At 45.7% G+C, this 70,332-nt stretch overlaps 1 protein-coding gene across 5 annotated transcripts; it reads left to right on the top strand.

Annotated features, from left to right (window-relative positions):
- Positions 1 to 10,106: 10,106 nt before the first annotated feature.
- Positions 10,107 to 54,515, top strand: CDC42 (cell division cycle 42). Of its 5 annotated transcripts, none has more exons than XM_070079123.1 (7): positions 10,154 to 10,229; positions 24,527 to 24,565; positions 38,168 to 38,321; positions 41,655 to 41,727; positions 46,773 to 46,882; positions 47,006 to 47,203; positions 53,038 to 54,515. In XM_070079123.1, the coding sequence occupies exons 3-7, from the start codon at positions 38,217 to 38,219 to the stop codon at positions 53,125 to 53,127; spliced, it is 576 nt and encodes a 191-aa protein (XP_069935224.1). In that variant the 5' UTR covers positions 10,154 to 10,229; positions 24,527 to 24,565; positions 38,168 to 38,216; the 3' UTR covers positions 53,128 to 54,515. The 5 variants fall into 5 exon arrangements, with proteins under 5 accessions (XP_002716037.1, XP_008263936.1, XP_069935224.1 ...); XM_070079125.1 differs by lacking the exon at positions 10,154 to 10,229 and adding an exon at positions 18,689 to 22,795; XM_002715991.5 differs by lacking the exon at positions 24,527 to 24,565 and having other exon boundaries at positions 10,107 to 10,229.
- Positions 54,516 to 70,332: the final 15,817 nt, after the last annotated feature.

The following is a 70,332-nucleotide window of genomic DNA, read 5'->3' as shown; positions in this document are numbered from 1 at the left end:
ATTTTCTTTCCACCCAGTGCTGTGCATTTGTTGGAGGTTTTCCCTTGACCTGAGATGATCCGCCCCCATGGCTCCCCTCACCTTTGCCATCCTGCTCCATTAATTCACTTAAAAAAAGATGGTTTTGAAAGGCAGAATACCGAAGAGAGAGCGCCTCCCTCTGCTGGTTCACTCCCCAGATGGCTGCAACAAGCCCAGACTGAAGCCAGGGACCAGGTTCTTCCCCTGGGTCTCCCATATGGGTATCATAGTCCCGAGGAGTTGGGCCATCTTCTGCTGCCTTCCCAGGCTCATTAAAAAGAGCTGAATGGGGGCTGGCGCCGTGGCTCACTTGGTTAATCCTCTGCCAGCGGCGCCGGCATCCCATATGGGAGCCGAGTTCTAGTCCCAGTTGCTCCTCTTCCAGTCCAGCTCTCTGCTGTGGCCTGGGAGTGCAGTGGAGGATGGGCCAAGTGCTTGGACCCCTGCACCCGTATGGGAGACCAGGAAGAAGCACCTGGCTCCTGGCTTCAGATTGGCACAGTGCCGGCTGTAGCGGCCATTTGGGGAGTGAACCAACAGAAGGAAGACTTTTCTCTCTGTCTCTCTCTCACACTGTCTATAACTCTACCTGTCAAATTAAAAAAAAAAAAAAAAAAAAAAGCTGAATGGAACCTGGAGCAGCCAGGACTCAAACCAGTGCTCTGATATGGGATGTTGGTGTTGCAAGTGGCTGCACAACTGTCTGTGCCACAACCCCTCCCCCAGGATTTGTGCGCATTAAATAATCTTTGTCGGGGCCGGTGCTGTCTCATAGCTGGTAAAGCTGCCACCTGCAGTGCCAGTATCCCATGTGGGCACCAGTTCGAGTTCCGGCTGCTCTACTTCCAATTTAGCTCTCTGCTATGGCCTGGGAAAGCAGTAGAAGATGGCCCAAGCCCTTGGGCCCCTGCACCCACGTGGGAGACCCAGAAGAAACTCCTGGTTCCTGGCTTTGGAGCGCTGCAGCTCTGGCAACTGCGGCCAACTAGGGAGTGAACCAGTGGATGGAAGACCTCTCTCTCTCTCTGCCTCTGCTTCTCTGTAACTCTGCCTTTCAAATAAATAAATAAATAAATAAATATTTAACAACAAAAAAGAATCCATGTGATATTTAAATTTTAAAATGCAACATTGTTGCAGCACAGTGTGGCCTAAAAACCACTTGTCTTTTTTTTAAGAGATGTGAAATTTGGGGGTGTCTGAATGAGGTTTAATGGATGGGGACAGATAAACACAAAACAGGCAGGAGAGGAAGCTGGCTCAAAGGAGGAGCTCAGGGGACCACCACTGTGGTGCAGTGGGCTAAGCTGCTGCTGGCACGCCGGCATCCCATATGAGCGCCAGTTCGAGTCCCGGCTACTCTGCTTCCTACCTAACTCCCCGCTAATGTGCCTAGGAAGCAGCAGGTCATGATCAAGTACTTTGACCCTTGCCACCCTTGTGTGAGCTTCGGGCTCCTGGCTTCAGCCTGGCCCAGCCCTGGCTGTCGCACCCATTTGGGGAGTGAACCAGCGGATAGAAGATTCTCCCTCCGTCTCTCTCTGAAGCTCGGACTTTTAGAAAGGAGCTCAGAAGATTAAGGCTCAGCCGAGAAAGACTTGCTCACAGAAGCTCCCCTCACCCAGCAGATCCTGGTGCAAGGGCTTTTATTGAGCATTTATGTGCCACAGCTGCTGGGCTATGCAGACCCCACCCCACCCCTCCCCCATAAGTAAGGTGGGTATGAGACAGGTGTGGGAGCTGAAGCTAGAGGTGAATGGCTCCACTGAGGCGCACACCTCGTGAACAGAGGAGGGCGTCATAGCTGGAAATCTCCCCCTTGGGCTTAAGATAGGGCTCGGAGCACTGAGTGCTGCCTGGTCGGGGCGGAGTTGTGGCTCAGAGGAAGTGGAGGGGAGGCCCTGGCTGCTTTGGTGCTGTGGGTGGTTTCCTGCCCAGCGGACACACCCAGCTCGAAATCACCGTTCTGGGCAGTCTGGGTTGTTGCTAGGCACCAGCGGGGCCCTTGAGCTTCCAAGTAGAGCCAGCCTAGGGCTCGTTGCAAGGTCAGGTGCAGGGCAGAGTAAAAAACCGCCAGAGTGAAGCCTTCTCTCTCTCTCTCTCTCATTTTTTTTTTTCCTACTCTTTTTCCGCTGCTCTTACATCTGGGAAGCAGCGGAAGGTGGCCCTGGCACTTGGGCCTGGCTCAGCCTGGGCTGTTGCAGCCATTTCCAGAGTGACCCAGCAGATTCTCTCTCTCTCTCTCTCTCTCTCATTTTCCATCACTCTGCTTTTCAAACACATATAGAAAAATAAATCTGAAATGAAGTGCACAAATCCTCATTCCATGAATTTGCCCCAAGGGGGCGTAGCCCTGTGGCTGCCATCCGGATCCAAGTACAGGGAGTTCCCAGCACCCCTTGGGCCCTCTCCTGGTCATCAGCCCCCCGAAAGCTGGCTCCTGGTATGCTGTCCATTGCCCTAGACTGGTGTACGCTTTGGAAGCAAAGGGCATCGTTTTGTGTCTCTTCTCATCTGTGAGATTCCCCTGCATCCTGCTTTTCCTGGACCTGTGTCCCGGCACCTGCCTGTTCCTTCTGCCAGGATGGCGCCTGCTTTCCCCTGCCCAGCCGGTCTGGGCAGCTTCTGCAGACCCAGATCAAACCTTGCTCCTCTGGGAGATGTTGCCTGCAGCCGTGGGTTTGAATCCCTGCTTCTCTGCCTTCTAGCTGTGACTCCATTCTCCATGCCTGACTCTTGTGACTGGTTTCTTATCTTAGAGTTCTTGTGGGTTTCAAGCGAGACAAAACCTGTAACACTTAGAGCACAGGGAGTCCTTCGTCAAAGTCAGCGGTCACTCCTGTTAGCACTCTGCTTGCGATTCCCCGACATCCTGATGCCTGCCCTTGACCCAGTACTTTATGTTTTGTCCCACTAGGAGGCTTTGGCTTCATTTAGTCAGTGTGCCCTCTTTGTGAGGACTGAGCATGCAGGGGTGAAACCATCCCCTGACTTTAGTTTTCAATGGGAAGAGGCAGATAATAGGTAAAATAAAGACGTGAGACCATTTTGGATAGTGATAAATGCTACCCAGGGAACAGAGCAGTGCGGTGTGATACTGGGAAGGGGGTGCTACTTAAGCAAGGTGAGGAGGAGACCTGGAAGAGCTGCTATTTGAGCCAAGACCTGTGGGCAAAGAGGCAGGCGTTTGCAGAGTGGGAGAGGGAGGGCAAGTGCAAAGGCACTGAGGCAGGTGTGATAAATGGAAACGGGAACAGCACAGAGGGCAGCGGAGGTGCAACCGTGAGCAAGTGTTGTCCAGAATAGGGTTAGGGAGACGGACGAGCACCAACTCTTGAGGGCGTTGTGGGGAATGGGTTTGGATTTCATTCCAGGGGCCAGAAGAAGCCATTGAAGAGTTAAGCAGGGAGGGGTCTCACACATGAGTATTGGACATCACGTGCCCAGGACCAGTTGGAGGACGTGAGAGATGCTCAGCTTTCAAGTTAAAGCTGCATCACTGCGCCACGTGCCTGTGGGTCCGTACTAAACCCTACAAGATGGGGATGGAGTTGTTCAATTACTTCTAGATTTTCCCGTCACCTGTCTTCAGTGACCCAGATCATCGCTGACAGAGCTGCGTAACCGAGCTGAAGGAGGCAAGCCTGGACCAGTCAGAGGCAGGGCAAGTGGGAAACAGGTTGGGTTAGTTCCTCTCCTTTCCCTGACTCCAAGAAGGCCCAGGTCCCTGGGTAACTTAACCATGTGGGCGCGAGTGGAGGGGAAGGTGGGGGAGGGACAAGGCCCCCTCCTGTGGTCTGTGGATCAGGTCTGTGGTCTGAGGCAGGTGGGGCCCTTGGCAAGGCCTGGGCCGGGCCCAGCCAGGAGTTCAGGCCAGAGGGCTGGGCTCAAGTCTCGGTGAGACAGATTTGTACCCCAACAACAACCTTTTGATAACGGCAGAGATATTTTATTTTACTTTAATAGAATTATTTTAAGCTGTATTTCTATGAAATATAACGCATGAGAAAAGCCCATCAGACAAGTGTGTGAGTACAGTAAACAATTACAAAGCAAACATCTGTGCCATGATCAGCCAGGTCACGAGAGGGAGCATTGCCGCCCCCACCCTCTCACCCCTTCCGGGTCACAGCCCTGTCACTGCCTGGCTTCCCTGTGGCTCTGTCACCTGTGAATGACACAGAAAGTCTTAAATGAACGTTTTCTCTCACTGAACTCCGAGACTGAAGACCGCAGAGGGGAGCATACTGTTTTCTTTTGTTTTATTTGAAAGGCAGACATGCGCACACACACACACACAAACATGCTGGTCTCCCGTTGGATGGTTCACTCCCCCAGTGGCTGCAGCAGGGAACCAACTACCTAGCCATCACCTGCTGCCCCTTGGGTGCGCATAAGCGGGCAACTAGAATCCGGAGCAGAGCTGGGCCCTGAATCCAGGCACCCCAATGTGAGCTCCGGACATCCTAAGTGGTATCCTACCCGCATGCCAAGTACCCGCCCCCAGGACCTGCTCTCTGCAGTCAATCTTGGCAGCCCTTGGGGAGATGGTAGGGGCTTCGGCAGAGAATACACTGTCAGGGTCCCTCATGCAGCCTGCCAGGCATCAGAAGAGCACTGCGCGGGGCAAACTGGTGTACCCCAGACAGAGCGTGACCTGGGAGCTCCCAGTAGTGCACACAAAGCATGGGTACCCATGACTGAGCAGGCCAGCTCCTCGAGAGGGCTCAGCTAAGTGCCCTGGGAGTTTAGAAGAGGCAGGGATCACTTTCTGGCTGTGGAAGGCTGAGTTGGCTTTGGGCACAGGTGGCATTGTGTCCATTCTTGCATCATTTAGGAACCATTTGTGAGGGCCAGCAGTGTGCCAGGGAGTTAGGTAGAAGGATACAAACCTGAATAAGATCAGATGCCTGCTTTTTGTGGCCTGGTGGTTTAGGTAGCACAGACGGAAGTCATTCCAATCTGGCATGTCACAGGAATGAGACAAGCAATGGCTACACACAAAGCGGTGACCGGTTGCTGAGATTGGCGAGATTGGCCAGAGGAGGCTTCTGAGCTGGGGCCTGGGCTGGGCCTTGGAGAGACTATAGGAGTGCAGCAGACAGGAAGGGCCCTGCCACACCTGCAGAGGCACAGAGGTGGGCCAGGACACAAGGTCAGTGTCGGCACAGGGTGCAAACCGTGACGGGAAGCAGCAGACGGTGTTCAGGGTTGGAGAAGCCAGCGATCACAGCGCCTGTGTGCGTAACACTAAGGCAGCCCGGCGGTGAACAAGGGCCTTGATGTCAGATGTGATGGCTGGGTTTTAGTTTATATTATTTCATTTCAGAGTCAGGAGAGGGAGGGAGAGGAGAGAGGGAGGGAGAGAGATTGAGCACTCCCATGTGCTGGCTCATTCTGCAAATGTTGGCAATGGCCAGGGAGGGTCTCGGCTGATGTAGGGAGCCAGAAACTCAATCTTTGTCTCCCATGTGGATGTCAAGAATCCAATTACTTGAGCCATTGCTGCTGCCTCCTAACCCTAACCCTGACCCTGACCCTGACCCTAAGCCTAACCTTAACCTGACCCTGACCCTGACCCTAACCCTAGCCCTGACCCTGACCCTGACCCTGACCCTAAGCCTAACCTTAACCTGACCCTGACCCTAACCCTAGCCCTGACCCTGACCCTGACCCTGACCCTAACCCTAACCTCCTGGGTGTACATTAGCAGGAAGCTGGAATCAGGAGCAGGGCCTGGACACAAACCCAGGCAGAGGTAAGGGACACACACATCTCAGTCAACACCTTTGCTGCTAGGCCAAACGCCAGCCCCTGTGGCTGATTTTATACATCAGCTTGTCTGGGCCAGGGGTTGCCCAGATATACTATTTTTTAAAAGGTTTATTCAGTCATTTAAAAATCAGAGTCACTCACAGAGAGGAGAGGCAGAGAGAGAGAAAGAGGTCTTCTGTCCAATGGTTCACTCCCCGATTGGCCACAATGGCCGGAGCTGCGCCGATCCGAAGCCAGGAACCAGGAGTTTCTTCCAGGTTTCCCACGTGGGTGCAGGGGCCCAAGCACTTGGGCCATCTTCTGTTGCTATCCCAGGCTATATATAGCAGAGATCTGGATCGGAAGTGGAGCACCTGGGACTCGAACTGGCACCCACCTGGAATGCCAGCACTGCAGGCAGCAGCTTTACCCGCCATGCCACTGCGCCAGCGCCTCCTCAGATATACTATTTCCGACATTCTCTTTGGGTGTGTCTGCGAGAGTTTTTCTGGGTGAGATCAGCATTGGGTCAGGGGACTGGGCAAGGTAGACTGCTCTTCCTACTAGGGTGGGCCTCACCACACCAGCTGGAGCCTGACTAGAACAGAAAGCTGCCCCTTCCTCAAGCAAGGGCGACTTTTCCTGTCTCCGGACTCAGCCTGAGACGTCAGCCTTTCCCAGTTCCAGGGTCTCCTGGCTCTGGCCTGGAAGGGAAATATCAGCTGTCCTGTTCTCGGGCCTTAGCTGGCTGACTCGCCCTGCAGCTCTCAGAACTTGTCAGCCTCCGTAACACGTGAGCCCAAACCTTAGAACAAATCTGTCTAGGGGCCGGCACTGTGGCGCAGCAGGTTAAGTCACTGCCTGCAGCACCGGCATCCCACATGTGTGCTGGTTCCAGTCCCGGCTGCACCACTTCCAATCCAGCTCTCTGCTGTGGCCTGGAAAAGCAGCAGAAGATGGCCAAGTCCCTGGGCCCCTGCGAAGCATGCGGGAGACAGAAGCTCCTGGCACCTGGTTCCAGCCTGGCCATTTGAAGACTGAACCAGTGGATGGAAAATCTCTGTCTCTTCGTCTCTTTCTGTGTAACTCTGCCTTTCAAATAAATAAATCTTAAAAAAAAAAAAAAGTCTCTCTGTCCACATCCTATTAGTTATGCATCCCTGGGAGACCCTGAGGAATGCGGAAGGAGAGGCGTATTCGTGCTAGATCACAGAGGACCCAGAGGCTTGGCTAAAGGACTTGGGATTTTGTTGAGAAGACAGAATCTGAGGATTCTGAGCAGGCAGTGACTTGCTGAGACCTATGGTCTGAATTCTGCACTGGGTCAAGGGAAATAAAGCCTCTAGAAACTGGATGTGAATGACGTGGGTGTGGGACCTATGATGCAGAAGAAAGGTTGGGAACTCCTGGGTACCAGGATACAGGGACCAAGAGCAGCCGCGGGCGCCAGAGAGCCCAGAGCCGGGGGGACTGGAGGATGATTGCTGTAGTGCTGATGGGACGTCTGAGTACCGGGAAGTTTGGATGTGGGTTGGGGCGGGGTGCTGGAGGAGGAAGAGACGTAGGGGGTCACCTGTGTAGAGGGAGTGCCAAGCACAGTCAGCAGTGGGCAAGGTGGAGGGAGTGGCAGAGTGATTCATCAGCAGTGTGATGGAGGTGACGGAAACCTACACACCCTGGCTCAGGCCATAAAGAGACTTCACTGGCTGATGTCACTGGACATTGAATCAGGTCGGATCCACCAGGTCAGGCAGTGCCACTGGGAATGGGTTTCACATGTCCATCTTTGAGCTCTGTTTCTTCCTCCTGTGTCCTGATCTCATTCTCAGGCAGACTCTCCCCTCACAGTGGGAAGCTGGCAGCAAGCAGTGTCACTGTCACAGCCTACCCTCAGCAAACAGGTGCACTGAACTGGACGGTTCTGACCAAAATTGCAGAGTTGAGCTCACTGGGGCCCAGGCCTGTTGTCGGAATGCTGTGGCTGCAGGGCTTTCTGCAACGCCCCCGACGGCCAAGCCTGGGCCACGGCCCTTCCCTGCAGATGCAGGCGGAGCCATCTCCACAGTCACATGGATTGGACGTTGGGGGAGGAGAAGTGGAAACGCTGTTACCAGAAGGATGTGCACTGGACACAGCAATGGTAACCAGAGGGGAGGGAAGCTGGGGACCCAGGGGCTGACTTTCAGGTTCATACGAGGCAGCTACAGCCAGTGGGGCAGAGGAGAGCAGGCCCGAGGAGGCTGGGGTCTACCCAGCAGCAAGAAACGGGGTCGATGAGGATCAAGCAGTAAGGCCTCTAACACGTGGGGCTGTGGCAAGGCGAGGGGAGCCCTTCTGACAAAACCTGAGAACATGATAGACAGAGTGCTAGGTAAGTGCATGTCCTCAAAGGCGGGAAAAGCCCACGGGCAGGTGGCATTCCATCAAGACAGCGACGCTGATAGACAGGACACTGGGGACCAATGGGCCTGCAACACAGCCGAATGGGCGCCGGCAGCTGGTCTCATGGAGGGAGAAGATGATCACCTGCTGTCAAGCTTCAGAAAATGCGCTATGCACTGCTGTGACGGACAATTTGGAAAAGCCCAAGGCAACCTAGACTCCAAGGGCAGGAGGTGGGGCCCACACTCGGAAAGCAGCCTTGACAAATGGTGTTCCACTTGACCAGGAAAGCCGCTCATAGTGTAGTTTTGAGAAATAAAATCATATATCCATCAGACTGCAGTCTCTTTTTGTGCAATGAATGTGTACACACATAGAAAAAGTTCTTGAAGGTGCACACCAGTGTGTCAGCAGTTGGTGTCATCGGCTGTAGAATACTGCTGAAGTTCACCTGCAGATCCCTCTCTTTTCTTAAAAAAAGAGAAAAGATTTGCTTATTTATTTGATGGGCAGAATGACAGAGAGCAATATCTTCCATCTGCGGGTTCACACCCCAAATGCTTGCAACAGCCACAGCCAGGAGCACGGAGCTCCACGGGGATCTCCCACCTGGGTGGTAGAAACCCAAGTACTTGGATCATCATCTGCCGCCTCCCGGGACACTGGCGGGACTCTGGATCTGCAGTAAGGAGGAGCAGGGTAAGCGGTGGCTGAACCTGCTGCCACTCGCTGGCTCCCGTCTGCTGGTCTCGATACTCAGCCTTCCCTGTGCTGGGAAACCCTGGTGGCCAACTACAGGCAGCCGCCTGAGCCGAAGCCCAGCGCTGCCACAGCCAGTCTTGGTGACCACAGGCAAGTCCCTTAACAGGCTTGAACTTCAGTCTAGGCATCATAAATGGGACTTGGGTTGGGTAACAGTTCTTATATCCTAGGGTGGCTTTGTGTTTTCTTTAAGATTTATTTATGTGAAAGGCAAAGTGATGTGTACAGAAGGAGAGACAGATCTTCCATCCGCTGGTTCACATGGGGAAGCCAGGAGCCTGGAAACACATCTGGGTTTCCAACACGGGTGGCGGCAGCCCAAGCATTTGAGCCATCCTCTGCACCTCCCCAGGTGCATTAGAAGGCTCTGGGTTGGAAGCAGAACAGCGGGAACTGGAGCCAGTGGATCTCAGCTAGTGGCTTAACCTGTTATGCCATGAAGCCATCCTGGGTGCTTTCAGTTAGCTACTACTACAGGCAAAGCTTCAGCACCAGGCCTACAGCAGACCCTCTAAGTGTCGTCTTCATGCATAGACAACGCAAAAGAAAGCACGCCTACTGATCTACCAGAATCACGCCTCTGCCTTGGTGGGTCAGTAAGGGAATCCTTCCTGAGATCAGCGATGTTTCTCCAGCACTGGGGGACATCTGAGAATAACCGAGGAGCGCCCTGTTCTCCCGAGGCTCGCGCACCAGAAGGGAGCAGAGGAGCAGGGGCGGTGACAGCAGGATGGCCCAGGGCAGCGGCAACACCTGAGGGCTGCGAGCCACCCAAAGGCCTGGGCGAGAGGGGCAAGCAGGAGGCGCAAGGCCCGTGGTGGGGAGGCACGGGGAGGCCCAGGAGGCTGCAGCAGGGACACCGCGGTGTAGACAGAGTAAAGCAGCCTGCAGCTCCCTGACCCAGGCTGGCAGGGTGACCTCGCGCAGGCCCTCGTGGAGAAGTTTCCTTTTCTCTGCGAAAACAGGGAGAATACTTTGCTTCACAAGGTTGCAAAGCCCCGAAGACTCGCCAGCGGAAGCGCTCGGAACACCGCAGCTCACAGCATCCTCGCCAGCACAACCACGGGAAAGAGCCGTGCAGAGCACAGCCCAAACGGACGCACCAGACTGCGCGTGCGCGAGGCGCGGGCGGGGCCAGGGCGAGCAGGCACCGCCCGGGACCGCCCACGCCTCTGCTCCCTCCCCGTCCCTCCCACTTCCGCAGGCACCCAACCGTGCGTCTCCTGCGTGCTGACGTCAGGTGCGTGCCCCTGTCCGGCAGCGGAGGAGACCCCGCGCAGTGCTGCCAACGCCCCGGTGGAGAAGCTGAGGTGAGTGCGGGGCCCGAGACTCCCCGCGGATGCGGCTTCCCCGCGGTCCCGTCCCCGCCGCGCCGCGCCCTGCTTGTCCCCGTCGTCGGGGGCAGCCTGGCTCAGGCACCGCGGGGAGCCCGCGAGCGCGGAGCGCGGGGCAGTGCGCGGCTCGCGCTGCGCCCTCCGGAGGCGCCCGGGCCGGGTTCTGTGGGGGGAGCCGCGGGCAGGGGCTTGTGGCGGGGAGGGCGGGGGGCTCGGGGTCGCGGAGCCGGGCTGGGCCGGGGTCGGGGAGCCGGGCCGAGCGCGCGGGCGGGGCCGGGCTGTCACCGGGCAGCGGCGGAAGGAAGGGGTCACACCCATCCCGGCCGCCGGCTCCCCTCCCCCGCGGTCGGTCCCCGCGGTCGGCCGCGCGCGGGCGGCGGGGCCCTGGTCCCGGGCCGGGGGCCGTGGAGCCGCTCGCGGGCGCCCGGGCGGGCAGGCGCCGGGCCCCGGAGTGGCAGGGCTGGGTGCTGCCCACCGCGCTCGGGCTTCCACTTCCTGCTTCGCCGCGCGCCGCCGCGGACATTTTGCGGCGGGCGGGGGAGGGGAGCGGAATTGCGACCTCGGCGGGGCCGTGGCCGCGGGCAGGGCGGGCAGCTCGCCCACTGCCCAAGGCTGGGCCTGCGCCTCGCGGCCCGGGGCGGGTCTGAGCCGGCCTCCGCCGCCCTCCCGGTGCCCCCGAGCCGCCGTCGCCCTCTCCCCCGCCGTCGCGCCCTCCCTTGCGGGCCGGTCCCGGAGCGCCGCGCGGAGCCGTCCTGGGGCCGCCTGCGGGGTCGTCTGACCGGGGCGGGGTGGGGGGACATTTTCTTTGTTCATTTGTTTTTTTCCTCCCCTTGAAGTCCGGGGGAAACGCGGTGTGGACGATGACGTCATCGCCGTCGGAGGGGCGAGCGCTTTCACTCCTCCAAGCCGGGGCCCCGCAGAGGGCGGCGGCGCGCGGGGCCTCGGGCGGTCCCGGGTGGGTGCCCCCGGCCGCCCTGCCACGCTCCCGCGCGGAGGTGCTGGTGAGCTCCTGCCGCCGCCCGAAAGGGGAGGTTTAAGGTCTCAGGAGCACCTGCCCCGCCGCGCGGACCGTGCTCTGCTGGAGCGGGCCGGGCCCGGGGGATCCTTTGCCCCAGGCTCTGTGACCCCCCACCGCCCCCCATGGCGGACTTCTTGGGGGCGGAGGACCCACCCACGTGGACTCGTGCAGGGATATGTTGAAAACCTGTTTTTACACCCAGTCGTTGCTTGCTGGACACTTTATCATTAAAATTAATTTTGGATTTTGAACCAAAACAGTACTTACTGCTAGCGACTTTGTGATGGGTCCCCCTTGAGGTGTCCCGCGGCCGTCTCCCCTGAGTGCCAGGCGCAGCGCACAGAGAGATCACTGCCCGGCACAGCTGCTCCAGCTGTGGTAGGCGCTGCGGGGAGGTAGCTCGTGTCGGAACAGGTCTTTCCCAGCCCGTCTCGTTTGTGCGGATGAATGGATTGCTTAAGGGGTGACGGGTTCACCTGAGCTTTCTGTGGTGTGGGCGTCAGGACGCGGATGGCCGTGGAGCTGGCCAGGTGCGGGGTGGGGGGTCTTCTGAATGCGCTGGGAGCCTCGGTGGGCTTTCTTTTGAGAAACGCACAGTTGTGACACTCGCCTCTTGCTGAACTTCGTGAGTCAATATTTGAGAACTTTCCTCGTGTACATAAATTTGTATCTTTTCTTTAGAAATGTACCAGGGTAGTTTAAGTTTTTAGACTTGAGGAGATAAGAGATTGATAACTGAGTATGACAGATGAGCTCTTTTTGCAGTTACTTGTCCACTACTTGGAAGGTATCACACCCACTGTTGCCTGAAAATGCTCGCCTGCTGTGGCCGACACGTGCCTGGTTACGCCGGGTCTATATACGGCCTAGAGTAGGTGGAGGCTTAGAGGCCGAGAGGGTCCGGAGCTTTCTCTCACTGCAAGGATGGTTTCTCTTTATTAGTCTCCTTTTCCACTTGGCGTTTTTTGATCTGGTTGTTTTTGAAGTGGTTAGAGTAATTAGATATTTTCATCCAGGAGCTGTCAAGTTAGGAAAGCACTGAGGTGCAGTCTGCGTGCATGTCTGGTGAGCGGTGTTAGGCTTGCTTAGACGTAGAAGTCAGTTGTATTTTTATTTATAGATAGATTTTTTTTTTGACAGAGTGGACAGTGAGAGAGAGAGAGACAAAGGTCTTCCTTTTCCGTTGGTTCACCCCTCAATGGCCGCTGCGGTTGGGGCGCTGCGGCCAGCGCACCGCGCTGATCAGGAGCCAGGAGCCAGGTGCTTCTGGTCTCCCACACGGGTGCAAGGCCCAAGGACCTGGACCATCCTCCACTGCACTCCTGGGCCACAGCAGAGAGCTGGGCAGGAAGAGGAGCGACTGGGACAGAGTTCGGTGCCCCGACTGGGACTAGAACCCGGTGTGCCAGCGCTGCTGGCGGAGGATTAGCCTATTGAGCCGTGGCGCTGGCCTAGATAGATTTTTAGTGCAGGTCTCTCTTGTTGAGAGGATGAGGAACAGGTGATGACCCCTCCCCTGAGAGGAAGGGGTTAACATTGTGTCCCTTTATCTCCCATAAATGGATCTCTGTAGCCCAGGTTGGTAAGGGCCCCATTCCAGGCTTCTGTGATAAAGCCTTGTCCACCGTTGTCTTCCAGATACATTTCTTGTCCAGTTAAGTTCCCTGAGGGCAGAGCTCTGGCCTGGCCCGGGCACTGCTGTATCCCCAGCTCTAGAGTGCTGCCGGCCACACTGCAGGCTTCAAGAAATGTTTGTCAGCTGAATGAACTTGATGATGTCTGGGGAACCTTTTCCCACCTGCATATCCCATAGGCCTTTGTGTGATGTCTCCTGAGGTGGCTTTGTGCTTTGTCAGTCAGCTCCATAACTGGGCATATCGGACCGATGATAGGGGACCTCCATTTACCTGACCTTGCTCATCTGTTCAGGCCAGGATCTTCTGCAGCTGCCAGCACTTGGGAAATCTTACTGGACTGAAAATCTTATCTATTTGGACAGTATAGCATCACTTGGGATTTTTTTTCAAAGATTTATTTATTTATTTGAAAGAGTTACTGAGAAAGAGATTTTCCACTCCCCAAATTGCCATAGCGGCTGGGGCTGGGCCACGCTGAAGGCAGGAGTCTGGAGCTGCTTCTGGGTCTCCCAAGTGGGTGGCAGGGGCCTGAAGACTTGAACCATCTTCCATTGCTTTCCCTGGTGCATTAGCAGGGAGCTGGATGGGAAGTGTCTCGAACAGGTCTCGAACCTGTGTCCAAACGGGATGCCAGCTTTGCAGGCGGAGCTTTACCTGCTACGCCACAGCGCCCAGCCCCGGGAAGTCTTGACAACTAGTTCTCTTACTCTCCTAAAATTAAGCACAGTTAATGTTTGTTTTCCTCTTTTTTTTTTTTTTTTTTTTTTTGCCTCCTCTTTCCCTCTGCAGTGTCAAGTTCCTGGTCATCTTATGCTTTGTTCCTTACCAGATTCTACTTTTAGTTACTCATGCCTTTAGTCCAAAATATTTTTCCTAAAGCAGTTTTTATTACCGCCCATTTCAGCTATGTCTACCATTGCTGCTGTTATAAGTCGTTTGATGTCAGAGTTCTTTCTCACTGGTGACAGTCACATTTGGGACATTGATCTCAAAACTGCTTACTCTGTCGTGAAACCAAGTGTTCTGCACTGTGTATTCTTGAAGTGTGTACTGCCATTACAGTGCTTCAAAGTGTGGACAGGAAGTGCCAGGGTATTTTTTTTTTAAAGATTTATTTATTTATTTGAAAGAGTTACACAGAGAGAGAAGGAGTCAGAGAGAGACAGAGAGGTCTTCCATCTGCTGGTTCACTCTCCAAATGGTTGCAACAGTTGGAACTGTGCTGATCCAAAGCAAGGAGCCAGGAGCTTCTTCCAGGTCTCCCACGCAGGTGCAGGGGGCCAAGGACTTGGGCCATCTTCCACAGCTATCCCAGGTTGTAGCAGAGAGCTGAATCGGAAGTGGAGCAGCCAGGACTCGAACTGATGACTACATGGGATGCTGGCACCTCTGGCAGTGGCTTCACTAGCTATGCCACATCGCCATTCCCAAGGGTACTTTTTAAAAAGTTCATGGAAAATGGAATTAAATAATAAATTTATATTGGTGAAAATATTTCTGATATCCATTCAAACAAGTAAAGTGATTAAAAGTATAGACCCTTGTGGGGAGCAACTGGGAGCAACTCAGACTAGACTAAGTTACTGGAATTAAGACTTATTCTATGCATCTGCTCTCCCACAATATGGCGCTGGGAGAGGAGGAAACAGCTTCTACACAGCTGCCTCCAGTTCAACCAATAAACTGTAGGACTTGCTCCTGATTGGAGGAGAGCAGCGTACTCGGCGTGTGGGTAGCAGAGTTGGGATTGGTGGAAGAGGACTATAAAGGAGGAGATAGACAACATGCACCAGGAACATCTATCTGAAGGAACACCTGTGCAGCCCCCGAGAGAGCCGGCCGGCGGTGTGCCGCTCCCCCGCGGAAGTGGGGAAAGTGGCTAGGGGGAACCGCCCTTCCACGGAGGTGGAAGGGACGGTAGCCAACCCGGGAAGAACCAGCAGCAAACCCGGGGAGGGCCGAGCAGACAAAAGAACAGCGCAGGGTCCTGTGTCGTTCCTCCACGAAGAGGGGGAACGACAGACCCTGGGGATGATTGGCCTGCTGGTTAAGATGCCCACATCCCATACTGGAATGCCTGAGTTTGGTGCCCAGTTCCAGCTCCTGATTCCAGCTTTGCCAGTGTAGATGCAGCAGTGATGGTTCGTTAATCAGATTCCTTCACTCGTGAAAAAGACCTGGGTTGCATTCCTGGCTTTGGCCCCAACCCAGCCCTGGCCATTGTGGGCTAAAGAGTGAACTAGCAGATGGGAGCTCTCTCTTCTTTCTCTGCCTCATAACTAAATAAATAATTCAAACCGACCAACTGTAGACTCTGTAGTAAGACTGGCTGGATTCAACTCCTGGCTCTGCCATTTATTACCTGTGGGAAGTCCAGATAATGTCATTATGACTTTGGTTTACCTCTTGTAAAGATAAGGCGGTAATAGTGCCCACCTCACAGTGTTACAAAGATTAGCTCAGTTAATATTCATACGTGCTTTCAATTTTTTTTTGCAGCAAAATGTATTTTTCATTAATTAGGAAGAGTAACTGAAGGGTAGAGACAGAGATTGATCTTCCACCTGCTGGTTCATTCTGCAAATGTCTGCAACCTAAACATATTAAAAAGTTCCCTCTCCAGACCAATCTCATGAACCAAAAACAAATTTAAAAATTTCACCTCTTTACTTAAAAAAAAAAAATCACTTGTTTTCATCAGCTTCCAAGACAACAATATCAGGTGAGGGAGGGAAGAAGGGAGAGATCTCCGATTGGTGGTTAATTCACCAAATGGCCTCAACAGCCTGGGCTGTTCAGGTCAGAGACTCCTGGAACTCCATCTGAATTTACCAAGTGCCTGCTAGGGGCCCAAGCCCTTAAACCAACATCTGCTATCTCCCAGGAGCATTAGCAGGAAGCTGAATGTGAGGAGTATCAGGGACAGTAACCAGCACCCCCGTGTGGAATGCTGGTACGCTCAGTGTCAGTGTAGTCTGCTGTGCTACCGGGCAGGTCCCAGGAGTGATTTGAAGCCTGTTCGTCTTTTAAAGGAATCAGGGTTTCTTGCCTGTTGTTTATCTGCGCTCTTTATTAGGAGCGGCTGTATTGTTTAACATTCTAAAAATGCTACTGCCCACTTAGTAATAATTAATGTAAATTTTAGTTTAGTATGTGAATTATACATTTTTGAACTTAAATGATGTTTTATTGGAAACTAATTGCTATGAAGAGGTCTGGGCCAGGCTGAAGCAAGGAGCCAGGAATTCCATCCTGGTTTTCCACATAGGTGGCAGAGGCACAAGTACTTGGGCCATTTTCCAAACCATAAGATCAGACTGATTGATACTGGTTATGAAAACTCACATGAAATGCAGAGTTGGCATTTAACTGGTCAAATGGAAAATTAAAAAAGTTTATTTTAGCAAAGCAAGCATAAAACATTATCTCCACTCAAGGAAAAGTGTTACTAAAGTCTAGTTCTTCTTAGCTGCCATCCTGAAAAAATAATTGCTGTTTTTCAAGGACAAGATTGCATTTATTTCTCTGATACATTTCCTTTCTCCTGAGCTCCGGTGGAGATGTTCAGCAGTGCTATTCCTGTGCAGTGTGTGCTCGAGAGCAGGGTAAAGAAGCTGTTTTCTGCCAACTGCTATTTGGATATTTACTCGCAGGCCATTAAAACGATCAACTTAAAAGTTACCTTGCTGGGGCCATCGTTGTGGCATAGCAGGTTAAGTTACCACCTGTGAGGCCTCCATTCTGTACGAGCACTGGTTCAAGTCCCGGCTGCCCACTTCTGATCCCGCTCCCCGCTAATGGCCTGGGAAAGCAACAGAAGATGACACAGTACCTGGGTCCCTGCCACCCCAAGTGGGAGACCAGGGTTGCGTTCCTGGCTCCTGGCTCCTGGCTTCTGGCTTTGACCTGCCCCAGCTCCAGCTGTTCCAGCCATTTGGGGAGTAAGTCAACAGATGAAGATCCCTCTCCCTCTTTCTCCCTGTCTCCCCTTCTCTCCCTCACCCCCTGTAGTGCTGCTTTTTAAAAAATAAATAAATCTTTAAAAAATTAGCCTGCTGTACATTTATTGAATCTGGAGTCCCACTTGCAGTTGCCTTGCCAGGGTCAGACCAGATGAGTTCACAGGCCTCATGTGGCCCACAGTCTGGATGTTCCCCACCTGTGCTCTAGAGGGCTCTACCCTGTTTGAATCAAGACAGCCATGGAAAGTATTTGTGTGCCACCATGAGACAAAGGAGAGGTTGCTTTTGGTTGGCTAAAGTTGCTGGCAGACCCCACATGCCAGGAAAGCTTGGGGAGTGATGTGTCAGGTACACCTGTGTCTAGTCTCTGTTAAGTGGCACCTGGAGCTGGCTTCTGTTGGATATTTAAAGCCAGTCATAACACACACAAACACACACAAACAAATAAAATATATACAAAAAGGAAAGAGTGCTATCTCATCTGCTGGGTCATTTCCTAGATACCTGCAATAGCTAAGGCTGGGCCAGGGGCCAGGAACCTAATCCAGGTTTTCCACATGGGTGCCAGGGTCCCAGCCACTTACATCATCACCTGCTGCCTCACGGGGTACATATCAGTAGGAAGCTAGAATCAGGAGCAGAGCCAGGGCTTGAACACAGACATTCTGATATGGGATGTAGGTGTCCCAAGAGGTGTCTTGACCTCTGCGCAAATGCCTGCCTCATATTTTAATTTTTCACTGTATTTGAAAGATGGAGGGGTCAGCGCTGTGGCTCACTAGGCTAATCTTCCACCTGCAGCGCTGGTACTTCAGGTTCTAGTCCTGGTTGCTCTTCTTCCAGTCCAGCTCTCTGCTGTGGCCTGGAGGGCAGTGGAGGATGGCTCAAGTGCTTGGGCCCCTGCACCCGCGTGGGAGACCAGGAGGAAGCACCTGGCTCCTGGCTTTGGGGGTGTGAACCAACGGAAGGAAGACCTTTCTCTCTGTCTGTCTCTCTCTCACTGTCTAACTCTGCCTGTCAAAAAAAAAAAAAAAAAAAAAAAAAGAAAGATAGATGGAGGGTAAGGGGATAGACACAGACATAAATCTTCCATTTCCTGGTTTACTTCCCAGATGACTGCATCAGGTAGAGCAGGATCAGGTTGAAGCCAGGAGTCTGGAAGTTACTTGGGTCTCCCATGTAGGTAGCAGAGACCTAAGTACTTGAGCCATCACCTCTGTCTCCCAGGGTGTGCACTAGCAGCAGTATGGAATTGGAAGCAGAGCTGGGACTGAGATTTAGGTACTTTGATACCAGTTGCAGGGTTGTGGATCTACCAGGTGGCGACTTAGCTGCTATGCTGAATGCTCTTCCTTGTGTGTGTTTTGTGTGTGTATGTGTGTATATATTAAGATTTATTTATTTGAAAGGCAGAGTTACATGGGCGGTGGGGTGGGGAGAGAAGACTTCCATCCGCTGGTTTGCTCCCCAAATGACTGCAATGGTTGGGGCTGGGCTGATTGGAAGCCAGGAGCTAGGAGCTTCTTCTGGGTCTCCCATGTCGGTGTAGGGGCCCAAGGACTTGGGCCATCTTCCACTGCTTTCCCAGGTGTATTAGCAGAGAGCTGGATAGGAAGTGGAGCAGCCGGGACTTGAACTGGCCCCCATATGGGATGCCGGCATTGCAGGTGGCTTTACCCACTACACCATAGCACCAGCACCCACCATATGTATTTTTTTAATTAATTAATTTATTTGTAAGAATTACACAGAGAGAGAGGTCTTCCATCTGCTGGTTCACTCCTGATCAGCTGCAATGGCTGGAGCTGTGCCGATCTGAAGCCAGGGGCCAGGAGTTTCTTCCAGGTCTCCCATGCAGGTGCAGGAGCCCAAGGACTTGGGCCATCTTCCACTGCCTTCCCAGGCCATAGCAGAGAGCTGGATCAGAAGTGGAGCAGTCAGGATTCGAACCAGCGCCCATATGGAATACCGGCACTCAGGTGGTGGCTTTACCTGCTACACCACAGTGCTGGCCCCCCCATGTGTATTTTTAATAGACACATGGTAATAGTACATATTTATGCAGTATAGTGTAGTGTTTCAGCATATATGTATGTAGTGTGTGGTGATCAGATCAGGGTATTTGGCATATCTGTTACCTCAGATATTTCTTTTTATTGGGAACATTAAAAGTCCTTTGTTAGCTATTTTGATTATTCAGTTAAATATTTATTACAAGTTATTCCTCTTACAGAACTAACCCCCTGTACCTATGAACCATCCTGTCTCCTCTTTCCCCCAAGTCATTCATTCAGTTGAAGAATTGTCACTGTTGTCGCCCCTGGAGGGGAGGAGCGGTTTGAGAACAAATTGAGGAAGGAACAGATGAACCCAAGGCGGGAGGTGGAGCTGGAATTGGGGAGTACCATGTTGAACAGTGTTCGGGTGTGTGGAAAAAGGATACATTTAATAGAAAACATGAGCAAAATTTGAGCTGCAGTCCATTTGCTGTGTTGGTGGGCAGTTGAAGGATATTTGTAATGTTTTTGGCTTATTTTTCAATCTAAAATCAGCTGAATGAAAAGTGAATGAAGGTTTTTTTTTTTTTTTTTAAGATTTATTTTATTTACTTGAAAGATAGTTACAGAGAGAGGTAGAGACAGAGAAAGGTCTTCCATCCATTGGTTCTCTCCCCAAATGGCCGCAGCGCTGGAGGTGAGCCTGTCCAAAGCCAGGAGCCAGGAGCTTCTTCCAGGACTACCATGTGGGTGCAGGCGCCCAAGCACTTGGGCCATCTTCTTTGCTTTCCCATGAGCATTAGCAGGGAGCTGGATTGAAAGTGGAGAAGCCCATGTGGGATGTTGGCACTGCAGGGCGAGGCTTTATCCTAGTACGCCACAGTGCCAGCCCCCATGGATGAAGTTTCTTAAAGAATGATTGTCTTCCTCTGGTTTCAGAGTCATTGTGATACAGCTCACTGTTGCTGCTCACTCACAATGCTGTGGGCAGAGTGAGTTTTAAATCTCTCCTGAAATGGAGTTAAACTATCCATATCACTTAATAATTTCCTTGAAAACCATATTTTTACTGTTTAATTAACAGTATGTTTTTAAATTAAATCATTAGATTTTAAAATAGAAACATTCATGTATTATATAACTTGGAAAAGATAATTCCTATGAATGTCAGTTCAGTTCTGATTTGTTTAAATCACTATCTCATATAATTTGTTTGTATTGAAATAGTGCCTCAAATATAAAGTAAAATAGAAAGTATTGAGATAGTGCCTCAAATACAAGCTAAGCTATGCTTGAATTATTTTAGGTCATGGATTTTATTTACTTTGTTCATCACAGGGCGAAAGGAAGTGTTGGAACATTTGAGTAGCTCATAAACCAGTCAAGATGGTGTAAGGAATAATTTTAGGTTTTCGAATAATGCCTACGTTTCAGAGTACCTGAAAGATATTTATGTTGGGTTGAGTATCAAACTCTATCCCCATCTTGCAAATTCATGTGTATAAATTCATTAGATGTTCAGAGAAATTAAGGTCATCAGAGAATCTGTTTAATTTGATGTTTCCTTATACTTGGTTGATGGAGTTCTGTCCCCTGCAACCCCCACCATGGAATACTGATTTTTTGCAAAACACGAACTGGGAAACACTAGTGTTTGGTGAGTCAGTAATCTCCATACAGCTCATAGCTGTTGGTGTGGCCAAATGTTTGCTGTGGGTACAAAAATGGGAAAAGTTTCCTTTAGGTTTCTGAGGCAGGTGAGTGGTGGAGACTCCAGGAGAGGCGTGGATTTGATTTATTCTTGCTGTGGCCTAAACTCCACTGGAGAATGGTGGTCCAGTTACGCTCATTTGAACCCTCCTAGGGGTGGGACTGCCCATGATGTGTACGAGAGGCATCTTTGGGGTATCCATAGGCAGTAGCTCCATCTCCACTTAAAATCAGGCACAGGTTTGGAGGGGGGAAGCAGGCCAGCATGAGGACAGAAGTGACTGTCCCTGGCTGCAGGGGAAGCCTGTGAGATGGAGCCACAGTGTCCAGTTTCCTCTGTTCTTGGGTCGGTGACACCAGCGTGAGTATTTGACTCTTGTCAGGTCTTCTGAAAAGCTCGCAGTCATTTCAAAGCCAAGCTTCTGCTACTCTGCAGCTCACGTCATTACCCGTTCTGTTTCTGATCCAGAGACTTTTCAAATAGCTGCTGCTATGAAATTTTTTCTTAATCTGTGATCACTTATACCAGAAATTAAGTTTTTTTGGGAGCTTGAACTAGTGATCTGTACGTTCTTTGTATTTGACAATTTTAGCATGATTTTGCGCTTTCTTTCTTGTCACATACTGCCCCAGCTCCCCTCAATGCACCCTGGAAAATGCACCTCTTATCTTCAGGATTGACCCCCTTTCCTACTGCATGTCTTACATGTTGGTGAAGATGCACTGTCCTTACAGCTTGCTGTTGGTTCTCATTAGGTCAGATCCATGAACAGAAAAATCGTGTCACAATTGTGGGGTCTCCAAGACTCTGAAATGGGGTCAGTGTGTTCAGTTTCCTCTTGGGTCAGTGATACTAGTTTGAGTATTTTATTATTTTACGGTATTCTGATAAGCTTGCAGTAATTTCAAAGTCTATTTTTTTTAAGATTTTTTTTTTTTTATTTGAAAGAGTTAGAGAGAGGGAGAGCAGAGACAAATTTTCCATTGGCTGGTTCACTCCTCTAATGGCTGCAGCTGCTGGGGCTGGGCCACGTGGATGCCAGGAGCATGGCAGAGCCTCTTTTGGGTCTTCCATGTGGGTGCAGGGCTTCAAGCACCAGGGCCATCCTCTGCTTCTTTCCCAGAAGCATTAGCAGGGAGCTGGATTGGAAGTGGAGCCACCAGGTCTCCAACCTGTGCCCATATGGGAAGCCATTGTCGCCGAAGGAGCCTTAACCCACTTTGCCACAATGCTGGCTCCCAGATTCATGTAATAAATGGTTCTGTTTGTGATCCAAAAATTTTCGGACAGATTTATTTATTTATTTATTTATTTTTTAAAGATTTATTTATTTTTTACTTGAGAGTCAGAGTTAGAGAGGAGAGGCAGAGAGAGAGGTCTTCCTCCCCAGATGGCTGCAATGGCCAGAACTGCGCTGATCTGAAGCCAGGAGCTAGGAGCTTCTTCTGGGTCTCCCATGTGGGTACAGGAGCCCAAGGACTTGGGCCATCTTCTGCTTTCCCAGGCCATAGCAGAGAGCTGGATAGGAAGTGGAGCAGCTGGGACTAGAACCGGCACCCATAAGGGATGCCGGCACTTCAGGCCATGGCGTTAACCCGCTGTGCCATAGCGCCAGCCCTTGGACAGTTTTATTAAAATAATTTTTTTTCTTTTAAATAAAGGTCTGTTTATTGATTTATTTGAAAAACAGACTTACAGAGAGAGAGAGAGATGGGGCATGTTGCTGGGGGTGGTGCGTGGTGGGTGGGGAGAGCTATCTTGCATCTGCTCTTCACACTCCAAATGTCCAGAAGAGCTGGGGCTGGTCGAGGCTGAAGCCAGGAGCCTGGAGCTCTTTTCTGGGCCTCCCAGGTGGGTGCAGGGGCCCAAGCATTGGGGCTGTCTGCTGCTGCTCTCCTAGGCACATTAGCCGGGAGCCAGATTGGAAGTGGAACAGCCAGGACTCCTTAGTGCTCATAACCCACTGTGGGGACACAAACATTTTTTTTTATTATTCTTTTTTTTATTTAATAAATGTGAATTTACAAAGTGCAACTTTTGTATTGTTGTGGCTCCCACCCCCAACCTCCCTCCCTCCCGCGGCCCTCCCCTCTCCCACTCCCTCTCCCATCCTGCCCTTCATCGAGTTTCATTTTCAATTACCTTCATATACAGAAGATCAAATTAGTACGTACTAAGCAAGGATTTCAACAGGCTGCACTCACACAACCGCACAAGGTATAGGGTATTGCTGAACATTTTTCTTAATCTATGTTCACATGTACCAGAAGTTAAATTATTTGGGGAGCTGGTGATGATGATCTGTACATTCTTTTTATAATTTTTTCATGTAGTTTTGTTTCTTATTTTTTGTCACACATACTGCCCCTGCTCTCCTCTCCCCTGATAAACTCACGTCTTGTCTTTTTGATTAGTATCCCTGCTTTTCCTGTTGCACATCTTACATGGAAATGAAAATGCACTGTCCTTACAACTTGTCCTTCGATCTGGTTAGGTCAGCAGCATGAACAGGAAAGTCATTGCACATATGAGAGATCTTCAGAAAATTACTGAAATTGTGCATTATGCAAAAATTATAGATGGTTTTCAGTTGTTTTGCACCCAAAAACTTTAGTTTTTCCATGAACCTCTTGAAGTACCTTGTATAAGAACACATGTAGCCTGACTCAAGATTTCTTCTATCTTGTACAAACATATCTTCTAATTTCTGGAACTTCCTCAGAATTACCCCCTGCTCTTAAACCCTGCACTTTCAATCACATTACCTATTCTTTATTTGCACATCTACTTCTCTAGTGAAAATTTCCCACTTAAGTCTTTAATTACTCTGGTAGTCTCTTAGCTGAGTTCCCTGATTTTATCTGGTTCCCTCTGACAGTCCATCCACCTTGGAAAACAGGACACAATTGGTGTTTCTAAAACTTGTTCATAAACATGAAAGAAACGGACACTTGCTGTTCCTCATCCACTTGCAGTTAATACTCTGCCTAGCTTTCAGGGCCTGTATGGCTTAGATCATGCAGTTTGTTGGTTTCGTCCACTTGTTAGCCTTTTCTCCTGATGCTCCAGGAAACTAGAGATTCATTCTCACCTTATTTTGGACCAGTCTCCCATATTTGTTTTGAAAAATATGGTACTTATGGTTTTCAGTATAAATTTGTATCAATCTGAGGCTACTGTTGTTAGCCTCTTTTGCTTGTGACCAGTGACATACACGATGATGCATGTTATGCTGTCTGGCATGGTATTTGGTACAGTAGGCATGTGGTAAATTACTGAAATGTCTCTGGCTTTGAAAGCAGGGTTTCTGTATTCCCCAGAGTACTGCTGTAATGGACATTTCAGTATCCTGCTGACTTTCACAGTTAATAGAGTTGTTTCTTCGATGAACATATTGTAATAAATGTTTTAGGTCCTAACTTGTGACCTGATTGAATAAGACTGTTAGGTACTTGGAGTCTTGTTCTTCAAGTGACACTTAGCAACAGAAATATTGTAGAACTTTTTGCATTGTTTTTTTTTTCCCTTTAGAACAACAAGAAAAAATTTAACACTTAATATGTTTCTAACAATATTACATTACCATGTTGGTAGTCATCATAGTTATTTTTAATAGGTATATAGTATTTCATCCAGTGATGTATCATTTGCCATTTTTCTGTTGCATTAACTGTCTTGATGTTACGGCATTCCATTTTTTCTTGATAAGATGTCTTCTTCCTTTGGGATAAATTATCTTCAGTGAAATTATTGATGCATTTATATAGCTCTTAAAATAATGTGTGAAGGGCATTAAAAAGAATTACCTGGGTCATGAAGTAGATCAAGGACTTTGGTGAGAGTGGTTTATCAGGATTTGATAGCTGTAGACCTCAGACCTTAGTGTTTTTCTTGATTGTTGAATATTTCTTGGAGATTTTTTCATTTTAATGTTTTGTTTCCTTGCAGTTTGGGAGGCTAGAAGTCTACAATGAAGATATCGCCAGGGTTGGTTTCTTTCTTTCTTTCTTTTTTTTTTTTTTAACAACAGGCAGAGTGGACAGTGAGAGAGAGAGAGAGAAAGGTCTTGCTTTGCTCTTGGTTCACCCTCCAATGGCCGCTGTGGCCGGCGCACCACACTGATCCGAAGGCAGGAGCCAGGTGCTTCTCCTGGTCTCCCATGCGGGTGCAGGGCCCAAGCACTTGGGCCATCCTCCACTGCACTCCCGGGCCATAGCAGAGAGCTGGCCTGGAAGAGGGGCAACCGGGACAGAATCCGGCGCCCCAACCGGAACTAGAACCCGGTGTGCCAGCGCCGCTAGGTGGAGGATTAGCCTACTGAGCCGTGGTGCCAGCTTAGGGTTGGTTTCTTTGAAGGGCTTGTAGATCACTGACTTGGGATGTCTTCACGTGGTCTTCCCTATGTAGCTGTTTGTGTCCTAATCCACTCTTTGTTAAGGACACCAGTCATGCTTGATTAGCCTACCTATGACCTTAGTTCCTTAAAGGTCTATTCTCCAAACACAGTCACTTTGGAAAGTACTGGGGGTTAGGACTTGAACTTAGGAATTTTGTGGGGTCTTGGGGTGGATAGTTCAGCTGATAAGGTGCAATACGCATCATTCTCTTTAATAATTGTATAGTAATCTTTAATGCTGTAACCTTTTTGCTAGCCTCTTGTTACTGCACATGTAGATAATCTCATTTCACTCCTGCAAGCAAGGCTGCAGTGAATATCCTTGAACTTCCCTCTTTGTGTGCTTTGTGAAAGGCTTGGAAATGGAATTGCCAGGACAGAGAGTGTATGTGCTAAGTTTTGGTGCTTACTTGTCTAAACCTGGAAGGCTTGTTTCTTAATAATCCTAATAGTTCTTGAAAGCAACAATTTAGCTTTTATTTTAGACACTACACTCCCTGTGTGTTAAGTCCTATATTTTGAGACAAAATCTTATTGTAATTTTCAGTCTCATCTAGGAAATACTTTGTTAGTATTTTTCGTTTTGTTTTGTTTTCAGGGATTCACAATTGGCTTTCACTTTCTTGGAGTTAGAACACATACCTGCTCTAGAAGATTGCCTCGATTCTAAATTGGCTGCTTATCTAGATACCTTCACAGTGATAGCAAGGGCTCATATTTGAGTGTTTAGTGCTGTATGCTAGGAACTCAGTTCTCACAAACAACTTAGGGTGTGGATGCTTTTTTCTCTGTTTTACAAATGGAGAAAGAAAGGTTTAAAGAGGTTAAGAAGCCTGCCCCAAATCACACAGGAATGGGAATAATGTGCTTCACAGCTACTTGGCTTGAAAGCTTGTGCTGTTTGCTACTATTCTGTACTGTCTTCCTAGATAGACTTTATAAAAAATATTTGGTTAATGATTAAGTAATGTTACTTTGTCTCTTTTTAAAAGAGATATAGGTTACACCCTTTATGTAACATTGCAAGTCCCCTGGCTACAAAATGTCACATGTGGTTTAAACTGCAGGATTGATCAAATTAGCAAATAACCGTGTCACATGGAAGCCAGGCTTTTCCTGAGTTCCTTCTTATTTATAGGGTTTAGCTGCTTTCACTCGCTCTCACTTAGCAGCAGTGGTTCTGATCTTTACCATACTGTTAATTTTGGTGTCTGTGAGTGTTAATGGAGCTGAAGAATAAGGTGCTATGTTAGGCGTTTACCCTGAGCCAGCTGGTGTGTGCTAGTGGCTTTGTATCCATGACCCCATTTCTCATGATAGCAGTTGTGTGAGTTTCTGTTACTTGTAAATGAGAACTGTAAGGTGTAGAAGTAGAGAAACTTGTTGGGTCACATAGGTGGGGTTAGAGCTGACATGGAATCCATAAGTGCCTGTCTGGAAAAATCTCATGCTTTTCTTAATGTTATTAGTAGTCAACAAGGTTTTACAAATATTTCAACATTTTGTTTCTTCTTGTCCTGATACATGGTTCATTACTATATTAGAGTTGGAGCCTGGGGAAGGAGATAAAGTCCAGGATAATCCTACTTCTTCCACAGAAAGCTTGAATGTATCAGAATAAACACAAGCACATCTAAGTAAAAATAACACGTGTAAGTATATGTGGTGCATTTTAGCAGTAAGTGAGCACCTACTGTGTGGCTGGTAATAACCAGTTTCTGGGCACACAGCAGAATTGATGCCTTTAGGAGATTTCCTTATTCTTAAATCTGTCTCCTTTGCTGTAATGTAACAAGCAAACAGGATAATAATAGCTTATGACTGTACTGTCAAGGAAATACACAGGGTAATATGACAGGGTGCAAAGAGGGAGGGAGCCGTTGCTCTGGTTCATGTGATCAGGGAAGGACTTTCTGAGGAGATAGTGACTGGAGTTGAGATCTACAGGATGAGAAAGCAACAGCAAGGGAATGGAATGGGATATAAGGGTATTTCAAAAGTGTGTGGAAAGTGGAATTAATTTTAAGTTTATTTTGGTGCAAAAATTTTTGAAATCCATGCATTTTTTTTCTGATGACACATATTTTCCATGAACTTTTTGAAGATCCCTCATAAATGTGATTTCAAAAAAAATTTGAGCAAAATAAAACTATGATTTATTTATTTATGTTAAGATTTATTTATTTACTTGAGAGAGAGAGTTACAGACAGAGGGAGAGACAGATAATGGTCTTCCATCTGCTCTTTCACTCCCCAAATGTCCACAACAGCTGGAGCTGGGCCCATCTGAAGCCAAGAGTCAGGAGCTTCTTCCAGGTCTCCTACTGGGATACAAGAGCCCAAGGAGTTGGGCCATCTTCCACTGCTTTCCCAGGCCATAGCAGAGAGCTGGTCAGAAGTGGAGCAGCTGGTACTCGAACCGTCACCCTTATGGGATGCCGATGCTGCAGGCAGAGGCTTAGCCCATTACACCACAGAACCAGCCCCTAAAGTTATTTAATTCCATTTTTCATGAACTTTTTGATGAATCCTTGTATTATTGGTAGTGGGCTCAAGGCAGCACACAGTCTGGCATGTTTGAGCTTATGAACAAGCATGTGTATTTGGAGCTGGGGAGCGAAGGAGAGAGGAGAACAAGAAAAGGAGATTGGAGAGCTAAAAAGGGCCTTGCCGTGGAGTTGTCCTTGTCCTGTTGGAACAAAATAGCAGGACTGGGTGACTTGTAGCCAACACATTGATTTCTCAGGTTCTGGAGGCTGGGGCTTCAAAGAGCAGATGTGGCAGGGATCTACTCACTGGTTCGTAGATGGCACCTTCTCACTGTATCATGGTAGAAGGTGCAGGGGAGCTCTTAGAGGGCTCTTTCATGAGGGCCCTAGTCCTGATCAACCCTTATGACATACTTACCTCACAGGTCTCAACTCTGAGGTGAGAATTTCAATATATGAATTTGTGGGAACACAAAAACTTAGACCACAACAAGAGACTAGATAACTGGAGCAGTATTTAATAGCTAGACTAGTTAAGGCAGGTATTTGATAGAGATTCCTGTGTAGGGAATTAGAATAGAAGTAGGGTCAGTGGGAAGATTGGGCCATCAGGGTTTAAGGCAGAGAATAAAGGCATAGGTCTTGAATAAGCACCACACCATTTGGATAATTTGAATAGTATCAGTGATTACAGATAACTACGTGGATAAAGTTAAATCGTAGAAGCTGGTTGAGCAATTTCTGTCCTGTTTTCCCCAGACTATCTAGACCTCAGAGCTGTAGTAAACTCAGGTTTGAGATTTGGAATAAACCAGATGCTCTTTTGTTACCTGATCTTTTACATGAAATTGAAGGGAGGTTTGTGCATGTAGGTAATAAGAGTATTATTATATTGCCCTTCATTAAGAGGCCAGAATGAGAAAATTGCTTGTAAGGGTGGCAGTTATCGGTAATGTTATGAAGAAGAATATGCAAGGGATGAGATTTACTTGTTGTTGTTGTTTTTTTTTTTTTTTTTTTGGTCTGTGTAGCCCACCAATATTGTTGCCTCAAGATGTGAACTTTGTTTCTGCATTGGGGGATAATGACTGTGGATAGGATAATGCTTGGCACATAGTAGGTGCTTTAAAAATGTGGCGTGAATTAATAAATGTTTGTCTTAATTATTTTTAAAAATTTATTTATTTATTTATTTGAATGCAGAGTTAGAGTGAGCGAAAGAGATTTTTCCATCTGCTGGTTTTACTTCCCAGATGTCTGCAATTGTTAAGGCTGGGTCAATTGAAGCAAGGAGCCAGGAGCTCCATCCTGTATCCTGTGTGGGTGCAGGGACCCAAGTACTTGGGCCATCTTCTATTGCCTTCCCAGGTGCATTATCAGGGATCAGAAGCAGAGCAGCCAGGACTCAGATTGGTACTCTTGATATGGTACGCTTACGTCACAGGCGGTGGCTCAGCCTGCTGTGCCGTGTCTTGATTATTTTGAGAACCTTACTGTGTCCCCCCACCCCCTTTCTAAAGATTTATTTATTTGAAAGGCAGAGCCACAGAGAGAAGAGGTCTTCCATCCGCGAATTCACTCCCTAGATGACCACAGCAGCCAGAGCTGGGCCAGTCATAAGTCAGGAGCCAGAAACAACTTCTGGGTTTCCCATGCAGATGCCTTGGGCTGTCTTCTACTGCTTTTATGAGTTGCTGGCACTGTAGGTGGTGGCTTTACCTGCTACACCACAGTGCTGGCCCCTCCATTCTCATCTGCTCAGATGCTTTGTTAGTGTTGTGTTTGTGTTATCATATACACTTTCAGTTTTTCCAAATTATGTATTCTTAAGTATTAGATTTAAAATTATGCAGCTTATTTATATATTTACTAATTGAGTTTTTAAACATTTTTGTTTCAAATACTGTATGAAATAATGCATCTGGCTAGCATCCTTTAGTTTTTTCCAGTTTGAAGAACAACTTTACATTATAGTAAGAGTAAAGACTTCTCATCAGAACAGACCCTTCAGAATGAAATCCTATTTGGAAGTGCAGCAGAGACGACAGACAGACTTCTAGCATTGCTGGAAACATCCTTTTCCAGAGGGAGCCAGCGCTTGCATTTTATGGTGCTGTCGTCATTGGCAGTTGGAGATTGTAGGGGTTTTGCAAACATTTAGTGTGACATTAAAAACCCAAAGATATTTTTGTTATGTAAATTTTAAAAAAATATTTATTTATTTGAAAGAGTTACACAGAGAGAGAAGGAAAGGCAGAAAGAGAGAGAGAGAGAGAGAGGTCTTCCATCCTCTCGTTCACTCCCTAATTTGCCACAATGGCTGGAGGTGCACTGATCTGAAGCCAGGAGCCGGGAGCTTCTTCCAGGTCTCCTATACAGGTGCAGGGGTCCAAGGACCTGAGCCATCTCCCACTGCTTTCCTAGGCCATAGCAAAGAGCTGGATTGGAATTGGAGCTGCCGGAACTGAAACTGGTGCCCATATGGGATGCAGGCACTATAGGCAGTGGCTTTACCTGCTTTGCCACAGCACCGGCCCCTATTACTAGATTTGAAAAGTACCTGTAAGAGAGAGAGGGGAAAAATCCCAGTATCTTTCTCAATATCAAAAGCTGTAGTGGGATCAGGTCTCTGTGTCCCAGTTTGGAGCACCTGGGTCTGACACCCAGCTCTAGCTCTTGACTCCAGCTTCCTGGGAGCCAGCAGTGATGCCCCAAGTAATTGTTTTTGGGAACCAGCAGATGGAAATTCTGTCTGCCTCTCAAGTGAATTAAAAGCAAAGATGTAGTATAGCTGTTACTACTTTCATTTTTGCCTCATTCTGTCTCTCTGATTGCTTTGACTATTTTGGTAAAATACCTACTGATTTTCCATATATTCACTTATAATAGAATAGGCAGCAACAGGCCTCTCTGCCATGTAACCTGGAGATTTTGTCCTTTAAGTCTCTGTAGTGATTTGATACTGGCAATGAATAAATGGACTTTTTAGGGAAAGCAGAGTTATTTATAGCTATTTAAGGATAGAAAATAATAAAGTTTGGTTGTTTTAAAAAGTTAAATTTTGTTAGCCTTGCTAAATTAAAGCAGAACAAGCTAAGAATTGTTTCTTTATTCTTTCTTTGTAGTTTGCAGTTGTTTCTCGGTTATCTTTATATGCTTATTATGACAAACTACTTTTCTACTACTTTTCTTTTTAAAGATTTATTTATTTATTTGAAAGGCAGAGTTACAGAGAGTCAGAGAGAGCGAGAGAGATACATCTTCTATCCACTGGTTCACTCCCAAATAGCCACAATAGCTGGAGCTGGGCCGATCTAAAGTCAGGAGCCAGGAGCTTCTTCTGGGTCTCCCATGTGGGCGCAGGGGCCCAAGGACTTGGGCCATCCTCCACTGTCTTCCCAGGCCATAGTGGAGAGCTGGATCGAAAGTGGAGCATCTGGGACTCAAACCTGTGCCCATATGGGTTGCCAGCACTGCAGGTGGTGGCCTAGCCCGTACACCACAATGCTGGCCCCTCTACTACCTTTCTTACTTTTTTAAAAAAAATTAATTAATTAATTTATTATTCATTCATTTATTTATTTATCTTAAAGACAGAGTTACAGAGAGGCAGAGGCAGAGAGAGGTTTTGCATCTGCTGGTTCATTCCCCAGATGGCTTCAATGGCCAAGCAGGTCCGATAGAAAGCCAGGAGCCAGAGTTTCCTCTGGGTCTCCTACTCAGGTGCAAGGGCCCGAGGACTTGGGCCATCTTCCACTACTTTCCCAGGCCGTAGCAGAGAGCTGGATTGGAAATGGAGCAAGTGAAACTTGAACAGGCAGCCACATGGGATATCGGCACTGCAGGTGGCGGCTTTACCTGCTATGCCACAATGCCAGCCCCTCTACTACCCTTCTTGATAGTGGATTTCTAGCCTTTGTTAATTTCTTTCTTGGAAGTATAGACTCGTAGAAAATGCAGCATAAACAAATTGAAACAACAGTTCCTAGAGATATGCTGGTGGATGTAGAAGTAAGTGGGAGAAGATGGAAAAGCATTTAATATTATTTCAGGAATATCTCATATAATGAAAAAATCGACATAATGAATATTTGAGACTGGATATCATTACCTAGAATCTACTCAAATAATTATATACTGAGAAACTATTTAATTGTTACTTACTTATATGTAAAACTTAAATTTTCAAAATTTATTTATTTGAAAGGTGGAGTTACACAGAGAGAGAGAGATTAATTGATCGATCGATCGATATTCCATCCGCTCGTTTACTCCCAATTGGCCAGGGCTAAAGGAATGTCGGGATATGTCAGCACCAACTGTGGCTTTGCGCAAGTCCTTGTGTTTGGACTAGAATTTTGTTATCTGTAAAATAATAGGGTTAAGTTAGTTCGTTAGAGAATTTTCATTCATTAAAAAAAGAATTTCATTAATTTGGTTCTTTTGAATAATGTTGGGTGAACTCATCCAGTTCTATTGTCTTAAATTTTGTTTGAAGCTGAACATTTAGGGTGCCAAACACACCTCTGAATGTATTGTTTGTTTGGGGGGACAGAGGTGCCTGCAGTCGAGCTGTATAGGAGTTTTGGGATCAGCCTGCTGAGTAATACTGTATTCTCAGTTGAACATACAAGGCCAGCTGTATGCTTTTTGTTTTCTGACAAGACACTGTGGAGAGACACTTGTATGCAAGTGAATAGTTACATGAAGAACGTCTTTGTAGTTTGAGTAGTACTTTGGATTATTTAATCACAGGGCCAGATGTTTAAAAATTTTTGCCTTATTTTATACTACTATAACTTGATAGCATTCTGTAACTGCATTCTCTAAAGCAAGGGTGGGGAATGTCCAGCCCTCAGGCCATATGGGTGCTCTGGCACTGGTAAGGTAATTTTTAATTTAGTAATTTTGTATGGCCCTTGAATGATGTTCTAAATATCCAAATGGCAGAAATCGGCAGAAAAAAGGTTCTTTACCACTGCTCTGAAGTAACTGAGTTTGATAGGAGAGACAGTTGTTCTGATTGTACTCAGCCTCCCCAGTCTCACGGTCAGAGTAGAGACTCCACTGGATTGGGAAGGAAGCCTTGTGAAATTGGGTCATTCTGGTGATTTCAAGGGTGCCTCCTCTTTCCTAAGTAGAAACTTGGATTACTTTGGGGGATATTTATTTCAGTTGAAAATAGCTTTAGTTTTAAATGGTATAGTTTGGATTAATGTGAATCTGGTGTCTTTCTGTCAGTTCAGTTCTGACACTCACCCCACAGCTGAAGGGGCCCAGTCCCACAAGACTGCCCTCCCTGCCTCCAAGCACTAGCGGAAAACTGGTGCCTGGGGCACCACACCTCTGCTCAGTCTCCTACAAACTTGGTGATTCTCATGGCCCTCCTCAGCTTCAGTAATCAGCTAGAACACCTACTAGACATCAGGATAATGTTCACTTACATTTATTCCTTTATTATAAAGGCTGCAACTCAAGAACAGCTGCGTGTAAGAGATACACAGAACTGTAGGGGGGTAGCTTCCTTGCTGTCTCTGAGCTGTCACCTCCCAGGCACTACAGTATGTTTACCAACTGGAAATTCCATATTCCTTATCATAAGACTCAGTTTCCAGCCCCTTTCCCTCCCTGGAGTTTGGTGGGTGGGGCTGACAGTTAAGATCCTCTATAATCACTTGGCCTTTTCCGAAGTCATTTTATTAATATAAATCCAGGTATGATTTTGTGAATCACAAAAAAGCTCCTACTGCTCAGAAAATTTTTAGAAACTATGTATTAGGAACAGGGGACAGAGAACAAATATTACCATGTAGTGGATTACCAAAAAATTGATCTGCCTTTTATTCGTAATATTTTTTGTTCATGCTTTAAAAAAAAGATTTACCTATTTGCTAGGCAGAGCATCAGAGGGCGGTAAGGAGGCAAGGGGGAGAGAGAGAGATAGAGATAGAGATATATCTTCCATCTACTTTTCACCCCCCCATATGGTTGCAACAGAACATCCAGAACTGGACCAGGATAAAGCTAGGAGCCAGGAACTCCACCCAGCTCTCCCATGTGGGTGTCAGGGGCCCAAGCACTTGTACCATCTTCTGCCTTCCCAGGCTCATTAGCAGGGAGGTGGATTGAAAGTGGAGCAGGTGAGACTTGAACCCATTATCTGACAGTGGGATGCAGACATCACAAATGCTGGCTTAACCCACTGTGTTATAGCTCCTGCCCATGTTTTTAGTATGTGACATAGTTTTATAAGATGCATAATAATGTGACTGCGAAAACTTTTTTTTTTGGCAAAACATACATATTAACAAAGACTTCATAAATCATTTCATGTATTACAAGTCTCTTTTTTCGTCGAATGAATTATGGGGCATGGGAAAATAGGGCATCTGTAGCTGGGAGCCTCCCCTACCTGCATACAAATCCTTTTTCCAGGGGTTGTCTTTGGTGAGTTTAGTTGGGAGCCAGCCAATGATAATGACAGTAAAGAAGTGGGTTTAATAACCAGACTCCGAAGCTATACCTTGTGAGCTCTACAGAATTTCAGGAGCTTTAACTCTAGGGTTATCTAAAGTACTTGAACCCCTAGAGTGTTAAGAATCTGGAAGATACTCATATTGATATGGCTGTCTAGTGGAGGGATAGATATTGGGAAGGAACGTGGAAGTGACCTGACCTTACCTCGTAATTTTGTTTTCCTATGATCAGCAGAATTTTTTTTCAGAGCTCATCTTTATTTTAAATACATACATATTTATTTGTTTATTTGAGAGGCAAAGAAACAAAGGGAGAGAGCACTCATTTGGTGGTTCACTCTTAGTTTGCCTGGGATGGTTGAGGCTGGGCCGAGATGGAAGCTGGGAGTCATATAATTCAGTCTGGGTCTCCCATATGGATCACAGCAACCCAGTTACTTGAGCCTTCTCTGCTGCTTCCCAGGGTCTGCAATAGCAGGAAGCTAGAGTCAGGAGTTGGTGGCAGGCACCCTGATAAAGGACACGGGTGTTCCAGTTGGCCTCTCAACCTCTGGGCCAGATGGCAACTTACTGCTAAGCCAGTTGCTTGCCCCTACTTTTTTTTCAATTTTATTGTTTTTAAAAAGATTTATTTATTTATCTGAAAGAGGAAGAGAAAAAGTGGGGCCAGTTGGAGATTGAGAAGCATCTTATATCTCCTGGTTTACTCCCCAAATGGCTGTGATAGCCAGGGTTGAGCCATGTGGATGGCAGGCCCAAGTTCTTGGATCATATTCCCGTTTTCCCAGACACATAAGAAGGAAGCTGGATAGGAAGCAGAGCACCAGGGATTCAAAACCAGCACTCCAACATGGGACACCAGTAGTGCCAGAGGTGGCTTAAGCTTCTAGGCCACAACACAGGCCTCCTGTGTTTTTTATTTTTAATACATAGCAATTGTACATTTGTAGAGTACAATGTAGCATTTTGATATGTGCATCAGCCTGCAATGATCAGCCCAGTGTGATTGATGTATCTCTTACCTTACACATTTATTATTGCTTTATTGGGAACATTAAAAAATCTTCTCTGCTAGCTATTTTGAAATACACAGTTAATTCTTGTCAACTGTAGTTACCCTACTGTGTTGCAGAACTTTAGAGTGAATCACTCCTACTCAGCTGTATCCCTGTACATATTAATCATCTCTCCATACTTCCCCACCCTGCATGCTCTGGTAGCTCTTCTTCTGGGAGATCAGGTTTTTAGCTCCACACGTGAGTGAGAACAGATACTTGTCTCTTTGTTTACCATAATAAGAAAATGGGACATACAAGTATGTATGCAACGGAATATTTTTCAACTATAAAAAAAAGAATGAAATTGTCATTTTCAGCAATATGATAGAACTAGAGAATGTTATTTTTTTGAAAGCCAGAGTTACAATGAGAGAGAGGGAGAGAGGAAGAGACACAGAGAGATATCTTCCATCTGCTTGATCACTTCCCAAATGGCCGCATTGGGCCAGCTCAAAGCCAGGAGCCAAGAACTTCTTTCAGGTCTCCCACAAGGGTGGCAGGGGCCCAAGTATTTGGACTATGTTCTTCTGCTTTCCCAGGCACATTAGCGGGGAGCTGGATTGTAAGTGGAGTAACTGGGCCTCCAACTGGCACGTATATGGGATGCTGGCATTGCAAATGGTGGCTAACCTGTTAATGACACAACACCAGCCCCAAGAGTAATTTTTATGCTGTAAATTGCCCAACCTCAATTCTAAGTTATGGAGCAAATTAATTTCCCTTTTAAAGATGGATATATTTAATTATTTGAGCAGAACTACTTTTCTTCCCATTCTAGATAGCAAAATGATAATTAGTGCTATGTAGCTCTGTTCCTGTCACAGTGATTTTCCATGGTTCAATAGGAAATTAACATATGATATATACACATGTGTGGCTAGTTTCTTGAAGCTGACATGGGCATTGTGAAATAAAGTCTGTCCCCTAGTTGCCCCACCTGTACTCACCCCAATCTGTGGGTCATTTGGTGACTTTTTTTTTTTTAAATGGAAGATACTTTTTTTTTAAAGATTTATTTATTTATTTGAAAGAGTTACACGGAGAGAGGATACAGAGAGAGAGGTCTTCCATCTGCTGGTTCACTCCCCAATTGGCTGCAACGGCCGGAGCTGCGCCCATCCGGAGCCAGGAGCCATGAGCTTCTTCCAGGTCTCCCACGTGGGTGCAGGGGCCCAAGGACATGGGCCGTCTTCCACTACTTTCCCAGGCCACAGCAGAGAGCTGGATCGGAAGAGGAAAAGCCGGGACTCGAACTAGTGCTCATATGAGATGCTGGCACTGCAGGTGGCATGGCTTTACCCACTATGCCACAGCACCATCCTCTTGGTGACATTTTAATGCATGAAATAACTGATGATTAAATTATTACAAACACTTTGCAGAATAGTTGGAACTTGACTCTAAAATAACTACCTTTGTAATGGTGGTTATAAATTTAGCTGTATTTTTAATAAGAACAATGAGTACTATACTTTGGAAATAATAAATTTTTGTATGTTCCTAAGTGGTTTGGAATTGTTGCTGTTTTCAAACTGCTTTCATTGATTTCAAGGTGCTTGTACTCATTTGAGACAACTAGCTAACATGTATATGTAGTAAGCATTAACTGTGTGCCGGGCACAGTTGAAGTTCTTCATGTGTATTATCTTATTCAATCATTTTACCCTATCAGGAAGGTCCTACCAGCATCTCCTGTTTAGAGAAGAGAAAACTGAACCATGGAATGTTAACTAACTTGCCCAAAGTCATTAAAGTTGGAGTGTGGTAGAGCCTATCTGACTCAAACCCTAGCTCTGAACAGAGGACCCACAATTGGTTTTCAACACTTGCTGAGCTGTCAGGTTGGGAGGCCGAAGCAGTGGAAGGTTTATGGGGAAATAGAAAGAGGAAGAGCAGAGTCTATCTTGCTGAAGTTCTCTTCTTGCCTCCCCTGTCTAAACTTCAGCCTGCAGAATGAACAAACAGGAAGTGGTCGTTAACTTTATTTCTTCCCCCCTTTATTTCTGCCTTCTTCTTTGTATTGCTGGCAATTCATAGGTATATACTTGGCTCACTCCATTATCATGTCACTTCCCAAGAAAGGATGTAGAGTGTAATGTTTAAGAGCAGAGAGTCTGAGATCAGGCTGCTGGGGTTTAAATTCCAGTTTTATCATTTATTGGCTGATTAACCTTGCCCTAGTTATTTGATATCACTGAGCCTCACTTCCTTACCTATAAAATAGGGGTGATACAGCACCTACCTCTTAAGGTTGTTGGAAAGATGAAATGTGTCAGTGTATGTAATGTGTTTAGAGCAGTAAATGTACTTGGTAAGTACTATGTACGTGCTTGCTGCTTTTTGTTTCAGAAGAGTTACTGTTTGAGAACAGGTTTGGTTTAGTTAAGGGATCAGGACCTTTAACCTCTAATGTTATATTAGTAGAATACTTGGGATGGAGTAGGGGTAACTGGGGAGACTGGTTTCTGCTGCTTGTTGGTTATAGCCTGAGTGTAACTCCCAGGCTGGGTAAAGAGCCATTCATTAAGGAAATGGCCTTTGCATTGTGGTCCAATTCACATACATGTATACAAATGCATGTGTGTGCACACACTGGAGGAAATATTTCACACAATAATTGGCATATTACATAGGATTCTTTCGGATACAGCCCTTTTCTTTGAGTCTGAAAAAAAATATGGGAGCAGGCATTTCGCCTAGCAGTTAAGATAGTCACATACTATATTGGAGTGCCTGGGTTTGAATCTTGGCTCTGCTCCTTATTCTAGCTTCCTGCTAATGTTCACCTTGGGAGGCGGCAGGTGATAACTCAAGTATTTGGATTCTTACCACCCACTTGGGAGACCTAGATTAAGTACCTGGCTCACAGCTTTGGACTGGCCCAACTCCAGCCCTGGATGTTATGTGCATTTAGGAAGTCAACGAATGTTAGGTGCTCTGTCTCTCCTGCTTCTTAAAGAGAGAGAGAGAGAAATTGAAGCAATCCAGGATCAGAAACTTAGAAAATCGACTGTTGTTACTATGACTTTGAGTAAGTCATTATTTCCCCCTTTAGAGTCCTTCAGTCGTGGTAGTTGTGCTAGCTCTGTTCTTTCTGTGAAGAGATTTTTGCCATTTGAGGGAAAAAATATGTAAGTATAAATAAAACAAATATTTAAATCTTTTTCTAGGTCATCATCAAGTTTGAATACTTAAAGTGGATACAAAACTATTTCAGCAATGCAGACGATTAAGTGCGTTGTTGTGGGCGATGGTGCTGTTGGTAAAACATGTCTCCTGATTTCCTACACAACAAACAAATTTCCATCTGAGTATGTGCCGACTGTGAGTATAAAGGCTTCCATCTGTTAATGAAATGTATTATAATTTGATACCTTTTGACAATGCTTTCTCTGCTGAAATTTTTCTGTTGTCTACCTTGTTTCCTATTTTTAAAGAGCTTAACTTCTCATGAGTAAATTATATACACTTTAAAATTAGCAGAAAAATCAGTGGAAAGTTGGAAGGGGTGATATAAGGGTTTGCAAGAAATTTTGGGAGGCAAACTCCATAGACAGGATTCTGACCAGTGGTGGTGTCAGTTTAGAGACATATGCCCTATGTCTTGGAATGAGATTTCTTTTGATATCTTGGCCAATAAATGACCAGCACTTGAAGGTCTCCTGGGATGCATTTGGGGTTCTGTAATTTCAAAGAAAATAATCTCTGTAGAGCTGTTCTCTGAGCAGCAATGGAGCATCACGCTGGTTCCTAGAGAAGACCTGTTTTGTTGCGAGAATACCAACAGAAAACTTTGGGAATCTTCCCTGACAGTTACTTTATTATCAGCTCCCCTGAAGGATAGAGGGAGGGATAATGAAGATACTGAAGTGATAGATGAGTTACTTAGAGTAACACCTATCTGTGAAAGATTATTTGGGAATCTAGTGTTTGTCCCAAATTGCTTGACCCATCCAATGGTATAATTGTGTTAAACATACTTGTTCCTTGAATGAGTAGAGGCCAGTTGGAGTTAGCCTGTCTTGGCCTCCACCTCTGGCAGGTTTAAATGTTTTGAAAGACTCGTATGTAATTAATGTGCAACTGGTATTCTTTGGAAGTGAAAAGGGAGAAAATGATTGGGTACTTGAGGTTAATGTTCAGAGACTTGAGCGTTATTAGGAAGGTAAATACAGGTTTAAGGTTTGGTGATTGCATTCTGTTGGGATTGATAGGCTCTATAAAGTTCCAGGGCAGGTAGTGAGTTAGGCCAAGGAAATAGGAGAAGAGAAGACAAAATTTCTTTGAGGAAGAGAATTGGAAAGTATAATTAAACTCAAAAGTCTTATTTTTGAACTGTTCCATATGAGGACAGTATAAATGGAAGACCTTTTAAAGTTGCAAGGGACTTTTAGAGATGTATGGGTCTTGTTTCAAATAAGGACAACTGTCAGGATTTTGTATTTCAGTCTCCATGAAGGTATTTACTCAGCGTTATTCAGAGTCTTATTTTATGACTGATTATTTGGTGATATTTAAGGTGGACTTGTGGGTGCTTCATATTTGTGTTTGTATGTGGATCTCCAGAAAAGGGGTAGAGTGGGAGGAAGAGTAGTGGTGGGATAAAATTTAAACTGAGCCTATTTAGGTAAATCAATGACAATAAAGCACAAAAAATGTTCTCATTGTTTATATAAGTTGTTATGAGATTGTGGTGCTTATTTGTATCCATTTATGAGCTGGGAGCTGCCACTTTTAGACTGATAGAAATTCAGAGCTAGAAGGGATCATACGTACCATCTTATCCATCTCTTCTGGGTTAGGAAATTCAGGCCAATTTAGGGATGAGACTTAGAAGTCTAAGTAATCAAACACACTGGTGTAGGTAGAGTCTAGAATGAAAGGCAGGGTTTCTGTTTGTTAGCCCAGCCTTGTATGTAAATAACCCTTTAAAGAAGGGCTATTTGAGTATCTTAAGTGTGTCTTAAATGAAATAACCTTTATAGTTTTCTGACTTCCTTACCATCTCCCTCTTGCCCTTGTTTCCGCTTTCCTTTACATCTAACTTAATTGATCTTCTAAACAACTCAGTATAATGGGAACCAGAAAATTATATTACATAGCCAGAAGATTAAGTGAGGCTGCTTTCAATATATAACATCCTCCTGATTAAAAAGCATTGCTTTTCTTAAAAAAATTTTTTTAAAAGATTTATCCATTCACTTGAAAGAGTTAACACAGAGAAGGAGAGGCAGAGAGAGCAAGGGGTGGGGGGAAGGTCTTCCATCCGCTGGGTCACTCCCCAGTTGGCCACAATGGCTGGAACTATGCTGATCCAAAGCTGGGAGCCAGGAGCTTCTTCAGATCTCCCACCTGGGTGCAGAGGCTCAAGGACTTGGGCCATCTTCCACTGCTTTCCCAGGCCACAACAGAGAGCTGGATCGGAAGTGGAATAGCTGGGACTCGAACTGGCGCCCATATGGGATGCTGGCACTGCAGGCAGCATCTTTACCCACTATGCCACAGCGCCAGCGCCTTAAAATTTTTTTTAATTAATTAATTTAAATTTTATTTCTTTTTAAAAAGGATTTATTAATTTGTTTGAAAGCAGAATTAGAGATAGATCTTCCATGTGCTGGTTCACTCCCCAAATGGCCATAATAGCCAGGGCTGGGCCAGATGGATACCAGGAGTCTCCAGTGTGGGTGGCAGGGTTTTCAAACAGTTGGGCCATTTTCTGCTTCTTTCCCAGGTGCGTTAGCAGGAAACTGGATCAGAAGTGAAGCAGGCCAGGACTTGAATCAGTGCTCATGTGGATGCTGGACTTGCAGACTGGGCTTAACTCGCTCTGCCAGAACACCAGTCCTTAATTTTGATTTTAAATTTAAAAACTTTGCTGTAAATCAACAGCTACATTTGTATGTGAAAGCATTGTTTTTCAATTAAAATTTTTCAAAGGAGCCCATAAATTAGTTTTGGCTCTTTTCCCATTAGCACCATTACCTCTCATTTTCACAAACTTAGTATAACCAAAATTAGTAGATAGAGTTTTTTAAAGGACTAAATGATCTATTTATAAATGAGGCATCTCGGCGGAGTAGATATCTTAGGTCATGTGGTTTGTACCCAATAACATGAATTTTATTCTTGAAATCCCCAACAAATAATCTACCAGCCTTTTCCTGGACACTTTCCGTGAGTACTTTGAGAGAACTTTTTCTCCCAGATGGGCTTGTTTGTAACAAGGCTGTTATCTGGAAAAGAGATGGTCATAGATCAAGGAGATATTAATTCTAAATTTAAAATAAATGGCCTAAGAAGAAAGTTGCCTAGAAATCATATTGTTCATTGAGATACACCGTTGTCCGCAAAGTTTCAGTCAAACAGGATCATGTTGTGTAGCCAGAACACTGCTGCTGTGACACCTTTCAGTCTTCGTGTCTCTTTATGCAGCTGCTGGGATAGTGCAGCTATCCCAGAAGACATCCTCTGCCACTGCTCTATGAACCATTCAGCTCATGCAAGAGCTTAGTCGGCAAGGCTAGTTGTATAAGGAACATGGGCTAAGGGAAGATTAAGTCTCAGGAAGGAAACTGTAACCTTAGCTTAAGAGCTGTCCTGTCCCACTTTGACCCTCCCCTTGTACGCTAACAATGTCGTATTCTTTTTTGTTTTTAGGTTTTTGACAACTATGCAGTCACAGTTATGATTGGTGGAGAGCCATATACTCTTGGACTTTTTGATACTGCAGGTGCAAACTTAATATCTCTTATAATACTTTGATGTCTAACTTTAGTAGTTGTTGGTTGTCATTTTTGTACATTTTAGGAAACCAGCATATTGGTGAACCACCTGCCCTTAGTGAGCAGAAATGAGTATAATGATGACTGATGCTTGATCAAGGAGTAGTATCAGATGGGATGGCTGGTAGGAGTTTGGGGTACCCTGGGTGGATGATGTAGTAGAAGAAAGCAGTGGAATGAGAACACTGTGTATTAGACAGTCTTGTCTTTGATTTAATAAAAAGCTGATGTATGCATCTTGCAGAGAATTGGGGACTATGTTAGTAGTTGGGGAAAGACTAACACTGAGAATTAGGTATATTGAAGAAGAAAGTAATTTTTTTTTTTTTAAAGATTTTTTTGAGGCAGAATTACAGAGAGAGGGAGAGATAGATCTTTCCTTCACTGGTTCACTCCCCAAACGGCCACAACTGCAGCAGCTGGGCCAGTCTGAAGCCAGGAGCTTCTTCCAGGTCTCCTATGTGGCTGTAGGGGCCCGAGCACTTGGGCCATTCTCTGCTGCTTTTCCCAGGCCATTAGCAGGGAGTTGGATAAGAAGTGGCGCAGCTGGGACAGGAATGGTGCCTGTATTAGATACTGGCGTCTCAGACAGCAACTTTATGTGCTACACCACAACACCAGCTCTAGTAATTTGTTATTATAATTTGAATAGTTGATGACAAATGTCCAATTGTGACTAGATATTGATTCACTCTTAAAATATTATAACCCTTGGCCGGTGCTGTGGCTCAATAGGTTAGTCCTCCAACTGTGGTGCCGGCACCCAGGTTCTAGTCCCGGTCTGGGCACCGGATTCTGTCCTGGTTGCCCCACTTCCAGGCCAGCACTCTGCTATTGCCCGGGATTGCAGTGGAGGATGGCTCAAGTCCTTGGGCCCTGCACCCGCAAGGGAGACCAGGAGAAGCACCTGGCTCCTGGCTTTGGATCAGTGCGATGCGCCGGCTGTGGCGGCCATTGGGGGGTGAGCCAATGGCAAAGGGAAGACCTTTCTCTCTGTCTCTCTCTCTCACTGTCCACTCTGCCTGTCCAAAAAAAAAAAAAAAAAAAAAAAAAAATTATAACCCATAATCTTGTGATAAGTGAGGGATTTTCTCTCAACCTGTGTTTCTGTGTACCATTGGAGGCAATCTACATGTAGAGAAAAAATAATTTATGACTGCTTGTGGTTGAAAATTAATAAAACAATTTATTAACACTAACCTCAAGATTTTATTATCTTTATAATAAAACAGAAGATGAAGAACTGAGCTTTTTTGCCCTTTTTCTTATCTCCTCCCAGTTCAAAGTGCTTATATCTCTTAATAGCCAGTGCTCCCTCCGATCTACCATTAGGCTCAGTGCTGTCAAACCTCAGTACAATCTTTGTAGTTTTAGCCTTTTTCTGGCAAGTTGGTGTAGTTTGTTCTCTACAGCCACTCTGCTTTTTGTGGTAGCTCCACGCTCCCTGAGCACACAGCATATCAAGCACTGTGTCAGTGTGTGGGGTTGTTGCTTACCACACGTAACAGAAGGGCTGAGGAGTTGAAAGAATTTTCACCATGCTTGCCAGAGTTGGCATTTATTTTCAAATTTCAGAGCTTATTTTTTGGTAAGCCTTTACATTTTTAATCAATTATTTTTAAATCTTTATGATAAAATTCGCTCATTTTACGTATTCAGTTTTGATGAATTTTGCTCACCTTTGCTGTAACCAGGCTGCTTGTTTGAAACATCTTTGTCACTCTGTAAAATTCCCTAGTCCACTTTTGTAGTCCGTCCCCTCAGTTGATGGGGCCCCAGGCAGCCACAAATCTGGTTTACGGGTTTCCACAGTTTCGTTTTCTAAGATTTCCTATGCATAGAATCATACAATATGTAGGTTTTTGTGTCTGACTCCTTTCACTTAGCATCATAGTAGTGTCATCCATGCTGTATGTTTTGGTAGTTTCATTTTATCACTAAGTAGTATTGCAGTCTGTGATTACGTCACAGTTTTTTCTTACAAATTGACAGATGGTTGGTTTCCACTTTTAAGCCATTACGAATGTCCATACTGTGAACTGCTAGTGTGAATAATGCTGCTAGGAGCTGTTTGAGTCCCTGCTTTCAGGTTGTTGGGATATATGCCCAGAAGTGGGGTTGCTAATCATGTGGGAGTTCTGTTTTTAACTTTTCATACTGTTTTCTACAGTGACGGTACCATTTTACATTCCTACCACTGAAGCACAAGGGTTCAATTTCTCCACATATTTGCCAACCCTTGTTTTTTTCTGTCCTTTGGATGATAGCTATCCTAATGAGTGTGAGGTGACATCTTGGGGATAATTTTAACTTGCATATTCCTATGATTAGTTATTAGTGATGTTGAACATCTTTTCATGTGCTTACGTATCAAACTGAGCCCCCCTAAAAAAACCCTAAAAATGATAATGTGTATCACCTTTGGAGAAATGTTTATTCAAGTCCTTTACTCATTTTCAAATTGGGTTTTGTTTTTGTTTTTGTTTTTCCTTTTATAATATATTTATTTATTTGAAAGGTAGAGTGACATGGAGAGATCCTCCATCTGTTGGTTCACATCTCCAGTAGCTGCAACAGCCTGGGCTGAAGCCAGGAACCAGGAACCCAGACCATCTGGGTCTCCCATGCAGGTGGCAGGAACCTAAATACCTGAGCCATCATTTGCAGTCTCCCAGGCATACTTGCAGGGAGCTGGATCAGAAGCAGAGGACCTTGAAATCAAACTGATGCCTCCGTGTGGGATGCAGACATTCCAAGTGGTGGCCCAACCTACTGTGCCACGATGCCTGCTCTTTGATTGAGTTTTAGAATTCTTGTAGAGTCTAAATATTAATCCCTTATCAGAGAGATGATAAGCAAGTCTGTAAAAACATTCTGTAGACTACCTTTTTACTACATTGATACTCTGGAACATACATTTTTAAATTTTTGTGAAGTCTTAAGTTGTCTGTTTTATCTTTGGTTACCTGTGTTACACTGGAAACAAATCATTGCTAAATCCAGTAACATGAACTTTTCCCTTATGTTTTCTGATAGTTTTTTTAGTTTTAGTTCTTACATTTAGGTATTTGATCCTTTTTTAAAAAAAGATTTATTTACTTATTTGAGAGGCAGTATTGGAGAGAGAGAGAGAGAGAGATCGGTCTTCCATTCGCTGGTTCACTCCCCAGATGGCTGCAACGGCCGGAGCTGCGCCCATCCGAAGCCAGGAGCTTCTTCCAGGTCTCCCACGTGGATGCAGGGGCCCAAGGATTTGGGCCATCTTCCACTGCTTTCCCAGGCCATAGCAGAGAGCTGGATCAGAAGTGGAGCAACTGAGACTTGAACTGGTGCCCATTTGGGATGCCAGCACTGCAGGTGATGGCTTAACCTGCTGAGCCACAGCGCTGGCCCCTTGATCCATTTTTGAGTTAATTTTTATGTATAGTGTTAGGTAAGGGTTCAACTTTTTTTTTTTTTTTTTTTGCATTTGGCTATTCAGCTTTCCCAGCACTATTTTTTGAAAAGATTGTCCTTTCATCACTGAATGGTCTTTGCTCCTTTGTCACATGTAATGTGGTGGTATATGTGAGGATTTGTTCATAGGTTCCATGCTCTACTTTGGTCTGTATGACCATCAAGTCCAAAAAGTTTCATGGGCTTCAAATATTGTGTGGAAAATTATGTGTTATGAAGAAATATGTGAGTTAAAATTTTTAGAGCATAATAAACTTTAGTTTCATTTTTTTCACAAACTTTTTGAAGTAGACCCTTGTATGTCTACCTTATGCCAGCACCACACTGTTTTGACTGCTGTAGCCTTATATAGTAGGTTTTGAAATCAGGAAGTGTGGGTCCCTCTGTTTTTTTTTTTAAAGATTGTTTTAACTGGCACAATGTTGTGGCATAGTGGGTTAAGCTACTTCTTGGTATACATATATACATATACATATATATGCATATATACATATATCTGAGTGCTGGTTTGAGTCTTGGCTGTTCCACTTCCAATCCATCTCCCTGCTAAACTACCTGGAAAGCATCAGATGATGGCTGAAGTGCTTGAGCCATGTAGGAAACCTGGATGGAGTTGCTGGATTTAGCCTGGCCAGCCCTGGCTGTTGTGGGCATCAGGGGAGTGAACCAGAGGATAGAAGATCTCTCTGTGTCCCTCTCTGTACTCTGTTTTTCAAATAAATTAAAACATCTGTATTTAAAAAAGATTGTTTTTACTACTTCGGAGTCCTTGAGATTCCATGTGAATTCTAGAATGAGTTTTTTGTTTCTGCAAAAAAAAAAAAAAAGGGATTTTGATAGGGTTTGGATTAAATCTGTAAGGTGCTTTAAGTGGTTAACAATGTTAAGCCTTCTAGTCCATGAACATTTCCCCTTTTTTTATGTCATTAGTTTCTTTTAGCAATGTTTTATAATTTTCTTTGTATTTCAGATGTTATACCCCCTTGGTTAATTCCTATGTATTTTATTTCTTTTGAGTATCCATTGATTTTTGCCATAGATTTTTTTTTTCCTCCTGGGCTCTGCTTCGGATATTGGTCTGAAATGCACGCAGAAACTAAACATGTAGCCTGCTTTGGTGGTCATGATGTACAATAACTTTGATAGCAGTTCCCTTTAGATGGCTACACTGTGATTGTTTCTTAGCTGGATCTGACTAGGATGGATTTTTAACTGTTTCTGTAGCAGTTTATTGTTGTGAACTATTGTTAGGTCACTAACGGGCACAAAAATTGAAAACTGCAAACTGGTAATGAAAGCAAATAATTTAATAGGAAGTTGGTTGCTGTCTGAGTTCTTGATAATAAAAGGAATTAGCCAAGTGAGAATATTGCCCAAATATTATATTACACAGCCAAATGTTTCATCAGATAAGTTGCTTTCTGGCTAATTATCTGAATGCTATTAAGTTGCATACTTGATCAGTTGACTGATTTGTGGTTTTAATACTGTGAGAACACCAAGAGTTAGTTGCTGACTTCTCCAACTTTTTTTCTAGGGCAAGAGGATTATGATAGATTACGGCCGCTGAGTTATCCACAAACAGATGTATTTTTAGTGTGTTTTTCAGTGGTTTCTCCATCCTCATTTGAAAATGTGAAAGAAAAGGTAAGTTGATCAGATACCATTCACTGAGAAAGGCTATCACAGAATTGCTATTGACCTGTTGCAGATAGCTTTAGAGACTTGTGGATTAATGAAGGTGTATTTTTCAAAATACATTTTCTTTAGTGGGTGCCTGAGATAACTCACCATTGTCCAAAGACTCCTTTCTTGCTTGTCGGGACCCAAATTGATCTCAGAGATGACCCCTCTACTATTGAGAAACTTGCCAAGAACAAACAGAAGCCTATCACTCCAGAGACGGCTGAAAAGCTGGCCCGTGATCTGAAGGCTGTCAAGTATGTGGAGTGTTCTGCGCTCACACAGGTAAGGACTGTGTGAAACTCCATGTGTGTTTATGGTTGAGTTATTTCTTAGAGCATTAAGATACAGGGATGCTTTCTAATGGGTTATTTTTAATGTGGTCAGCAGTGATCAAAACTACCCAGAAAGAATATGACCAACTTTGTGTTGTATGTTCTTCTGCCAGAACTGTCTGTATTTATGGAAAACATTATTGATCTCTAAAACTCTTGTGTGAAGCGTTCCCAGGGTTGTGTTCAAAGCAAAACACAAGATTTATAAGAGAGGTTCAGATAAGCACAATCCAGCAAGAGGGGATATGAATGATTTTTTTTCCCTAAAGACCTAAAATTTTATTTAAATATGTCTGATTTTTTTTCTTGCCAGTCTGACACTTGATGCTATGCTGTTTCTGGGGTAGTTAATTGGAACAAGGAATGAATGACAATAACTGAGTTTCATGTCAAAGAAGGCTGCCTTGGCTGTTTCTGCCACAGTCTTCAGGCCTGCTTTATAGAATGTCTGTTCCTGTGTTTTTGGAGGTCTTCCTTCCTCATGTGGATTCTCTGTCCTCCTGTTCATTTCCAAATGATGCAATTGATGGGAAACTCCGATTCTGAGGGTAGGGAGCAGTGCTAGACTAATTGGAGTGAGAATTATACGGACTTAGCCTGGTGTCATCATCTTCACCTTTATGGTAGTGCTGCTTCCCTCCTTTGAGCACCCTTCTGGGGCAAAGGGAAGAATTAGCATAGAGTGCTTACTTCTCACTAGTTCTGGTGCTTTGAAGTTTGAACAATAAGCATTCATGCCTAATTAAAATAAGATAGGGTTGATTGGTATGTGTGTATATGTGTTTTTGTTTTTAAAAATTTATTTATTTGAAAGGCCGAATTAGAGAGACAGACAGACAGATCTTCATCTGCTTCTTTACTTCCCAAATGGCTGCAACAGTCAGAACTGGGCTGGTCCAAAGCCAGGAGCCAGGAGCTTCCGGATCTCCCATGTGGGTGCAGGGGCCCAAGTACTTGGGCCTTCCTCTGCTGCCTTCCCAGGCACATTATCAGGGAGCTGGATCAGAAGTGGAACAACCAGGACTTGAACCAGCACCCTTATGGGATGCTGGCATCTCAGGTGGCAGCTTTAGACACTGTTCCAAAATGTCATCTCCTAGGGTACAGGTTTTTAATAGTTATATTAAATCCACTGGTTGATCATGCTTACTTTTTAAAGTAACTTTTTATTGTTTTTAAACACTGTTCTTGATTACTTGTATACTGGGATAAATGACATACATAATTAAATACTATATTTAGTATATAGGGCCTAGTGCATTACATAATCTCCAGTTTAACACTTGATTAGATATTTAAAGATAAAAATTTAAAGCATTTATTTTTAGAATTTATTTTCATTCTATTTGAAATGCTATTGAGACATAGAGAAATCTTTGATTTTCTAGTTGGCTGCCCAAATCCCTCTCAACAGCCAGGACTAGGCCATGCTGAATCCAGAAGCCTGGAACTCATTTGGGGTCTCTTATGTATGTAGCAGGGACCCAAGTACTTGAGCCATCATCCACTGCCTCCCCAGGGTATATATAGCAGAAAGCTGGATCAGAAGTGGAACTGGGACTTGAATCAGGCACTCTAGTATGGGATGCAGGCATCCCAAGTGGTATCTTAACCTCTTGTGCCAAACTTTTACCCCTAAAGGTAAAACTTTGATGCTTCACTGGACAGTCTACAGGATAATTGCAAGGCCTAATATTAGATGATTTAAATATATATTCTTAAACCCAGCTTTTTAAAAAAATTATTTTTAATTTTTGTGAGAATGATAAATAAAAATCTCCCATCTGGTGGTTTACCCCCAGATGCCTGCAACAACTAGTTGCTTATGCCCGGCTGAAGCTAAGAGCCAGGACCTCAGTCCAGGTCTCTCACATGGGTGGCAGGGACTCAACCAGCTGAGCGATCACCTGCTGCCTCCTAGCACACATTAGGAAGAAGCTCGGATTGGGAACAGAGCTCGAACCCAGGCACTCCAGGATGCGGGTCTCCAAAGTGGCATCTTAACCACTAATGCCTCACACCCCTCACCGACTTGGTTTTTTAGTTTAATACCATTGTAAAAGCAGGTATTTAAAAATGTAGAAGATTTTTAAAAAAGGTTTATTTATTTATTTGAAAGGCAGAGTTGCAGAGAGAGAAAGAGAGAGAGTCTTCCATCCTCTGGTTCACTCCTCAGATGGCTGCAACGGCTGGAGCTGCGCCAATATGATGTCAGGAGCCAGGAGCTTCTTTTAGGTTTCACTGGTGCAGGGCCCAAGGACTTGGGCCGTCTTCCACTGTTTTCCCAGGTCAGAGCAGAGAGCTGGATGGAAAGTGGAGCAGCCAGGATTCAAACAGGCGTCCATATGGGACGCTGGTACTGCAGGCGGTAGCTTTACCCGCTGCAACACAGCACTGGCCCCGAAATGTAGAAGAATTTTACATGTTCTCATACACAGCACTGAGATAAAAAAAAAAATGCCTGGTGCTTTTCTCTGTGTTTTGATACTATCCCTAGTGTGTAAATTGGGGATTGGGGAGGAGAACAAGATGTGTGGAACATGTTCGGTTAGACACTAATTCTGTTTGCATAGGTACCATACCCCTACCCTCCAGATACAGATTGTTTTTGGAGAAGTGGAAGCAAGGAGGCCACAGGTACCTGGTTTTAGGTCACTGGTGAGGCTTACTCTGGGTAATTGTGTGCCTCATATAAGAGTTTTACAGTATGATCAAGGTTGTTTAGTAAATCACTTGGCCGAGAATAGAAAGGTCTTAGCATTTTTCTTACCAGATCTTGAAGTTTGGAAAAGTCAAAAGAAGGAGTAGTTAGAAAATAGGATCTGTGGTTGTGTTTGGGAGCCAGAACTTTTAGGACTCTGAATTGTATTTGTTGGAGCCTCTAAAATAAGCTTTATATAAACAAAGAGTGGGTAAAGCTAAGAGTAGTTTTGTTACTTAGTTTTTTGTTCACAATAAATAAGGAAGTTCTTGTTAAGGGACACATGCTAGTTTCTAATGGTTCCCCCTCCCCCTGTGAAGTATATTTCCCTTGTCATCTACACTCCTTCCTTTTACATTTGACTACTAAAGTTTATTTCTAGATGTGTAGAAAAGACTTGGAGAGAAACTTTGTTTTGTATAGCTTTTCTACCTTGTACATGATGTAGGAAGAAGAAAATATTTGAACTTCTTTGCTCTTTTTAAGTACTGATTGCTAATATGGGGGTACCAGTCCTCTGGGATGCTGAGCTTGGGAATAGGGTGGGGGTGGGGAACACCTGGGGATATCTGGGACTGCCACTTGTTGTTGAAGATGTGTTCTGGGATTTGGGGGACATTTTTACTTGGGATCAAACATGACCTAAAGAACATGTGAAATGGCTTGGGTGGTATAAATCTTTGGCTTCAGATTTAGGTGAGTTTAGGTGAGTCTATAGACCTGGGACACGGTACCATTGCTACTGAGTCACACTGTCACGGAGTTTCTGGCTGAGGTGTAAGTGTGTTTCTGCATCCTAATCCCTGTAAATCTGAGAATAGTCTTTGTTTTCACCTCCATGCTTTATGCTCTGATACTCATGCAGACATCTTAAAGCATTGGACTGCTTGCTTAAAACTCATTCTAGGACCCCATTCCTGTGTTCTTATGACTTGGGTGGTGGTTACTTGCTCCAGTAACATTTCTGAATAACTGAAGCATATGCTGTTTCTAGAGTCTGTTTTTTAAGCTCCTTCCAGTTGACACTGTTGCTCAGTTAATACCTTTTCTAAATGTCTGAACTTTTTTGTTCTGGGAAACTAGTGTACTCTAAAAGTCCTGACTAATCCCATCCAAATATGTCACCGAACCTAGAAACATGTAGCATGCCTGTTAGTCTGCTATTTGTGTCCTTCAGTTATTCAGGGGCTGAATTCACATAAGCCTGGAATTCAAAGAGATTTCCTTCCGAAGAGTATATGCTGTTCTTTACAGTAGAAATACTGGGAGACTCTGTAAGATGTGATTATCCAGCACATCGATTTTGTGTTTACTGGTCTGCTTTTGCTGGCCTGGCATTATTGTTATTGAAATGTTTAATACTAAATTCCAGTGTATGATGATTTTAGAAGTCAAAATATTGCCATTTTCACAGAAGCTGCCTTCTTGTTCAGCTGACCTTTTTTGGAGTGAAGCTTCTGTTCCGTTATCTTCTTGCCCAACTGTGGGTTTCGGATCTAGAATTCTAGCACTTATTGTTAATGCACATTGCTTCTGTGAATTCAGCTCACTTTAATCCAGACTGCTATTATATCTGCTAGTCTTTCTAATCCTCTAACCTGGCTGCTATTCTCTCTCCTCCCCTCTGTCTTGTAGAGAGGTCTGAAGAATGTGTTTGATGAGGCTATCCTAGCTGCCCTCGAGCCTCCGGAAACTCAACCCAAAAGGAAGTGCTGTATATTCTAAACTGTTTTCTCCTTCCCCTCTTTGCTGCTGCTTCCTGTCCCACTACTGTAGAAAGAGCGTTTAAAAACAAAGGAATAAAAGCATCCTGTTGGAAAGCCTCTGCGTGTTTTTACTCACCACCTTAGAGCAACCTCTGTACTAGTTTTTGATCAAGAATGCAATATCTTACGGAATATTTTTTGTGATCAGTAGTTAACTTTCTGCTGCTTGAGTTGCCTGGTGCTCAGAGCTTTTGGTTTGGATTACTATTGCAAAAGGGAACTTGGTCTGGCATTAAGAATGTCCTCTTGGAGAAAATAAGAAGAGTTTTAACACTTCTAGATCTTAGTTCTAGATGAAGAAAGTAATACAACATCATTTTACTCTTATGATCTATTGTTAATTGTAATTGCATGACAAACTTAATGGAAAAAGGGTGATCTGCTAGTAGAGTGTAATGGGGAAGGGAGGATTCATTTCTGGTTTTCTTTTGTGCAGTGAAACTTTGTGTTGCAATTGCTTTGGCTGTCTGTGCTGTAGTGGAGTATTTGTCAGTCTGGGGTGGGGAGGATATTGATGTATCTGCTACTGCTTTATGAGTTCATTTGTTACATTATCTTTGAAGAATAGTATCCATTTTAACAGTTGACTTAAGGTTTGTTAATGTTGAGATGTAAAGCTGCTGCCTTTATATTTTCCTGCTTCTGATTTTATTGTTGTGAGGGGAACATACAATTGTGGTTACCTTCAAATTTTGAAATTAAAAAAAACAATTGTTTGTATAAATGCCTGATGAAGCTTTATTCCTGTCGCACTGACTGGCTTTGATTTTACATATGTACCTAGTACCCACATTTTTGCTTCCTTGAGTCCCCCTGACTCTGTCTGGTGGGATAAAGGGAGTTCAAGGTGAATATCTTTGCAGCTACCATACTTGCACTCTCTTTGCCTGTGCCTTCCATATAATCAGGATGCCACTGCCCTGTGACCACCTCTCAGTCCTGTTTCACATCCAGCTGTTTCATTGGAATGCAGAGCTGCTTTCCTTGTTTTTATGTCAAACGTTTCAGTAGCCCATCACAGAACTCATATTGAATGAGCAAGTGACACTTAGGCTTGTTCGCTTCTTGTGACATACATTGATTGGTCTGCAGAAAGCTTTCTCAGATGACCACTGTCTCACTCATGAATATCTGCTCCTGACCCAGTGCCCTGCCCGGACACAACTTGGTGAAGTGAGATGATTCTTTGAGGTTCAGAGTTGTTTCTAATGTTTCTGTCTTTGCCAACTTCTGGGGTTTTGAATGTTTCAAATTTGAACTCCAGCTTTATTTTACTGAAAATCAGACTGCCCATTTTCTCTTTTTACCCCTTTTCAGAAAGGCCTAAAGAATGTATTTGATGAAGCAATATTGGCTGCCCTGGAGCCTCCAGAACCGAAGAAGAGCCGCAGGTGTGTGCTGCTATGAACACTCTCCAGAGCCCTTTCTGCACAGCTGGTGTCGGCATCGTACTAAAAGCAATGTTTAAATCAAACTAAAGATTAAAAATTAAAATTCATTTTTGCAATAATGACAAATGCCCTGCACCTGCCCACATGCACTCGTGTGAGACAAGGCCCATAGGTATGGCCCCCCTTCCCCCTCCAATACTAGTTAATTTTGAGTAATTGTGTATTGTCAGAAAAGTGATCAGTACTAGTTTATGTTTTATTGTTCCCAAAAAAATTTCTGTTGTCATTGTTTTAAAGCAAGGCATGCTTTGTGATGACTCTGTAACAGACTAATTTGAATTGTTGGAGTTGCTCCCTGGTTCCACTCTGGAGAGTAATCTGGGACATCTTAGTGTTTTTTGTTTGTTTAGTTTTTTTTCTTCTTTTTTTTTGGGGGGGGGATGTGTGTGGGGTTTTTTAGTCTTGTTTTTTTAATTCATTAACCAGTGGACAGCCCTTCAGGGGAGGAGGACGGACTGACTCCACATCCCACTTCCTGGACCTCGTGTTGGAAGACACGTCCCCCACCTGGTGCTCTTGGGAAGGAGTACAGTAAACGCCTCATGTCATAACATACTCCTTCTTGAAAGTTGCCTTTTCTCTCCACCCTGAGTAGATGCAGTCTTTGAGGAAACTCGTGGAAGTGGGTGGAGCCTGTCTTGCCCCTCCTCTTTTCTAGGATGCACTATATATGTGACTGTGACTTTCAAGGAAATTTGTTTGCCATTTGCTGATTTTGGGGAAGTTAATTTCTAACTTCTTTCATGGATAAATGAAAAAAAGTATTGCACCTTTTGAAATACACCAAATGGATTGAGTTCATAATTAAAAATATTTTTTTCCCTGTCAGTCATTGTCTTATGTGCTTAGCATAGATTTGCAATGCGTAGTGTGTTACATGGTGTTCTTAGAACCCAGTGGAAGATCTGGTATATAGAGGAAACTTGAGGGGCGGTGGTAGAAGAAGATCCCTGGGGACTGTGCGGATGCAGGTCTGCTTCGTTAAGAAGCTGAGAGTAGGATAGGGTGGGGAGACACTTAACAACATGGGGACCAGTCAGGGGGACCCCTTATTTTTGTTTTGCATAAGAGGAACTAGACTAGAGCAGCCAGTTGAGGCTCTCTAGTTTAATAAAAATCCTGGAAGGAGTCTTAAGACTCTTCATTAAGTGTTAATAGGGACTTTATCAGCTTATTTCGGTTTAAGTTTCCAATTTTTAAAATGTTTAGATAATATTTTCCACCTTCCCAGAATCCTAATTCTTATAGATTCATTAGTGTTGAACCAACCAATGCTTTCTCATGTCTCAATTCTTTGTATATGCATTCTTTTCAGATGTATTAAACAAACAAAACCCTTCACAAGCCAGCCTGAGGGTTGTTATTTTCCTTTCGCCTCTTATCTTTCAGGTATTTAGGAGTGGGAACTTGGTTCTTAACATGTCATCAGATTTTGGGACAAGAATTTAAAGCTTTATTATTTCATTTAATTTTTGGCATTCATTTTGAGTTGATGTTCCCTCTATAGTTCATCCTTGTGCCTTTTCCCATACATTTGTCAGGCAACCCAGAAACTTCCCCTTAAACAATGAATAGGTCTGGGGCCAGTACTGTGGCTTAGCAGGTGCAGATTCAAGTCCCAGTGGCTCCACTTCCAATCCAGCTCCCTGCTAATGCAGTAGAGGATGCCAAATGCTTGGGCCCCTGCAACCACATGGGAAACCCAGGTGAAGCTTCTAGCTTTGGCCTGGCCCAGCCCTGGCTGTTGTAGCCACTTGGGGAATGAACCAGTGGATGAAGATTGATTTTCTTTCTTTCTCCTCTCTCCTCTCTCCTCTCTCCTCTCTCCTCTCTCCTCTCTCCTCTCTCCTCTCTCCTCTCTCCTCTCTCCTCTCTCCTCTCTCCTCTCTCCTCTCCTCTCCTCTCCTCTCCTCTCCCCTCCCCTCCCCTCTCCCCTCTCCCCTCTCCCCTCTCCCCTCTCCCCTCTCCCCTCTCCCCTCTCCCCTCTCCCCTCTCCCCTAGGGAACTGGATCAAAAGTGGACCAGCCAGGGCTTGAACCAGCACCCATATGGGATGCTGATGCTTTAGGTGCCGTCTTTACACACTACACCGCAGTGCCAGCCCCTAAATAAATCTCTAAAACAAAACAAAACACTGAATAGGTCTGTAATAGTTCTTAGTGAAGCTTTTGCTCATGTTGTTGGAAAGAATTGTTGGTACACCTCCAAACCATAGACTAGTTGAAAAGCAGCCAGCTTTCCCCCGTTCTCTGCCTCAGTGGTTCTCCAAACTTGGCTGCTTACTGGAGTATAGCTTGAGCAATGAGATTTTAAAAAGTTTTCCTGTTTTTTCTAAAATGCAGCCAAGATTGAGAGGTATTGTTTCTAAGTGGTTGTCCCAAATTGCTATTATCAGATTCCAGATTCTGTGCTGTGAATCTCAATAAGACTTGATGCAATTTTGTTAGGTGTTAGGGATGATTTATTTACCTCAGAGTCATGATGCTGATCCGTATGAAACTCTTAGAAACTGAGGAGCCTTACTTCTGTACAGTTGTTAGAGTATAGTCTCATTACATGCAGTCCTGGTTGGTGTGATTCCATATCATTCTAGAACTAAGGCTGGTTGGGAAGGGGTTAAAAAGATAGCGATCTGGGATTTATCAGTGTGTTGTATTTGTTCTTTGTTGACCATACTAGGGAGAAATCCTGGGTCATGCTGTGGTACCCTAGAGAGCAGAGACTTGTGTATCCTACTTTTTTTTTTTTAAAGATTTATTTATTTGTTTGAAAGGCAGAATTACAGAGAGGCAGAGGCAGAGAGAGAAAGGTCTTCCATCCACTGGTTCACTCCTCAGATGGCTGCAACGGCTGAGCTGTGCCAATCCAAAGCCAAGAGTCAGGAGCTTCTTCTGGGTCTCCCACGTGAGTGCAGGGGCCCAAGGACTTGGGCCGTCTTCCACTGCTTTCCCAGGCCATAACCGAGAGCTGGATTGGAAGTGGAGCAGCCAGGTCTCGAACCAGCGCCCATATGGGATGCCGGCACTGCAGGCAGCGGCTCTACCCACTATGCCACAGTGCCGGCCCTGTATCATAGTTCTTAGGAGAGTGACAAACAGGTGTTTGATTATTGCTGTGTCTGTGTCCTAGAACAGTGCTTTACACTTGAAACAGCTCTAAAAGTAATTGTTAAATGGGTGGTTTAAGAATGAAGAAGTCAAATAAAGCGTGTCTGCGTGTTACATGGATGCATTATCCACATGTCAGAACCAGGCTGACTGACAAAGGGATTGATGGAAGCAAACATTGCTTTTTCATCTAAATGTTTTCAGTTTGACTCCGCATTTTGGAAGAACAAAGCTAGCAAAAGAATGAAGCGTGCGTTGTTTTCTATTTAAATACTGTTTTCTCTTTGACTTAAGAAAACTTCTATTTAGTCTTGACTTAGTAGTTGAATGATATTTCCCAGGGAGTGTGGCTTAGAGTTTGGAAAGGAGTTAAAGAAAACAGTCCTAAATAAATCTTAAAACAAAACAAAACAAAATGGGAGCTGGTGCTGTGGTGCAACGGGTTAATGCCCTGGCTTGAAGCGCCAGTATCCCATATGGGTGCCGGTTCTAGTTCTGGCCTGGTAAAGCAGTACAAGATGGCCCAAGCCCTTGGGCCCCTGTACCTGCGTGGGAGACCTGGAAGAATCTCCTGGCTTCAGATGGGCGCAGCTCCGGCCGTTGCGGCCATCTGGGGAGTGAACCAGCAGATGGAAGACCTCGCTCGCTCTCTCTCTGCCTCTCCTCTCTCTGTGTAACTCTGACTTTCAAATAAATAAATAAATAAATATTTTTTTAAAAAAGGGAAACCATCCTTAGAAGACTGAGTATGTGGCAGAATTTACAGTTTTTAATATAATGCAGTGATACATTGCTGGTGTTGTAAAATCTAAGCATTGTACTGAAGATCTTAGAAACGGCTTCTTTAGACTGTTCAAGCTGCATCCTCAGGGAGCTGAGCTTTGTAGTAGGGAACTGTGTTCAGTGGGGTGAAAGAGTTGTGGAGAGAGCAACTCCACTGTTTGATTCTCACGTGTATTTTTCACATTTTCATATTATGAGAATGCTTCTTAAAGTTTGTGTACATTTAATGTAGTAGTACTTATTCTTTTTTCTTTCTTCTTTTGATGATTTACTTTATTTATTTGAATTGCATAGTTAGAATGACAGAGAGAGAGAGAGATATCTTCCATCTTCTAGTTCACTCCCCATACAGCTGCAGTGTCTCGGGCTGGGCCAGGCCACAGCCAGGAGCCTAGAACTCCATCTGGGTCTCCCATGAAGGTGGCAGGGGCCCGAGTACTTGGCCTTCTTCTGCTGTTTTCCCAGGTGCGTCAGCACAGAGCTGGATCAGAAGTGGAGCAGCTGGTGCTCGAACTGGTGCTCACGTGGGATCCCAGTGTCGCAGGCAGTGGTTTGACCTGCTGTGCCACAGTGCTGGCCCCTAGTTTTTCCTTTCTGAAAAACTGTCACTAAATCAATAGTGTCTTGTAATTGTTACAGAATGTGTAAAATAGCGATACCTGTTTTTCGTCATTGCTAAGCTTTTCTCCTTTTTTTTTTCCTCCAATTTTGAGATTAAAAAAATGTATTATTTATTTGAAAGGCAAAGAGAGGAATAGATGGAGAGAGATCTTCTGGCTGGTTCACTCCCAGATGCCTACAACAATCAGCTGGGCCAGGCTGAGCCAGGAGCCTGGAGATCCATCCAGGTCTCCCACATGGGGGCAGGGGCCCAAGGACTGGAGCCATTCATTATCTGCTGCCTCCCAGGGTGTATTAACAGGAGGCTGACTGAAGCAGAGTAACTGGGGCTCCAGCCGGCACTTGAACATGAGGTAGGGGGACCTTAAGGGGGGTTTAATTGTTGTGTCCCCATCTTGAGATTTTCGGTGATTATTTGGGTGCTGTATGCTAATAATCTTAGCATACAAGGCCCTGCTCAAGGCCTGAAGCTTATTCCTTGCTGAGTACAGGTAACGTAAATTAGAGCTTTGTCATGTAACACCGAAAGTACAGCCTCTCACCAGGAAGTGCAGCTAGGGCTGCACTTTTCACGTGTAGACAATTCTGGCTGATTATATGAGGGAAGTGGATTTAAACTGCACTCCTGTTTTAGCTTTCCTTGTTTTTGCAAGTCTTAACCTACATTACCCAACTTTAGGGTGTGGTGATTTAATTACATAGAACAAGAAAAGACCTCACCAACCTGGTTTTTTTCTTTCCGGGGCTACTTGAACACTTGCAAGCACTACCCTGAGTCTTTCCAAGCTGCTCTCACCATATTTTGGTGTTTTTTTTTGTTTGTTTGTTTATTTTTTAAGATTTTATTTATTTATTTAAAAGAATTAACAGAGAGATCTTCAATCTGCTGGTTCATTCCCCCAAATGGCTGCAATGACCAAGGCTGGGCTAGGCCAAAGCCAGGAGCTTCATCTGGGTCTCCCATGTGGGTGCAGGGGATGCTAGCACTGCAGACAGTGGCTTTACTTACTATACCACAGTACTGGCCCCTCTGTCAAAGAAATTAAATAAATTAAAAAAAAAAAAAAAGTATGTGTGGGGGGAATGTGTGAATGGCAATGACTTTGGGATTAGCTCTATTGCATAACTTTGGGCAACAGAAACTGATATTTTTTAAATGTGCTTGACCTTGCCCCTCTATGGCCTGAGAACTCTAATATCAGGTAGCCACTGCACTCTGGGGCGGGGCTCTAGAATAAGAAACTTGGGGGCCGGCATTGTGGCGTAGCAGGTAAATCCAACACTTGCAATGCCAACATCCCATATGGGCACTGGTTTGAGTCCTGGCTGCTCTATTTCCAATCCACTTCCCTGCTAATGTGCTTGGGAAAGCAATGGAAGATGGCCCAAGTTCTTGAGCCCCTGCACGCACTTGGAAAACCCAGAAGAGGCTCCAAGCTCCTGGCTTCAGTCTGGACCAGCTCTAACTGTTGTGGCCATTTGAGGAGTGAATCAGTGGGTAGAAGATATCTCTGTCTCTGGCCGGCGCCACGGCTCAATAGGCTAATCCTCCACCTAGCAGCGCCGGCACACCAGGTTCTAGTCCCGGTCTGGGCACCGGATTCTGTCCCAGTTGCCCCTCTTCCAGTCCAGCTCTCTGCTGTGGCCCGGGAGTGCAGTGGAGGATGGCCCAAGTGCTTGGGCCCTGCACCCCATGGGAGACCAGGAGAAGCACCTGGCTCCTGCCTTCAGATCAGTGTGGTGCGGAGGCCATTGGAGGGTGAACCAACAGCAAAGGAAGATCTTTCTCTCTGTCTCTCTCACTGTCCACTCTGCCTGTCCAAAAAAAAAAAAAAAAAAAATCTCTGTATCTCTGTCTCTTCCTCAAAGAAAGAAACTTGGAGCTTGGAGGCCATCTGAGCCCAACTAGATTGTGGAGGCAAGCCTGTTGACCCATGAATAAAAAAAAAAAAAAACAAAAAACCTTGTACTGTAGTAAGCCATTGTCTGTGGTTTGGAACACAAAATCATGAGGGAAATAGCTAGTAAGATGAAGTTTAAAAAAAAAAAACGGGGCCACCATAATGGCAAAGAAGGTAAAGCTGTTGCCCATGATGCTGGCATCCCATATGAGTGCTGTTTCAGATCCTGGTTGCTCTACTTTTGAGTCACCTCCCTGCTAATGTGCCTGGGAATGCAGTGCAAGATGACCCAAGTGCTTGGGCCCCTGTACCCACATGGGAGACCCAGATGAAGCTCTTGGCCATTGTGACCATTAGGAGAGTGAACCAGTGGATGGAAGACTTCTCTCTGCCTTTGCCTCTCCCTCTCTGTAACTCCACCTTTCAAATAAATAAATGTTAAAAAAATACTTTAAAAAAATTTCTTTGAAAGAGAAAGGGAGAGGCGGAGATCTTTGATCCACTGGTTCACTCCCATTTAATACGGGCAACAGCCAGGGCTGAGCCAGACTGAAGCCAGGAACCTGAAACCCCCTTGGGTTTCCCACGCTGGTGGTAGGGACCCATCCCATACTTAACCACACATTCATTTATTTATTTTAAAGATTTAGTTAATTGAAAGAGAGAGACAGGGAGAGACACACAGAGAGAACTTCGTTTGCTGGTTCACTGCTCAGATGGCCACAATGGCCAGGGCTAGGCTAGGCTAAAGCCAAGAGCTTCCTTCAGGTCTTCCATGTGGAGAGCAAGGACCCGAGCACTTGGGCCATCTTCTGCTGCCTTTCTCATGTCATTAGCAGGGAGCTGGATTGGAAGTGGAGCAGCCAGAACAGAAACCAGTGCCCCAAGGGATGCTGGCGTCACAGGCAGTATCTCGACCCACTGTGCTATGATGCCAGCTCCTCCCAGACACATTTGCAGGGAGCTGGATCGAGAGAGCAACCAGGACTCAAACTGGCACTCTGATATGGGATGCTGTGGCAGTTTAATCTGCTGTACCCTAGCACTAGACCCCAGTTCAATCATGTTTATAGTAATTTAGGAAATTCAACAAATAATGCGGAGGATTGTTTTGTTTTGTTTAATCATTCATGACACTGAAGATACAGCAAAGAATAAAATAGATGTCCCCTGACTTCTAGTTGAAGTTTTCCTGCAACTTGATAGCTGTCTCTTCTTGAATAACCATGTGGTCTTATCCCACTTTGAATTGATCTCATAGAGTGAAACCCTTGTCTGTGTGTGCATACCCGTGACACACATCCATTTGCTATTATTTATTGAGCCCCTTGTCTGTACTGGGAGCCAGAGACATTGGAGAATGACAGTCTCAGGCAACGCGAATTTGAAAGCAAGCAGAAATAAGGCCTTCTTTCTGAGTATCCCATAGCGTGCTCTGTGTGCTGCGTGGCTTGTGCGTGCTGCCGCGGGAAGGACCTGCTGCAGGCCCTGATGGGGATCTGGGCCACCGCCAGGCCCACGGAGCCTCTGTGCATTCCACGCTTCCCAAGACACCCCAATGTGTTGAAATGCCGTACTGAAGCTTTTTGAAATTTTGCCATCTGCTAGAATTGTTAGAGTAAGAACACAAATCTGCTTTGATTGTAGGCGGGAAACACTGGCTTCGCTGTGTCCTGGTGCGGTGCACAGCTCGCAGTTTGTATGCAGTGCTGTGTTGCAGTGGTTGCGTACATTGTGCTCAGGTAGATGAAGTACGTAGGGTGGGTCACTGTGGGAGAGAAGCTGTCTAGTCCTCTTTATGTTCAGACGCTGCATCAGGGAACTGCAAAAAGCTAGTTTGTTCCCTTTGTTCCGCACTTGGCGAGCGACTTGTCTGCCATTGCGCGGCTGTACAGTAGCAGAGCTGGACCTCGAGCTCACACTCCGTGCTTCCCTCCCTGGTGTGGGTCCAGTTTTGTATCTTAGGGCTGTATGCTCTGGCCGCCCTCACAGCTGAGCACTGCCTGCCCGCGGAACTTGCTCTTGCCTAAAACCTGTCGCACGTCTTGTCTTGCCTTCAGGCAATTTGGGTGTAAGAGCTAGCTTGTGATCGAAACTTTCAGTTTTGGTAAAATTAGATCTCCGAGTGTCAGAGGCATATCCGGGGAGCCAGGAAAGCCTCATGTTGCAGAAAAGTGTGGTAAAGGAGGCCAGTGGGAGGCTTCCAAGCACCTTGCTGACTGGTGGGGTGAGGATGGGAGGGAAGCTCTGAATTTATTGCATAGGTGATTTCCCAAAGGCAAATACGTGCCCAGTGAACTTTGGTTCATTGTTGCATTTTTCTGTGAAATGCAAGTTGCAGGTTTTCCAGTCAAAGGTGATTACGAGCAGTATTTCTCTCGTGACCTATGGTCCACCTGTCTTACTTGCCGTCTTACTTCAGCCACATACCCTTTGGCAGGTAGGTTTCACTTTCTTGTCCTCTCTATCTGTATAAAATTATATACACACATTGAGGTCTCAACGCAAGGTAGGAGCCTGGTTGGTAAACAGTTAGGACTTGGGAAACAATATGGTTTTTGAAAGTTTCCTGTATAGAACTTTGATAGCTATGTTTGAGGACCAGTGCATACCTTGGTGACAGAATCTGTACAGATTTTATTTTATTTCTTTTTCTTATGTATTTTAAAAATTTGTGAATGTCACCTAAGAGCTTACCATTTAAAAAAAGGAAAACAGTGCCTGAGGCTTTTTAAGTTAATCTCTGAAGATGAGGTCTAGCTGTATCACTGGAAAAAACTTTAAAGATTTATTTATTTATTTGAAAGGGACAGAGAGAGAGAGAGACATAGATCTTATATCTGCTAGTTTTAGAGAGAGAGAGAGAGAGATATCTTCTATCTGCTAGTTTACTCCCCAAATGGCCACTGCCAGCCCACACGGAGCCTCAACGGCTGGAGCTAGGCTGGTCTGGTGCCAGGAGCCACCCATGTGGGTGCAGGGGCTCAAGCATTTGGGCCATCCTGCACTGCCTTCCCAGGCGTATTAACAGAGAGCTAGACAGAAAGTGGAGCAGCCAGGACTCAAACGGCATCTATATGGAACGCTGGCATTTGCAGGTGGCGGCTTTACCTGCTATGCCAAAATGCCAGCCCCTAGAATTTTTTTAAAGACTTGCTTATTTGAAAGAGATATCTGTTGGCTCACCCCACCCCCGCAAATGCCTGCAACAACCAGGGCTGGGCCACTCCAATGCCAAGAGCCACATGGGTTGCAGGGGCCCAAGCACTTGAGCCATCTTCTGGTGCCTTCCCAGGCACACTAACAGGAAATTGGATTGGAAGTAGAGTGGCTAGGATTCCAACTGACACTCAATATGGGGTTTGGGTGTCACAAGCAGTTAAAACCAGCTACGCCACAGTGCATGTCCCATCATTGAACTTTTTTAAGAATTTTTTTTGGAGACATAACTTCTTTACAGCCCATCAGATTGCCAAAAGATTCAAGAACCATAGCAATCCTTTTTCTTCTATTTTTTTTTTAAAGATTTAAATTTATTTGAAAGGGAGAGGCAGAGAGAAAGAGAGGTCTTCCATCCGGTGGTTTGTTCCCCAGTTGGCTGCAGTGGCCAGAGATGAGCTGTTCTGAAGATAGGAGTCAGGTCTCTCATGCAAGTGCAGGGGCCCACATGTTTGGGCCACCTTCTACTACTTTCCCAGGCTATAGCAGAGAGCTGGATTGGAAGTGGAGCAGCTGGGACTTGAACTGGCGCCTATATGAGATGCCAGCACTGCAGGCAGTGGCTTTACCCACTGTGCCACAGTGCCGGCCCCAAGATGATCTCTTAAGCTTCTTTCATATTCTACCTGAATTTTAGAGTAAATCTGTGCTACATACAGGTCTTGCCAGTTTTTTCAAAAGGAGTAAAGTTTGTTGTTGCAAACCATCTTTCACTTACTGGGTCCTTTACAGAGTTCATTGTCATGTAATTTTTTTTTCTTTAAAATTCATTTATTTATTTGAAAGAGTTACAGAGAGACAGACAGATCTTCCATCCCCTGATTCACTCCCAAGATGGCCACAATGGCCAGTGCTGGGCCAGACTGAACCCAGGAGCCAGGACCTTCCTCCTGGTTGTCTTTGTGGGCAGCAGGGACATAAACACTTGGACCATCTTCCACCGCTTTTCCCAGGCCATCATCAGTGAGCTGGCTCCGAAGAGGAGCAGCCAGATCACGAACTGGCTCACCGAGGATGCCAGCATCACAGGCAGCAGCTTCACCTGTCAGGCCCCAACACTGGCCCCGTCTGTAATCTTACTGCAGAACTGGCACTGAGATCGTTTGGCTGACTCCTGAGTAATTAGATTGCTGAGGCAGCTGTTGGAGAGGGCAGATGTTTGAATCACGGAGGTCAGCGGAGGTTTTCCAAGTGAGAGCTAGAATGTAGAAGGCCGTATTTCCCTGATACCTCCCTGACAAGCATGCCATACGAGCTTCATTGGAGATGGTTATCTTTTTTACTCCTTGGGAATATTTTAAGTCATCTGTAGAGGGTACACAGGATCAAATTAATTCCACATACTCTAAGTTTGCACTAGAATATTAAATTAAAGCTGTTCCAACAGTCTAGATTGGACTTCTGGGACAGTGAACTTTCTTGCTAACTTAAAAATGAACCTGCATTATTCTTTGACTACAGATATCCACCCCCCCCCCCCCATCTTTGTTTTTAGTCAGACTTTAGGGCAGGGTGTGGACAGTGTTAATGTGGGTCCCTCCTGTCAGTACTTGTATAGTTTCAGGTGGGTTCATTTTTAAGTCTGAATGATTAAACAGTTACCTGATTTCTTTGTGTATGTGTCTAATAGTGATGAATTGATTCTTGATTGGATAGGGCCTTAAACTATGTCTTGATATGTGTGAATTGATGCAAAGTAACAAAACTAGTCTTTGCAGAGATGGGAACTGGAGGTGAGTGCTTATAAACACTCAGGTTTTTAAGCCACTAGCCCCCCCCCCCCCCTTTTTTTTTTTTGAAAGAGTTACACAGAGAGAGGAGAGGCAGAGAGAAGAGAGAGAAAGGTCTTCCCTCTGATTGTTCACTCCCCAGAGCTGCGCTGATTCGAAGCCAGGAGCCAGGAGCTTCTTCCGGGTCTCCCACATGGGTGCAGAGGCCCAAAGACTTGGGCCATCTCCTACTGCTTTGCCAGGCCATAGCATAGAGCTGGACCGTAAGAGTACCAGCCGGGACTAGAACTGGTGCCCATATGGGATGCCGGCGTTTCAGGCCAGGGCGTTAACCTGCTGCGCCACAGCGCTGGCTCCTAAGCCACTAGCCCTTAACTCGAAGTTTTCTGATCACGTGTCTTATAAAGTCAAAAGGCTTGTACCTGTACCATGCTTTTGAGCAGAAATTTAGGTCTGGCTCCTCTGCGCTTTTTCCCCTGGTGAGCTATCCCAGGGGATACTTAGATTGTTGAGATTAACTTCACCCAGTGGTGCATCTAAGTTAAAGTTTTTGTAGTTGGGTCCAAGGTGCCCTCTACCTAATTCTGGACACAGTTTCCTCATGGGGTCTTGATGGATAGCACAAAGTAATACAAGCAGAGTCAGTTTCTTGCTGGGCAGGAGAGAATGCTGGATTATTCAAGAGAGGCTGTTAATCTGTCTGAAGCTATATATAGTCAGTCAGTCAAAATTTAAAATTCAAGAGAGTGTCTTCTGTAGGAAAATAATTGCCTGGAGTCTCCCCTCCGCCTCCACTAGCCGCAGTCTTGGGGAAGTCTGTGGGCGTCCCTAAGCTCCGCTTGCGTCTTCTCTGGGTTGGGAAAGATAATACGTCCACATCTCAGCAGGGAGCACAGGAGCGCAGTGCGGACATCAGGTTTGCACAGCAGTGGGAAGACTTTACTGATTGCATTGTGTTGTGGGTGTGAGATTTGTGCTTTAGTAGTTACAGGAGTTACTTACTCAGTGTTTTTGGGACTAGAATATTGGTAGCTCAAGCTAGTTTTAATGCTGTCTTTAAGAAGGGCCTAAGACGTAAGGGAGAGGTTCCCCTCAAGCTCTTAATGTCATAGGTGCTTCGTGTGTGTAGGACATGTTTCTAAAGAGCCCTAGATGCTTCACCTTTGAAATTCCTATTTTTTGGGATCCCTGGGAGTCAAGGAGATAAGAAACTTGTGATGATCAGATCAGATGTGAGGCATCTCCTGTGTCCCAGGATTGTCGGCATTGGTTGTCTCGGATGGGCCAGTATGTGAAGCCAGCATGAGAATCGTGCCAGTCCCAGGCAGTTTATGAACACCAAGGGGTAAGAAGTGTTCAGAAGACACTGTTACAGTAATCGCTGCAAATCTCCCAAATGCCTGCTGTGTGTGTAGAATGTCAGTGTAATAGGATATTTAACATGGAGAGGCCCTCTGTGAGATGGCCTGTGGGTGAGGATGGCTGTAGAAGGAATGAAAGGGGGGAGGTGACTGGATCCACCGGGGGAGAGAATCACATTTGTTGGCTGTGTATCTGGGGGAGGGAAAGAGAGGTGAGAAGAAATCAGGAAAGGATTCTTGAAAAGGGTAATATTTCAGTTCTACCTGCTAAGACGGGTCAGACTTAGACATGTGTAGGTATGTGGGGCTGGAGTGATCAGGTAGGTGAGTATGAGTTCTTGAGTGGAGAGGGAATATGAACAGAGATGGAGGGTCGTGCTTCACCAGCGCATGCGACAAAGCTCCAGTGGGAAGGAAGCTGGCTGCTTTTAAAGAGTCACCCGGTCACATGAGTGCACTGAAGAGGGGACATCATTCACGCTCTGGGAGGGCTCTGCCCTGGCTGCTGAGGATCATGGAACAAACACAACATGGTCCTTGGTGAAACAGAAGCTGTGTTTGTTGGACTCTTACTAGTGCTTTGCACTAACACTGTGTTACCACACGGCAGCTCAGCTCAGTGAGGTTGGTACTACAGGTATCTGTGTTTTACAGAGAAGGACTCCAAGATATTCCGTTCCTCCAGCCAGAGTTGGACTCATAGCTCTCCGATTCTGGAACCTGTATGCTTGACTGTTGCAGTGTCATTGTGGAAATAAAATGTACGTGACTAATAGAAGTTCAAGCATCATATAATGCCTAGGTCAACAGAGCAAAGTCCAAAGTTGTCTTCTACAAGGATAGGATAATCAGGGGCTTTTTACAGACTTAAAGACTTTATTTTATTTATTTGAAAGGCAGAGTGATGAGAGAGAGCCAAGACGAATATCTTTCATCCGCTGGTTCACACCCCAATGGCCAGGAGCCAGAAATTCCATCTGGGTCTCCCATGTGGGTGATAGGGGCCCAAGTTCTTGGGCCATCTTCCTCTGCTTTCCCAGGCACGTTAGCACAGAGCTAGGTTGGAAGCAGAGGATTGGGACTCAAACATGTGGGATGCCAGTGTTGCAGGCAGCGGCTTAATCCCCTTGTACCACAATGCCAGACCCGAGAAGATGGCTTTAGGGTCACATTTTTCCTTTTTGAGGTGCTGTCACCCTTTGTGTTTTGTCTTTTTTTTTGAAGTGGGTGTTTACTTTGTGTTTGGCACTCTTCTAAGCCCTAAGTGACTTAACTCATTCGCTCCTCACAGCAGTCCATTTTCTAGGGTGGAAACTGAGGCGTGTTATGACTTGCCCAGGACTTCAGAACTAGGAAGGGAACAGATTTAATTCAGGTCGTCTGTGTTGAGCTGTCACCTCCCCCCCCCATTTTTTTAAACCCAATTATATTTTCAGCCTGTAAATTGGGCAGAGCAGAGTTTCTCTGGTGAGAGAGCTGGACCTTAGTGTGTACCCAAGGCTTGGTGGATGACAGCCAACTCTGAAACCTGGTTCTTTTCTCTGACTTGACCCAAATATAGAGACGGTTGGAGCTCCAGCTGCATCTCCCCACCAGTCAGGAGTCCTCATTCCTCATGTGGTTTTGAGTTCAGGTGGTAAATCATAAACTTAAGTCATGTCTGCACCAGTGATCTCACTTGACTCCGAACAACCCTGAGAGAGTGGCAGGAACAGGTGTCCTTGGTGAGGTGGCAGAACTGAGGCTAATAAATGCCTTGGCGTTGTGGTATCATATAGAGCGTGCGTGAGCTTTGGACATGGGTTTGGCTTTGCCACTAACTTGGTCTCTGAGCAAGTGACTGGGACCTGATTCTTGCACACTCCTCTTACCTTGCTGAGAGTTGCGAGAGTTCCAAGACTGGTGATAAGAAAAGCACGCAGCCCAGGGCCTGGTGAGTCACAGGGGCTCGGCTGTAAATGGGGTATTTAGAAGCTGGCACCTCCAGCACCGGGACTGTCATCCTTGTGTCAAACCAGGACACAGAATGCTTGACTTCTGGGTCTCGGGCTGCTGCGTGAGTGCCAGGAGTGGGATGAGGCCTGGGGAGCTGGAGAGTATATCGTGCTCCCTTTCGTCGCATCTCACCGACTCAGACGGGGCTGGAGATGGCAGAGCCACCGGGTGAGCTGCTGGGCTCTCCCTTTCAAGCATTATCATATCCAACCTGGTTTAATGGGCAAAGGGGTTTTGGCTTGATTCTGAAGCCTCAACTTCTGAAAGAACTAAACTCTTTTCTTCATAATTTGGGAACTTGTCAGTTGTGCTGAAGTTAGAGGTGTTTGGGAGTTGGGTGCATCCACCAGCAGTTTGTGGAGGGTGGGGCTGCTGGCCTCACGGGAGGCTGAACTGGTGGCTGTCTCCTCTGCTGACAAAAACTCCCTTGTCAGGGGTCCCAGTAAAATCTAAAACCAGTCTCTCCTTAGCACCCGCTTCCCCGCGAGACCCAAGCCCTGGTAAATAGTGTGACCGATGGAGCCCTGTTTTTGCTTTTAGCTTGCATTTCAGTGTTTGATGTGTTCACTTCCTTCCTCCGTGGTAGTTACAGAACTACTGAGCAAAGCTCTGGATTGGGAGTTGGAGACCTGGGTTCTAAATGGGGCTCCAGAGTTTTCCTTGGACAAGCTGCTGCACCTCTTTGGGTCTCAGTTTTCTCATGTATGAATAAAATGTCTTCCTATTCCTTTTTGGTTTGAGTCTTTTTAACAGTAGGCTTTTTTTTTCCCCTAAGCAAAGTTTTACGTAGAACCCCAGTTTAGAAACAGCACAGGTGTCACATGAAACAGCTTCTGTGTTTGATGCAGACCCAGCAGTTTCTTTTCTTTTTAAAGATTTATTTATTTATTTGAATGGCAGAGTTACAGTGAGAGAGAAAGACAGAGACCTTCCAACTAGTGGTTGACTCCCCAAATGGCTGCAACAGCCAGGGCTGGGCCAGGCTGAAGCCAGGAGCCTGGGATTCCATCCAGATCTCCCATGCAGGCAGCGGTACCCAAGTACTGGGGTCATCCTCAACTACATTCCCAGGTGTATTAGCAGGGAGCTGGATCAGAAATAGAGCAGCCGGGACTCAAACTGGAGCCCATATGGGATGCCGGCACTGTAGGCGGTGGCTTTACCTGCTATGCCACAGCACCGGCCCCTAATAAGACTTCTTAATGGTGGCAGACAGGTATTTCCCTTTTAGGGATCTTGTTTCCCTGTACCAGTAGGATCCAAGCATAAATAAAATTCAGTGGTACAACTAGATTGCTAAAGTGTCTATTCTTAGAGGTACTCGGGAGGCCCCCCTTAGAGAACATGTAGAATCGGTGGCACATTTGCTGCTGTTATTCACGTTTAAGGAATCATTCCAGTGCCAGTTCTACATCGAACTTTTTAATTTCAAAGAGAAACAGTATTGAATAGTAGAAAAAGTATCTCCACCTTGAAGTAGGAGGGCCTAAATTTGATCTGGCTCTGTTAATACCTAGCCACGTTTGAGCATATTATGTTGTTTTGAGTCTTGACTGGATACATCTGTAAAATTGAGCTAGTAATATCTGCTAACGTTTTGTGGAGTTGTCGTGAAGATCAGGGATAATCTATCTTTCCCTTCTTCCCCTCCTCCAATGAAAGGACAGGCACAGCTCTGTCTTTCCAAGAATTCTCATGGAATGACATCCCCTTTTATAATGTTAGTAAATCGCCCACTGTGATTTACTTTTGGTTAGGGGCATTCCTTTCAAGGACACTGGTCTGGGTCTTGTCCATTTTGCAGGAGACAGAGTAGTGACTGGGAGCAGGGACTCAAGAGCCAGACTGCCCAGGTTGGAATCTCGGCTCCATCGTTACTAGCCGTATGATCTTGGGCAAGCTCTTGACCTTGGCTGTTTTGTGAGGATTGTATCAGTAATCACCTCGCAGGGGTTGGGCAGCGTTAGAGAAGTTAATATGGAGGCCGGCGCCGTGGCTCACTAGGCTAATCCTCCGCCTAGCGGCGCCGGCACACCGGGTTCTAGTCCCGGTCGGGGCGCCGGATTCTGTCCCGGTTGCCCCTCTTCCAGGCCAGCTCTCTGCTGTGGCCAGGGAGTGCAGTGGAGGATGGCCCAGGTGCTTGGGCCCTGCACCCCATGGGAGACCAGGAAAAGCACCTGGCTCCTGGCTCCTGCCATCGGATCAGCGCGGTGCGCCGGCCGCAGCGTGCCAGCCGCGGCGGCCATTGGAGGGTGAACCAACGGCAAAAGGAAGACCTTTCTCTCTGTCTCTCTCTCTCACTGTCCACTCTGCCTGTCAAAAATTAAAAAAAAAAAAAAAAAAAAAAGAGAAGTTAATATGGGTATCGTACTTCAAACAGTATTTAGCTGTTTATTGTTAGCTGCTGTGTGGTATCTGCAGGGGAACTTGCTGCTCAGAGATCC

This window comes from Oryctolagus cuniculus, chromosome 7 (assembly GCF_964237555.1).
Source record: "Oryctolagus cuniculus chromosome 7, mOryCun1.1, whole genome shotgun sequence".
Taxonomy (NCBI): domain Eukaryota; kingdom Metazoa; phylum Chordata; class Mammalia; order Lagomorpha; family Leporidae; genus Oryctolagus; species Oryctolagus cuniculus.
This window is presented reverse-complemented; position numbering and strand designations above follow the sequence as displayed.

Excerpts from the sequence above, each read along its gene's own strand:
- CDC42 (XM_002715991.5), top strand. The coding sequence starts at position 38,217 with ATGCAGACGATTAAGTGCGTTGTTGTGGGCGATGGTGCTGTTGGTAAA. Across the intron at positions 41,728-46,772 it reads TGGACTTTTTGATACTGCAG|GGCAAGAGGATTATGATAGA; the intron begins GTGCAAACTTAA and ends CTTTTTTTCTAG. Across the intron at positions 46,883-47,005 it reads TTGAAAATGTGAAAGAAAAG|TGGGTGCCTGAGATAACTCA; the intron begins GTAAGTTGATCA and ends CATTTTCTTTAG.